At 43.7% G+C, this 72,089-nt stretch overlaps 1 protein-coding gene across 1 annotated transcript; it reads right to left on the minus strand.

Annotated features, from left to right (window-relative positions):
• Positions 1–9,934: 9,934 nt before the first annotated feature.
• Positions 9,935–55,630, minus strand: jakmip2 (janus kinase and microtubule interacting protein 2). Its single transcript, XM_079486234.1, has 22 exons — positions 55,503–55,630; positions 40,603–40,812; positions 39,609–40,106; positions 37,416–37,625; positions 30,700–30,798; positions 30,368–30,514; positions 27,802–27,942; positions 27,359–27,412; positions 26,958–27,080; positions 26,584–26,712; positions 26,066–26,149; positions 25,884–25,946; positions 25,326–25,424; positions 25,151–25,249; positions 25,012–25,065; positions 24,856–24,921; positions 24,673–24,741; positions 24,505–24,582; positions 18,635–18,835; positions 12,335–12,400; positions 10,290–10,366; positions 9,935–10,030 (listed from the first exon to the last, which is right to left on the minus strand). Exons 2-21 carry the CDS (start codon positions 40,729–40,731, stop codon positions 10,316–10,318), a joined length of 2,460 nt encoding a protein of 819 aa, XP_079342360.1. The 5' UTR covers positions 40,732–40,812; positions 55,503–55,630; the 3' UTR covers positions 9,935–10,030; positions 10,290–10,315.
• Between the last annotated feature and the right edge of the window lie 16,459 nt (positions 55,631–72,089).

Below are 72,089 nucleotides of genomic sequence, written 5' to 3' on the forward strand. Positions count from 1 at the left end.
TTTATATGCATATATATATATATAAATGCATGAGCCATGTCCAGTTAGTCGAGGTGGTGGTGTCGCTACAATATTTAGAAACTTTCTTACTGTAACTCCGAGAACAGAGCATAAATTTAAATCATTTGAAGTGCTTGCGTTGAACATAATTGTTCCAAACAAAAGTAAAAAACCATTGCTTTCTTTTACATTGGCTACGGTGTATAGACCCCCTGGTCCCTATACTGATTTTCTGAAAGAGTTTGCGGACTTCTTATCGGATCCATTGGTTAACATTGATAAAATACTAATTGTCGGAGATTTTAATATCCACGTAGATAGCGCTAACGATGCATTAGCACTGGCGTTTACAGAACTACTACAATCTTTTGGGGTAATACAACACATTAAAGGACCCACTCATCGATTTAATCATACACACAAGACCTGATTATATCTCATGGAGCCGATCTAACCAATATAGATATTATGCCTCAAAGCGATGATGTCACCGATCACTATCTTATAACAGGTACATTGCGCACAGCAGGAATCAGCCGTTAGGGTAGAACAATCACCTCCGCTACTAAAGATAGCTTCGCAAAGAGCTTGCCAGATCTGACTCCTTTAATAACCAATCCAATAAATAAAGAATCGCTCGATGACATGACCTGGAAATTGGGTACTATTTTCTATTTTCTAATACATTAGAAGCTGTCGCACCTACGAAATCAAAAAAGATTAATAAGAAAAATATTGCACCATGGTACAATAGCACCACTCGCGCCCTTAAAAGAGAAACTCGCAAACTAGAGCGCAAATGGATAAAACCCCAATTAGAAGTCTTTAAAATGGCGTGGAAAGAGAGTGCAAATTGTTATAAAAAGGCACTAAAAGCAGCAAAGTCTGAGCACCTTCGTAACCTCATAGAAACCAACAAAAGCAACCCAAGGTTTTTATTTAGCACAGTCACTAAATTAACAAATAAACAGACACCACCTGACCTGGCTATTCCGCCACACCTCGGTAGCAATGAATTCATGAAATTTTTTTACAGAGAAAATTGCGACATAATAGTAAAAACTCAACCTCCAAGTCTGTCCTATGAATTAGCACCAACCATCGCTCCAAAACAAAGGCTCCAGCGTTTTTCACCTATAAAACAGGAAGATTTAATTCAACTTATCGCAACTTCTAAACCTACAACTTGCTTATTAGACCCCATACCAACTAAATTATTAAAAGAGCTACTACCTGTTGCAATTGAGCCCATTTATAACATTATCAACTCGTCAATTAATCTAGGCCATGTCCCAGGACCCTTAAAGATGGCCGTCATTAAGCCTCTAATCAAGAAACCAAACTTAGATCCAAATGAACTAGGAAACTATAGACCGATTTCAAATCTCCCATACTTGTCTAAAATACTTAAAATTACAAACGACCTGCTTAAAGCATCAGATAAAGGTAACATCTCACTCCTGGTCCTGCTTGACCTTAGTGCTGCGTTCGATAAAAAATATGGAATTAGCTTCCTGTCATGATTCTGCTGCATCATGTCATGTTTCTCTTAGTATAGTGGCAGGATCATGACAGAACCTCATGTTTAATGTGGAGAGAGGCAATTATTGTCATGGTCTTCCATACACTCTCTCTGGTCTCGTCTCTGTTCCCATCCCTTCGTTACCTCGTTATTGATTAATGCTCTACACCTGTTCCCCTCTTGATTTGGTCCCTTATTTAATGCCCTTGTGTCTTCTGTCTTGTGCTGGTTCATTGTGGTTGTGTGGTGAGTTCTTGTCTCTTGTTCAGTGTAGTTTTAGTCCAGTTATTTGTACCAAATATTTATCTTTAGTCTTGTCAGGTTTAGTTTAGTTATTCCATGTTCCTGTGTCCATGTCATGTTTTGTTATGTTACCCCCACGTGGGTCTTTGTTTTATTATTTATTATTAAAATATCTGTTAACCCCTTACCCACTGTCTGCACCGGGGTCCTCTCTCTGTGTCTCACCAAATGAGAATCATGACACTTCCATTGCTATGCAGATGATACTCAGCTATATATCTCATCAAGACCAGATGATTCCTCCCAGTTATCCAAATTGGCATTGGAGTGCATTGAAGATATAAAACATTGGATGACCTGTAATTTCCTTTAAAATTCTAATAAAACAGAAATATTACTTATTGGACCAAAGACACGCAAACCAAATATTTTGGAATATATACTGCAAGTTGAAGGATGTACTGTTACTCCAACAAATACTGTAAAAGATTTAGGCGTTATATTAGACAGACACCTGTCATTTCAAATCACATCTCAAATGACACAAAAACATCCTTTTTCCACCTAAGAAATGTTGCCAAATTATGAAATATTCTGTGTTGCTGATACTGATGCATGATTGGGTTGCTTAACTTAATGCAGGGCACGATTTCACCTTTGTGTTAGTTTCTGCGAATGAAAGAAAGGGTAAGTACGAACCTTTTATACTACATGCTGAGTGATGGCAGGCTAACCAGGGATTTAATTAGTGACGTAAGGAGTCTTCCTGGTAGAACTTGCGCAGGAGCTTACTGTAAGTGTAATTATAACAACAATAATAACAATAATTAGTTAAGCTGCTGTATTTTTGTATTTTGTCAATCATGTGTTTTATTATTTTTGCAGGTTTTGTACTGTTTAGTGTGAAGGCCATTGGTGGTGTTCCAGTAACACCAAAATAATTCAAACCGTTTATTGGCTAAACAAACAAAAGTATTAGTGAAATTATGTCCCTTTCCTTTTTGCAGTCATTTATTCTAAATATACTTGAAGGTTTAGCATAGAAAACATTTCTAAAGTTTCCTTTGTTGTTGCCAAAACTATAACGTTAGTGTTGCTATGAGCTAACAATCACACTAACTGTTAACTGTACAATATCACCGTTAATGTTTCATCTTTTGATCAGAATCAGAATCAGAACAAGCTTTATTGCCAGGTGTGCTTACACACACGAGGAATTTGTCTTGGTTACAGAAGCTTCCAGTACACAAGTAAGGTTACAAGACAAGTAACAATCAACAAAGGCAACGAAAGTACAGAATAAAAATAAAAGTTAAGCACACAAAGGTGAAAGTGCAGTGTGACATATTAAAATATACAAGTTATGAGTTTATATATGTGAAATGTCTGAGGGAAAGTATTGCACACATTTATTGCACTGTAGGGTGTATGATATGTATATACAGATTATATGAGATATCTACAGGTGTTTAAAATATACACATTTTAAGGTGCTATATACGAAAAATCTGGCACAAAAATATTGCACACATTTATTGCAAAAGGTGAACATTTAACTGTTCATGAGGTAGATGGCCTGAGGAAAGAAGCTCTTCCTGTGTCTGGATGTTTTAGTGCTCGGTGCTCTGTAGCGTCGACCAGATGGTAAGAGTTCAAACAGAGAGTGTGCTGGGTGTAAGGGGTCCAGGGTAATTTTGTGAGCCCTTTTACCCACTCTGGATGAGTACAGTTCTTTAAGTGTGGGAAGAGTAGTGCAGATGATTCGCTCTGCAGTCCGGACTATCCGCTGTAGTCTTCCGAGGTCAGTTTTGGAGGCTGAGCCGAACCAGACGGTGATGGAGGTGCAGATGATGGATTCGATGACAGCTGAGTAGAACTGTACGAGCAGCTCCTGTGGCAGGTTGAACTTCCTCAGCTGCCGGAGGAAGTAAAGTCTCTGCTGGGCTTTTTTTACAATAGAGTCGATGTGAGCGTCCCACTTCAGATCCTGAGAGATGGTGGTGCCCAGGAGCCTGAATGACTCTACTGCAATCACAGTGCTGTTCATGATGGTGAGTGGGGGAAGTGCAGGGGGGTTTCTCCTAAAGTCCACTATCATCTCCACTGTTTTGAGCGTGTTCAGCTCCAGGTTGTTGTACCTGCACCATAGAGCCAGCTGCTCCACCTCCTGTCTGTACGCAGACTCGTCACCGTTCCGGATGAGACCGATAACAGTAGTGTCGTCTGCAAACTTCAGGAGCTTGACGGAGGGGTCTTTAGAGGTGCAGTCGTTGGTGTACAGGGAGAAGAGCAGTGGGGAGAGAACACATCCCTGTGGGGCACCAGTGCTGATGGCGCGGCTGTCTGACATGATTTTGCCCATTCTGACTAACTGTTGTCTGTCTGTCAGAAAGCTGGTGATCCATTGACAGACAGAGCTAGGGACAGAGAGCTGGGTCAGTTTGGTCTGGAGCAGTGATGGGATGATTGTATTGAAGGCAGAACTGAAGTCCACGAACAAGATCCTCGCATAAGTCCCTGGTTTGTCCAGATGTTGTAGGGTGTAATGCAGTCCCATGTTAACTGCATCATCCACAGACCGGTTTGCTCTGTAGGCAAACTGCAGGGGGTCCAGCAAAGAGTCAGTGATGACCTTCAAATAAGCCAACACCAGTCTTTCAAATGACTTCATGGCAACAGATGTTAAAGCCACAGGTCTGTAGTCATTGAGTCCAGTGATCTTTGGTTTCTTTGGGATTGGGATGATGATGGAGCGTTTAAAGCACGAAGGGACTTTGCACAGCTCCAGTGATCTGTTGAAGATCAGTGAGAAGATGGAGGCCAGCTGGTCCGCGCAGGTCTTCAGACAGGCTGGTGAAACACCGCCTGGGCCTGGTGCTTTCCTTCTCTTTTGTTTTCTAAAGATCTGGCGTACGTTATCCTCACTGATCTGAAGTGCAGGGTGGGAGGAGAGGGGGATGGCTGGATGTGTTGATGGCTGTGTATAGAGATGGTCAGGGTGGGTGTAAAGTGTCTGGTCTAGGGTCTCAAATCTACAATAGAAGTGATTTAAATCTTCAACAAGCTGTTTATTGCTCTCGATGCTAGGGGATGGTGTCTTGTAGTTGGTAATGTCTTTCAGGCCTTTCCACACTGATGCAGGGTCGTTGGCAGAAAACTGGTTTTCCAGCTTTTTGGCGTAGCTCTTTTTAGCCACCCCAATCTCCTTTGTCAGAGTGTTTCTGGCCTGATTATACCAGATCCTGTCCCCGCTCCTGTAGGCATCCTCTTTGGCCTGACGCAGCTGTCTGAGTTTTGGTGTGAACCATGGTTTATCATTGTTGAATGATAAATAAGTCTTTGTAGGGATGCATAAATCCTCACAGAAACTGATGTATGATGTAACAGTTTCTGTGAGCTCGTCCAGATCGGTGGCAGCAGCTTCAAAAACACTCCAGTCAGTGCATTCAAAACAGGCTTGTAAGACCTGCTCTGTGTCGTTGGTCCATCTCTTTACAGTCCTTATTTCTGGCTTAGCAGTTTTAAGTTTTTGTCTGTAAGTTGGTAGCAGATGAACCAGGCAGTGATCAGAGAGTCCTAGAGCTGCTCGGGTGACAGAGCGATATGCACCTTTTATAGTAGTGTAGCAATGGTCTAAAATATTATTGTCTCTTGTGGGGCATGTGATATGTTGTTTAAATTTAGGCAGCTCACGTGTGAGTTTTGCCTGATTAAAGTCTCCTAGAATGATAAAGACAGAATCCGGGTGTTGTTGTTCTGTGTCTGTGATCAGATCAGCCAGCTGTTGCAGCGCAGTCCACACGTGTGCTTGTGGTGGAATGTAAACACTTACGAGGATGACTGATGAAAACTCCCGCGGCGAGTAGAACGGTTTACAGTTAATGAAAAGCGCTTCCACATCAGGACAGCACATCTTCTTTAACACAGTTACATCCGTACACTACCTTCTGTTGATGTAAAAGCATGTCCCACCACCGCGCGTTTTCCCTGTTGTGTCCGTATCGCGATCCGCTCTGAACAGCTGAAAGTCCGGCAGATGTAATGCGCTGTCCGGAATGGTTTCGTTCAGCCAGGTTTCCGTAAAACACAGAGCAGCAGAGTTTGTAAAAACCTCGTTTTTGCTTGAAAGCAGGCGAAGTTCGTCCATTTTGTTAGGTAGAGAGCGGAAATTCGCAAGATGAATGCTTGGCAACGGCGTTCTTAGACCGCGCTGTCTGAGCTTGACGAGCGCGCCGGCTCGCTTCCCGCGCTTGCGTTTCTTCCGGCGTCCACTCCACGCGACTGCACTGACTAAAATATCCAGCAAAACGTCAGAAAAATCGAAAACTGGTTGCAGATTAGTTGGTGTCCACTGCCGAATGTTCAGCAGTTCGTTCCTTGTAAAACTGATAGTGTTTGACAGACATAAAACAGGACAAACTAACAAAAACAGCAAGAATACTGGAGAGCTCCACACCGAGGCAGCCATTCACGGCGCCATCTTGATAGGACATGTCTAGTATCATTAATTGATTAAAGTCTAGTATCATTAATTAAAGCAAAATATGATTAATCTGTATGTACAACGTGTCTTTTACGTAAAGGTTTCTTAACATGTACATTAGTAAACACCATTATTTGTCTAACAGTGCAACTCTCAACACAGTTGACCAATAACAGTAGATTAGGCCATATGGCCAATCAGAGTTCACTCTGCGTATGACGAGGTGGGCGTTAAAGAGACAGGAGCTAAATTTTTATATTAAATCACTGTGGCGGGCGAGAGAGGGTATGGTGCAAGGCTGCGCGTGCACCAGTCTCGCATCTCTCACGGAGAAGCTCCAGATGCATAAGAGATGAGCGTCAACACGGAAGGGCGAGAGAGGACCAGGCCTGGACTTTGTTGTGTTGTAGTGTGTTTGTGTGGCATTTTACTTTCGGTTTGTTGTTTATTTGTTATATTAAAGGTCTGTTTTCCTTCCTTTTATTGAACCTTGCTACAATCACATTAATCATTAATTCAATTTTTTGTCAAGGTGTGTAGTGACACAGTGAATAGATTTATAAAGTGTCATATGACAAATTTTGACATAAATGTAAAATTTCACTGCTGGGACTTAAAAGAGCATTTAGTTAAACAACCTTTTATACCATGTATTTTATATACTTTTATTCATCTATTGTTTTTATTATCATTGTTTAAATGATAATGTATGTAATGAAAAAGGGGAAAAGCGCTGTATTAATACTGCAGGCTGGTGTGGATGTTTGTGTATGCTGTCTAAGATCAAATCGTACATTAGTTTATTAAATGAGACCCCTGGTAGGCTCTGCCTTTGTCTTCAGAAACAATGACCCTCTGCATTCGAGCTACACAAAATAACTTTATCATATAATCTTTGTTCCATTTATGATCAGTTGTAAATATCTGGTCAAAATAATGTGTTCATGTTTATCCTACTATAATGTTCCCTCAAGAAACTAAATTAAGTTTGAAGAAATGTTGGCCATACATGGTTTAGTTTTGAGAATTGAAGACCACATCTACTTGGCATTGTTGAGGAAGCTTGATGTGATTGAGATTATTATGGTACCATAGATACAAATGTAAAGTATTGTCTGCCAAACGTTCATTTTGTGAACTCCACTGTAGAGAAACAAGACGGCCTTTAACATTAGTAATGATATTCACGCCAAATTTCGAATGAAACCGTAACGAGCAGGTCTTTGTGGCAGGAGTCACAAAATATTTTTCAGACAATGAATACAGAGAACATTTTCATAAAAAAAAGAGTTTTCATAGCTGCTAATGAATGAGAGAAGCATGCCCCTCGACCTCCCCCAGATTTTAAGTAAAAGTTTTATCTTGAACAAATTTGAAACATTGTTACTGTGACTCTGTTTGGATCTGAATGTCCAACGCTATAAAAAAATGAAAAGAATGTGTTCTCGAGGACGTGTTTTAATGAAATGAATCCAAACCAGGTATACAGAATTCCCCCAAAACATATTTACAAGCCCGAGATGAAGCCGGTTACAGTCAGATCAGTTTCAGAAGAAACAAATGAGTGAATGTCCTGCTGCTATCTACAGCTGTAGAAAGTGAGTGAGAAGAGTAAAAAACAAGCGCACACAGCAGAGATACGTGAATAAATACAGAGAGGGTGAAATATCTGCAGCCGTCACCACAATACAACTCAATGCTGCTAAACCTTCAGGAGAGCAGTGACTCTATTGCTCTTCTAACTGCAGGAGGAGATAGACACACATGTACATATCAACAAACATCATATATATATATATATATACCGTATATACATTACACTGCACTCCTACAGAGCTAGACATCATCATGACACATTCAGCCTGATTCATGAAACCTTCTGTCACAATCATTCATAAAGTCATTCTTACTGTGATATGATGATATACAGCGATTGTATTCGTGTGAAGTCTCACTGCAGGATTTGACTGCATGATGCAGTCATTTACACAAGATAACATGAGTTTTACTTGTGTGAACTGTTAAATAATGAGACGGTTTTACTTGCAAAAAATGGCATCCATAGTCAGAATGGTTTTGTGAACAATTTTTACAAAACTTTTCAGAATAAGGCCCAATGAGAATAAAAACATTAAAAACAGGTTGTTCATTCATTCATTATTTAGTCTTTACAGTAAGGGTGAGATTTTTTAATACATAAGCAATCAAACATGAAGCATTTATTCACCTTTGTTAATGTAAATGTCAATAAAATAGTTAATTTGCTGCACGTTCACTCATGTTAACAGTTGTAACTTTTGATGATAAAATGTTTTAGTATATGAATTGAAATGAACATGAACTAAGATGAATAAATGCTGTTATTTGTAAATGAACATTGTTAAAGGCAGGGTAGTTCACATCCTGAATGTGATCATTAAAGGGGTCATATGACGCGGCTAAAACAAATATTATGGTTTGTTTTAGATGTAATGTAATGTGTTAACATGATTTAAGGTTAAAACGCTGTATTTTCCACACACCATGCATGTTTGCATCTCCTTTTTGCTCCGCCTCTCTGAAATGCGCTGATTCTTTACAAAGCTCATGGCTCTGAGAAGCGAGGTGTGCTGTGATTGGACTGTTAACGCCCACCTTACTTATGTTTACATTTGGGCGGTCCTAGTCAAATCATACCACGAGCTGATGTAGATTTGTGTGGGTGTGGTTACACGAGGTGTTTCAGGCAGGTCTGGGTGAACATTCACTTTAAGACAGAATGCATCTTTTGTTCCCACACTTTAATTTCTGCAGTTTTACATGTCTAATACATGCATGAGCAAATTATAACACACCAAAGACACAGAAAAACATGTATTAGCGTCATATGACCCCTTTAAGTAACGTGGTCTAAATATCTTAATATAAACAAATATCTTCTGCGGAAACCACAGAACCATTACATGTTGGTCTGAATGTAATGATACATTTTCATATTTTCTGTCAAACTCTGGATTTGCTCTGCTCGCTCACACAATCTTCTGTCATCATCTGCAGCTTGTTCATGTGGTTTGGATGAGGTGAGGCTTTAGAGAACGCTCTGAAGGGAGGGGGGATCTTATGGTAAAGGGATAGTTACTTCACCCAAAAATTAATTCCAAACCTGTATGATTTTCATTCTTCTGCAGAACACAAAAGTAGATATTTTGAAGAAACCCATTGGTTTTGTGGATGCCGTCATGGTTCGGTTGGTTCTTTAAAATATCTGCTTTTGTGTTCTGCTGAAGAAAGAAAGTCATAAAGGTTTGACATCCCGAAAGGGTGAATAAATGATGACAGAATTTTCGTATTAAAATGACTTAAACTGTTGTTGATGAATGTAGCATCAGCCTGTGTGGATTGTTGAAGACAGAAGTGTTTGTCTGTTTCTGCGTTCAGGCAGTGAGGGTCCTGACTGTCACCTCACATATAAACCCTGAGTGTCTACGTTCAGATTTTTCTTTTCTCATAGTGTGTGAGGGACAGAAGGTCAGACAGACGGACAGAGCGAGACAGGAAGTTTTTGTGGATTGGTGGTCGTCGCAGTAAATGCAGTGAAGACGCAGCGGCACCCTGCATGGCAGAGATAATCCTCCTGTTTGATCTCTCTTGTATTGGTGTGTCTCTGTAATCCAGAAGTCAAATCCAGTGCAGTGACTCCAGTAGAATCCATAACTCGGAACGTCCCACTTCCACACACAAGTAAAACAAAACCGCCTTGAGTCACCACAACCGGAAAACTGCAGGTGCATGCGACAGCAGTCCTGTCGAGACGAAGACACATGTATTGACGTGATCAGATTCATTTCAAATGTCTCCCTAGAGCACTCTTTTAATGTTTGAAAGCAGACGTAAGTACAGACACCATGAAAAAAAAACTGCAAATGATGAAATGTGAAGAACACAGAAGAGGGAAACTACAAGTGCAATTCTAAAAGCACCGAAGTACTGACAGCCACACGTTCGATTTATTTTTCATTTCGTTTTCAATCAATTATCAGCACAAGAAGATCATGAACTCACCTGTGCAGCGAGAGATGTCAGAGACATCAAGGCCAAAGAATAAAGGCAAGAGAGAAGAATAAAAACAGAAATAAAAACTGAAAGAAGAGAAAAGAGAAATAAGGTAAGTTAGGGAATGATTTGAGAAATCCATCCAATTTTATTAAAGCCACAATATGAACATTTGGACCGCGAGATGGTGCACTTTCGACAACAACAAAAGTCGAAGCTAAATGACGTTATGTAGGAGAGTGGAATTATGGGACATGCGGTTTAAACCATCCAGAGGCGTATGGAGATCGGCCATCATGATCACGGAAGATGTAATGAATGAATTTTATTTGATGTAATCGTAATGAATTAGCTCGCAAGAAACGTTTAGTGTAATTCTGAGTTAGCCCGCAAATGATATTGGACTTTGTCAGTTGATTTGGTAGCGTAATGCTACACAGTTTAACGTGTTTGAAACAGTCACACAGTCGTCGTTTAAAAGTACACCACGTTTACACTTGTTTGGGTTTCCTTTACTCGCCGAAGACTTATAGTTATCCATAATAACAGAACAACATATGCTGCGTCCCAGATGCTGTATAAGCACTTCTGCATTTGCGTGTTGCAGTAGTTTCTACAAGAGGAAACTGAGGGTCGTGCGGAGCAGCGGATATTAAGTCACTGATATGAGACAAACACAAGGGAGACAAGAGACGGGACATTATTTTAAATAGGACATTTTCTGGATTTGCACATTCCTGGGAACATTTGGGATAATGAAATGTATCACACTATGCAAGTAATTTTTGGATATTTCATAACAAAATGATTCCATATTGTGGCTTTAAATTTAATAAGAGTATGAGAGATATGATCATGTGCTCATCATCATCATCATAGTTATTCTCTATTGTTAATATAAAACATCATGATTCAGATAGGGCTGCCCCCCTTCAGTCGATTATTTTTTATTCGACTAGAAGACACTTATTAGAACAAAGTTTTTATTGGTCGATTGTCTGCTTATCATTTTAAAAGTATATATGCACCCTGTCACTCAATTTACATATTTGTTTGCTCTAACACTATCGTTAACTTGGATAAAGGAAGGCTATTATGAGCATGTTTAAATGTTGCGTCCATTTTTTAACACCAAAATTGCTAATATACGTCACCACATTATCAACACTCATACTTTGACTGATTCTTCCTTATGTATTTCTGCATTTTCTTTCTCCAACTTTGCCATTATGACATTTATGGCCCATGTTGATTTTTTCTGTAGCTGAAAATTATTGATTATTGTAATGCATTAATTACAGTTGGTACAGAATACTGACTAGGACCAGTGCAAGGGAGCACATCACACCTGTCTTGGAAAAATTGCACTGGTTTCCTGTTATTGTTCATATTGTTTTTAAAATGTTCATGCTTACTTATAAGGCCTTGAATCATTTGGCCCCTCCATATTTGTCAGATATTTTATCCCCCTACACGCGTTCTACCCTCCTCTGAAGCTGGTCTTTTATCTGTCCAAACAACCCGGCTTAAAACTATGGGCGATCATGCTTTCTCTTCACTGGCTCCTAAATTGAGGAATTCCCTAACCCTCTAAGATTAGAAATGCTGAATCCCTTAGTGTTTTTAAATCATCCCTTAAAACTTTTTTTTAGGCTAGCGTTTAGGTGATCATGTGATTACTCGGTATTTTATTATATTGGCCTTGTTTTGTTTGATCTGTTCTTTATTGCTTGCTGTATCTTTTTTAAGCTTATGAAGCTTAAACCATCATCTGATGTCCCCATTCCCATTGTATATTGAAATCTTTAAATTAATATCATAAACATGCGAATAGTCGACTAATGGCCTAAATGAACAACTACTAGTCGACTAAAGAATTGTCTAGTCGAGGGCAGCCCTGGAGACGTCTGTTTTTATTTACTGATGCAGGATGCTCTTTCACCTATAGATCATTTACTGTTCTTGAACTAGAAATATTAATCTGGTTGATAATGTGTCTCTTCCCTGTTCAACATCTTTTATACATTTCAGTCATTTATTAGGCTTGCTTGTACCTTCTCCTCGAGATCTTTGATCTGTCTCCTCTGAATATCGGTCTTATCCTCCAGGTCTCTGATCCTCTGCATTAAAACAAACACACACACAAGTAAATAAGATATTAGTATACAAATGATGCTTAACTAAAACATGACATAAACACACACACACATAAACAACAGCTGAACTAATAACACCAAATCACATTCACACAGCTCAGCTAATTCAGGCGACACAAGCATCAGCGCCTGGTGATGAGACAAGATAAGAATTGTTCAATTTCATGTAAAGAATAAGCAACTACCAAAAGCCGTCATGTCAGCCGTCTCTCATCAGTTACTGCAGTTTGTTTATAACTGTTTCTATCCACCTTTTTCTTGACGTCTCCATGGAGGGCGCCATTACCGCGAGTGACTTCCTGTTTGATGCTCTGCATTTCCGTTTTGTATTTGTTACTATGTTAGAGGACATTTCTGTTAATGGTTAACATATAAAGTTTCTCGAATAATATTTTGCGGTATAAGGCTGTCACAACAGCCACAGAAAGCTCAGAAACCCTTATGAACGAGTGTTGCCGCATGACACAACAGGAGCGTAAAGTAAATAACATTTAAAGACAGCTCAGGTCTTAACTCTTGCATTCTGCACCTCATATATATTTTTACTTCGTTATTTACTTGATTGTTATTGCATAGTATATCCCTATTGAAGCAAAAATCCAGGGCTAAGTGACATTATAATCATTTAGTTTAATATTGGAGTTTCACTGTATTCAAACAAATGTATTCACATTGGATGACACAGGAAATAAACACTATTTTACAATCGTTTTTAAATGTAATGTATGTATTTAAGTTTATGTTTGGCCAAGTCAGCATTGTAGATCTATAAATAAAAGCTTGTTCAACAAAACAGCAGCTGTATCACTAACAAAAACACACCAGAAGCAGTCACACTGAAGCATCCACATGTCTCCAATACTGCGTTATTATACAGAAAAGATCCAACCTGATCCATGTGATCAGGTTTATTTATATCTGGCGTGGGTATCGAAACCTTCCCGCTGCGCCTATGCGGAAGGAGTGACCGGAAAAGTTGTCTGCTGGGATGCCAGATTGGAGCAGGACGACTTTGAGTTGCTTCTGACACCAGAAGCGTGTCGTCGACAAAGAGGGGATCCGATAAGGCGGCTGACTGGAGTTGTCTGTAGCGAAGGTAGGCTAGGAGGGTTCGATACGGCTGAATCGGTGAGTGGATGTTGTAAACATAGACGAAATGGCCTCTCCTGGTCTGGTCCGTCTTACTTTGCTTAAGCACTTGGAGGTCATTCACAGTGGGGTGAACCGAAGGGTCGAATTTGGATGTGGTGGTGTTCTCTGATCAACGTAGAAAGCCGAAGAACGCCAATGCAGGCATAATGTGTGGAGTGATATCCCTTGCAGAGGATGGAGATGCATTTGGTGAGAATCTCCAGGGTAATGGGCCTCCTGACGGGCGGGTTGGGATCTTCGTATGCCTTGGATAACCATTGATATTTGGGAGCTTGCTATGGCCGGTGACGGGGAGTTGATGGTCTTAGTGATGGAATTGAGAGAGGCTTCGAGAAGCGTTTGCAGTGGGTGATTCACTGGAAGCTCAACTCCGGATAAGGTGGTACAGGAATAGGCATGGGGTCCGCTTCGGGCGCCAGCAGCCTGAACTTCGGCCAAAACTGCGCTCTGATGATGCTGGAGACTGGTGGAGGTTCCATCGCATGCGCATTTGGAGGCGCTGGCATCGCAGCGGCTGTGGCCAATGAAAACGTGGGGCGTGCCTGTTGTAGAGAGAGAATGGCGGCCGTTTACGCGTTGTGTGGAGACAAGCTTGCGCTAGCATTGGCAGCGGCGCCGAAAATATGAGGCCCAGGGACCGAGGCTTGTGACTCTAGCGGAGGCAGCCTCACGCTAGAAATAGATTCCGGCGCCGCGGGCCAAGATCCAGGGGCGGGAAAAGCGAATCTAATGGTGCCTGCTTGTGCGTCTAACGGAGATAGGCTTGCGCTAGTGGCAGCACCGAAGAATTGTGGTCCAGATACCAGCGGTTGTGTCCCCAACGGAGGCAGCTTCACGCTGGAGATGTATGGGTGAGCCAGGGCTCCTGGGAGTTGCCAGCCAGCCTGGCCTGGGCGGTCAGCTGCAGTCGCGGTGGTGTCTCACGCATTGAGCTGAGATGCTGCGGGCTGCCAGAGGTGCTCGATCGGGATATCCGTGGCTTCTAGCGTGACCTAAGTGCTTCCTAGACTTGCCGAAGGCTTGCTGCGTCGGCTCGAGTGAGGGAGGCCATGCCGAGCCGCGGAGGCAGATTGCCCGAGCCTGGAATGGACGGGACCCAGAGCCGAGCCTGGCTCGTTATTGGCAGCCGATCGTGCCAACCTCATCGAGGGGACGTCGGCCTTGGGACGACACGTAGAGGGTGTAGAGCTCTAGTTTCGAAATCCGCCTGCTGAATGGGACGTCCGCATTGGTCAGGGCCAGACGAAGGCTCTGGATCATCCACTTTCTGCATGCGGGTATCTTGAGGCGCATGATGACGCCAGTGAATGAGATTGAGATCGTGCAGGTGGGAGTGATGACGAACCCTTCCTCTTAGATGCACGCCGCTCAGAGCGGTGGGGACGGTGGCCCCGCGGCGAAGCTTGGGAATAGTCTGTATAATCCGACCCTGAGCTGGAAAGCTGGGGTGCGCATGATTGCGCCGAAGGATTTGGAACATTTGCTATTTTGGCGACCACGGGAGACTCTGACATTGTGGCGAAACTTGACGATGCTTATCTGGTAAGATGCATCAGGTAAGATTGTTTGTCTATTTATGACAATAATTTATTGCTGATGGTGAACCAGCCCAGATAATTAAGATAGGTTGCGTGCTCGGCTGATCCTCCCGGATTGATAATAAAACATAATTTTTGGCAAAGACTTTGTTAATGCTGCGTAAAGTGTTTTTATAAATATAAAGCTCTTGGCCGTCTACATTCATAAGATGATATATCCAATGTGCCTGCTGGCTGGAGTTTAATGTCATTATCCCAGTAGATGTCGCTGTGCAACTTCTTATGGTGAGAAAGAAAGTTGTTTTTTATGGTCTAGGTTAAACCTAACCCTAACGTGATAAAGACAATCGAACGCATTAGAACCCATAGTAATTTTACATTTGGTCCACACTGGATGTGGCGCATCGCACCAGTCATGTCAGGTTTAGACACGGTTTAAGTCTGACAATTATCATTTTATTTTAACTCTTCATGTTCAATGTCAACATCCTATCCAGCTGAAAAGATCTTCACTCATTGGTTAAGTGCTCTCTCTTTACTAACTAGTCACTTTGAATGAAAGCAGATGTTAAATGAATAAATAAAGAGAGAGAGCGAGAGAGGACCTGATGTGCCTGATGTAGAAGTTCCATCCTCTCCTGTAGAATCTGACAGTCGTATTCTCTGCTCTTCCGCAGCATCTGTCTGCGCAGTCTCTCCACGGCTGTGCGCAACTCGTCCTTCTGCAGCTCATCCAGAGGATCTCCGTACTTTATCACCTTCTCCTGCTGAAGAGCGTTATACAGCGTCGCCTCCAGCTCCTGGATTTGCTGTTACACACACAAGTGTAAAAGATAAGCTCTGACATACATCTAAGAAAGAATATCCAATCAAATCATCCACAGAAGAAACCTCTTGTTTACAGTCCTGTTCTATATGTGTACAATTCAACAATTGCTCATTTCATTCATTGTGGACTTTTTGTCTCCCACATTTGAAAATAATAGTACTGTACTAAAACACAAATGTAAAAACATTTTAATAGTAATTGTGCCTAAAACATCCAAAATAAATAAAAACTATGTTGACTTCAAAACTTGCGATGAAAATGAAAAGTCTTGAAGAACGGTTGCAGAAGCTTCAAGACACCAGTACACTGAACCGAGAGTTGGTTCTTTCAGACACATACAATTGAGAGCTGGTGAGAAAATGACACTGTGCATGCGTGTCAGTTTTAGAGGGAATAAAAAGCTTGTAAGTCAGATATTTTATCAAATACCAGAGGTGTGATACACATTGGAAACATGTATAGGACTTAATTCCTGCCTTATCATTGTATGTACACCGATCTGCATTTTCCTGTCAAGAACCGGTTGCTTTCCGATAACCATTAATGTTACACTGACCTGATTCTTTCGGACACGTCCCACTGAGAACCAATGGGCTGATGATAGTCATTCACTGTGAGGCTAGAGAACAGTGCGGACAACTGATGCTGTGCTAATGCTACAAGCGCCCGTGAACCGAGGACTTATTATTGGACTATGCGTGGATCATAGTTTCCATCAGGGAACGGAGGTTACATACTGGTTACATACTTAACCGAGACGTTCCCTTTCTGTCAGTCTCTCGACATTGTGTGGACAGAATGGGGTTCCTCGGAAAACGCCACAGCGCTGTGCTGCGTCACAATCTCCCGCGAAGCGATGCTGACTGGCCTGGGCATGTCAGATGTAAATTGTAACCCTCAAGTGGAAGGGAAGGAGTCCAGAGCTTTTTTAAAAAGATGGGAGCCCCTTCCACCGGCCGTCACGGACGGAGGCCTAGTTCTCTAATAGCGACAAGCCGCCCGGTACCGTAAGGGCCACGTGCTCTCCCCCCTGAGGGAACGCGCTACAGAGACCACTTCCTACCGCAGGGAGGAGCTTAGTGGAGATCCACACACAGTCTCGCCCCATAGGGGAGAGCACGTGGGAGACATGCGGACACGAGAGGGTGTCGCGAGCAGGTGAAAGTACACCTGGGAGAGGTCATGGGCCATCGTGTGAGAATACATCAGATGGAACCGCCCTGTGGGGGGGTTACTACGTGTCGAGCACTAGGCCTAGTTAGAGCCACTGCTGAAGGCTCAAAAATCGGCCAAAGGAGGTAGGGCTGCTCCGCCCAGCCCGCCACCAAAGAGTGCTTAGTGATGGATGGAATGCCTACTCTTCGCCCAAGTGGGGGAAGAGGATAGGCAAGATAGCGCTGTATCCCACCCGGAATCGCAGGTGTACGCCCACCAGCTGCCGACCTTAACTGGCGGTGTCCTGTAAAACTCGGGCTGATACCGGTTCCACGCGGAGGCTGTAGAACCTCGCGAAGGTACTGGGCATAGCCCAACCCGCAGCTCTACATATGTCTGCCAGAGAGGCACCTTGAGCCAGTGCCCACGAGGAGACCACACCCCTGGTGGAGTGCGCCCTCACTGCGAGCGGGCACGGGAGATCTTGTGATCGGTAAGCCATGGCGACGGCATCCACGATCCAGTGCGCCAACCTCTGTTTGGAGACAGCCCTCCCCTTGTGCTGACCTCCAAAACAGACAAAGAGCTGCTCAGATCTCCTTAAGCTCTGCGTGCGGTCCAAGTAGACACAACACGGAAGGGGTTGGGTCTTCCTCCCCAGAAGGGAGCGCCTGCAGGTTCATCACCTGGTCCCGAAAAGGAGTGGTGGGAACTTTGGGCACGTAGCCAGGCCGGGGTCTCAGGATAACGTGAGATTGACCGGGCCCGAACTCTAGGCAATCCGTGGCCACGGAGAATGCTTGTAGGTCCCCTACCCTCTTGATGGAAACGAGCCCCACTAGGAGAGCCGTCTTCATCGAGAGATGAGAAATAGCAGCATCTCTGAGGGGCTCGAAGGGGGGCCTCTGGAGGCCCGCCAGGACCACATTGAGGTCCCAAGAGGGTACGGAGAGCAGGCGAGGTGGATTCAACCTTCTCGCGCCCCTCAGGAACCTAATGACCAGGTCGTGCTGTCCCAGAGACTCCCCACTAACTGGATCGTGATGAGCATCAATGGCGGCTACATACAGTAGTGGCATGATGTATCCACAAACGCTGCCTTAGCGTGCCGGAGTCCCAGACACTTGAGGCAGACGTCGTGTCCGTCCACCTCCTCGATGAGTGCGTTGCACCCAAGAGCACAGCGGGACATGCCGCACTGAAAGAAATTGGCTCTTTTAGAAGAGAGAAGCTTTGGTTATTGCCGAGAAGCCCAGGGGAAGTCACTGGAGAAGGGACAGTCCGCTGCACCACGTCGTAAGACCAGCAACAGTAGTAGTTCTGCGAAGTTGTCAGCATCAGGATGCAAAGGCTCCGAAGAACAAAAGGTGAATGAATGCAGCACGCCGGCTCCCTTTTATACCCGGGGCGGGGACCGGCATGCAAATTTCATTCGCCAAATTTCCATTGGCCTGTTCAAGTCAGTCAGAGATGATATGTTCTCAAGTCAAACCCCATTCTTTCGACACAACGTGAAAAGGGAACTATATGACATAGATGAAGTTCCATCCTCTCCTGTAGAATCTGACAGTCGTATTCTCTGCTCTTCCGCAGCATCTGTCTGCGCAGTCTCTCCACGGCTGTGCGCAACTCGTCCTTCTGCAGCTCATCCAGAGGATCTCCGTACTTTATCACCTTCTCCTGCTGAAGAGCGTTATACAGCGTCGCCTCCAGCTCCTGGATTTGCTGTTACACACACAAGTGTAAAAGATAAGCTCTGACATACATCTAAGAAAGAATATCCAGTCCAGAGCTTTTTTAAAAAGATGGGAGCCCCTTCCAACGGCCGTCACGGATGGAGGCCTAGTTCTCTAATAGCGACAAGCCACCCGGTACCATAAGGGCCACGTGCTCTCCCCCCTGAGGGAACGCGCTACAGAGACCACTTCCTACCGCAGGGAGGAGCTTAGTGGAGATCCACACACAGTCTCGCCCCAGAGGGGAGAGCACGTGGGAGACATGCGGACACGAGAGGGTGTCGTATAGGTGAAAGTACACCTGGGAGAGGTCATGGGCCATCGTGTGAGAATACATCAGATGGAACCGCCCTGTGGGGGGGTTACTACGTGTCGAGCACTAAGCCTAGTTAGAGCCACTGCTGAAGGCTCAAAAATCGGCCAAAGGAGGCAGGGCTGCTCCGCCCAGCCCGCCACCAAAGAGTGCTTAGTGATGGATGGAATGCCTACTCTTCGCCCAAGTGGGGGAAGAGGATAGGCTAGATAGCGCAGTATCCCACCCGGAAGGGGGGTGGGCGCTATCGCAGGCGTACGCCCACCAGCTGCCGACCTTACCTGGCGGTGTCCTGTAAAACTCGGGCTGATACCGGTTCCACGCGGAGGCTGTAGAACCTCGCGAAGGTACTGGGCATAGCCCAACCCGCAGCTCTACATATGTCTGCCAGAGAGGCACCTTGAGCCAGTGCCCACGAGGAGACCACACCCCTGGTGGAGTGCGCCCTCACTGCGAGCGGGCACGGGAGATCTTGTGATCGGTAAGCCATGGCGACGGCATCCACGATCCAGTGCGCCAACCTCTGTTTGGAGACAGCCCTCCCCTTGTGCTGACCTCCAAAACAGACAAAGAGCTGCTCAGAGCTCCTTAAGCTCTGCGTGCGGTCCAAGTAGACACAACACGGAAGGGGTTGGGTCTTCCTCCCCAGAAGGGAGCGCCTGCAGGTTCATCACCTGGTCCCAAAAAGGATACGGGTATGGAGCGCAGGCGAGGTGGATTCAACCTTCTCGCGCCCCTCAGGAACCTAATGACCAGGTCGTGCTGTCCCAGAGACTTCCCACTAACTGGATCGTGATGAGCATCAATGGCGGCTACATACAGTAGTGGCATGATGTATCCACAAACGCTGCCTTAGCGTGCCGGAGTCCCAGACACTTGAGGCAGACGTCGTGTCCGTCCACCTCCTCGATGAGTGCGTTGCACCCAAGAGCACAGCGGGACATGCCGCACTGAAAGAAATTTGCTCTTTTAGAAGAGAGAAGCTTTGGTTATTGCCGAGAAGCCCAGGGGAAGTCACTGGAGAAGGGACAGTCCGCTGCACCACGTCGTAAGACCAGCAACAGTAGTAGTTCTGCGAAGTTGTCAGCATCAGGATGCAAAGGCTCCGAAGAACAAAAGGTGAATGAATGCAGCACGCCGGCTCCCTTTTATACCCGGGGCGGGGACCGGCATGCAAATTTCATTCGCCAAATTTCCATTGGCCTGTTCAAGTCAGTCAGAGATGATAGGTTCTCAAGTCAAACCCCATTCTTTCGACACAACGTGAAAAGGGAACTATATGACATAGAAGAATAACAAGAGGTCTGTACATGGAAATGACACATCGTGAGCCTCAAACATTTGTTTCCTCCTTCTCGTGTAAATGGTGTGCATTCAAAAGACCACAGAAAAAGACGCCAAACCCAACATAACCCCGACTGTGACGTTACGCCCCCAACGTTAAATATATACCCTCCCATGTTCTAGGCCAACCAGATGTGCAAAGCCGAGTTTGCTGTGTGAGCCAGTGGCATGAGCTGAGCAGCGAAACAGCCAATCAGAGCAGAGCTCAACATTAATATTCATGACCCTTCCAAATAAGGTAATAAGAGACCTTTTCATTCTATGGACAAATCCTAGGGTTGTAAATGGACATGTAAAACCGTTTCTGGATAATATTTGCACTTAATAAAGCCATATACCTTCTATGTAGATAACAGAAAACAATTTAACATATTGTATCAATGAATTCTTTGATACGACTGGTACCAAATATCTTCACAAAAATCTTCCTTTGAAAAAACATCTTTAAAAATCAAATACTGGATGCAATATGTGTGTGCATGATTTAATATATTACATTTAAGTAAAAGCAACAAAAACAGTATAATGTTTCAATCAGACAAAACATGTCTCTAGCTGTTAGATGCGCCTCTTTTGAATTGTTTACGAGCCGAGTGCCTCATGTTTTTGCTGCAGGCTGCGCTTCACATTTTTGCCGGAGGGGTCTGAGTGCCTGAAGTTGAAAAAACTCAACTCTGAGCAGAAAAAGCTTTTTCCCATTGTCCAATAGAATGAAAGGAGATGCGGGCCTTCCAATGTGGTGACGGAACGGTTGCTTGAAACGTCTGTAGACTGCAATGATGGAGGAGATATTTGTGTTGGCGGACACAGACGCCTTTTTAAAGTTTCTGAAAATATGACAGTTAACAGCAACTAGAGCACTCGAGTTATAATCCTTGATGGACAAGACAGCGGTTTCGGTGGCTACCTAGCAACACAAAAAAACACTGCGCACTGCTCTTATCAAAGAGTCAAGCAAAAGAAAAGAGTGTTTGCCTGCCAAAAGAGACAAAATGCAATTAATAACAGGAATACAAAATAACAGAAGAAATTAGGATATGGTCAAAAACTGACACTCATCATTTTTATACTTTTGGAATTTGGCCCTCAAAGAAGAGTAGTTGAAGACCCCTGGCTTAGTCGGGATGGAACAGGGATGGCTTTTTTAAAGAACTACACTAGTGAGCAATGATCTACTAAGTAGTTATAAATAGCAAGTTTTTGCAGTTTTCTTTCAGAAATTACAAACTGTGCTGGGAAACGAGAGAGATTATGATGTACGGTATTATCTCACATAGTTTATGGCTTGTTTACAGGAGAGTGTATCTTGTGACCGTTGAAACAGCGTACAGTCAGGTCCATAAATATTGGGACATCGACAAAATTCTAATCTTTTTGAGTCTTTACACCACCACAATGGATTGGAAATGAAACGAACAAGATGTGCTTTAACTGCAGACGTTTATTTTTAATTTGACGGTATTTACATTCAAATCAGGTGAACGATGTAGGAATAACAACAGTTTGTATGTGTCTCCCACTTTTTAAGGGATGAAAAGTAATGGGACAATTGGCTGCTCAGCTGTTCCATGGCCAGGTGTCATGATTCTGCCTTCTCTTGTCTTGATTTTCTGGTCTAGGGGCAGAATCATGACAGACCCGTGTGTTTTATGTGGAGAGAAGCATGTTATTGTCAATCTGGAACTAATATTTATTCTCTCCAGTCTCGTCATTGGCCCCGCCCCCTCTCGTTCCTAGTATGGCTTTCCTCCTGTGTCTCATTACCCACACCTGCCCATTGTTATCTCCTTTGTAAGTTTCCTTTTTTAATGCCCTCTTGTCTATTGTCTTGTGCACGTTCGTTGTACTTGTTTCCCTGCCTGTGCGCTATGTTACCCAGTGTTCGTGGTCTAGTGCACTGTTTAGATGTTTGTTCCTTATTCTCTGTGTGACGTTGTGTAGAGTTAGTAGTTTGTTTTTGCCCCCCATGTGGGAAGTATTTGTTTTCAATTGGTATTTTAGTCTTGGTTAGTGTTTTCCCCCATTGTGGGTGTTTGTTTTGTGTTTGTACATTTATTAAAGTCTGTTAACCCCTTCACTGCTGCCTTCACTTGGGTTCTTCCACCACGTTCTCCCTGTTTCACGACAGCCAGGTGTGTGTTCTTCCCTCATTATCCCATTTACGAGGAGCAGAAAAAAGGTTCAGAGTTCTTTTCATGTGTGCTATTTGCATTTGGAAACTGTTGCTGTTAACTCTCAATATGACATCCAAAGAGCTGTCACTATCAGTGAAGCAAGCCATCATTAGGCTGAAAAAACTAAACAAAACCATCAGAGAGACAGAAAAAACTTTAAGTCAAAAATAAACTGTTTGGAACATCCTTAAAAAGAAAGAACACACCAGTGAGCTCAGCAACACCAAAAGACCTAGAAGACCACGGAATACAACTGTGGTGGATGACCGAAGAATTCTTTCCCTGGTGAAGAAAACACCCTTCACAACAGTTGGCCAGATCAAGAACACTCTCCAGGAGGTAGGTGTATGTGTGTCAAATTCAACAATCAAGAGAAGACTTCAGCAGGGAATATACAGAGGGTTTACCACAAGATTTAAACCATTGGTGAGCCTAAAAACAGGAAGGCCAGATTAGAGTTTGCCGAAAAACATCTAAAAGAGCCTTCATAGTTCTGGAACAACATCCTATGGACAGATAAGACCAAGATCAACTTGTACCAGAGTGATGGGAAGAGAAGAGTATGGAGAAGGAAAGGAACTGCTCATGATTAGCATACCACCTCATCAGTGAAGCATTGAGGTGGTAGTGTCATGGCGTGGGCATGTATGGCTGCCAATGGAACTGGTTCTCTTGTATTTATTGATGATGTGACTGCTGACAAAAGCAGCAGGATGAATTCTGAAGTGTTTCAGGCAATAATATCTACTCATATTCAGCCAAATGCTTCAGAACTCATAGGACGGCGCTTCACAGTGCAGATGGACAATGACCCGAAGCATACTGCGAAAGCAACCAAAGAGGTTTTAAGGGAAATAAGTGGAATGTTATACAATGGCCAAGTCAATCACCTGACCTGAATTCGATTGAGCATGCATTTCACTTGCTGAAGACAAGACTGAAGGGAAAATGCCCCAAGAACAAGCAAGAACTAAAGACAGTTGCAGTAGAGGCATGGCAGAGCATCACCAGGGATGAAACCCAGTGTCTGGTGATGTCTATGCGTTCCAGATTTCAGGCTGTAATTGACTTAAGAATTAAAAAGTTTGATTTATTGATTGTTACTCTGTCCAATTACTTTTGGTCCCTTAAAAAGTGGGAGGCACTTATACAGGCTGTTGTAATTCCTACATCGTTCACCTGATTTGGATTTAAATACCCTCAAATTAAAGCTAAAAGTCTGTAGTTAAAGCACATCTTGTTCGTTTAATTTCAAATCCATTGTGGTGGTGTATAGAGTCAAAAAGATTAGAATTGTGTTGATGTCCCAATATTTATGGACCTGACTGTATATACAAGAAGAAACATTGAATATAAATGTATATGCAGAAATCTAAAAGATTTGCCCAAAGTTAATAAATCCTCAGTACGAGTCATCTAAGGGGAGAATTCCCACTTTTCTCAAACAATTGATGAAAACACTATTTATTCTTTTACTATTGTTTCATCTAAACCCTCAGAACAACGATCCAAATCAAACTCAAAATCCACAGTATTCATTAATACCGACAAGGCAACTGCAAAAATGAAGATTTACATTTTTAAGTATTGCCTCCTTCATTGTGCTCTTTGTCCCCCTTTTCCACCCCATGTATAAAATCCTGGACACGCCCCTGTGGTCATGTCAGATACTGTCAGTGTGAAGCGTTTATTATTCATGTATATTTTTACACAAGCTCCCCACCATGACACGCCACACCCCCTCAATAACTCTGACCCCAGTTTAAAATACACTGCCTTTCAAAATGAAGTAGAATGTCAGAACAATGTTGACAAAGTGTTTTTTACCATGTAAGCCTGATCCAGGGCCTGTTTCCTATAGTCCAGCTCCTCCTCCAGATATCCCTTCTGCTTACGGAACATCTCCTGTTACAATCCACAAACATCCGTGTCATTTCATTCATCTCCTCCAGAAGATTCATTACTTCACATGTGTGTGTGTGGATGTGAACTCACCATCTCCAGCTCCAGATCCATCATCTTCTGATGTAGAGCGGCTTCAGTGCCTTCAATCTGCTGAATCCACTGCACACACACACACACACACACACACACACACACACAGTGACAAACATCTGACGTGTGCTCCTGACAAACCATTCAATACTTTTGTTCAGAATGAAATATATTGTGACAGACCTTCTCAGCAAGAGACAGGACAGTACTGGCTTGAATAATGGCCACCTGCTCCTCATTCCTTAAGTTCTGATTGGAGAAGAAAACACATTGGTGTTCACAGTATTCTGATATGTATGTGATGATAACGTCACACGTTGTGATGGGTCAGTGTCGTACCCCGTTGTCACCCAGAATATCCAGCAGTTTGATGAGGTCTGGTATACACACGTCCTGTGATGAGAGCAGAAATGAGCGACTCTTCAAAGAGAAACCCTGAACAGAACTGAACGTGCACTTCATCATCATTTGTGTTTACCTTCACTCCCTCCTTTATACAGTAAATCTGCAGAGCGCTCACTCCCTCAGAGAACGGATGAATCTGAAGTGTAAACAGAGGAGATCTCCTCTCTCGCTCCTGTCAACATCAACACATCACGTCACACACTTCACACCAAGAGAGAGAGAGAGAGAGAGAGAGAGATTGATCTGACCTCCAGCTCCAGTATGCGAAACTCCATCAGTTCATTTTGATCTTTAGAGTCCTGGAATTCCTGCTGAACTTTTCCATTCTCATTCTGCAACTTTTCAACCTGATCACACATAAAGTTGCACAAAGCAAAACTCAACATGGACATGTTGAAGAGAATCTGCAGAAATTCAAAGCGAGTGTGTGACTGTCGTGTGGTTGTTGGAGAACGGATCGCTGCTTTGCTCGCTGATCTTACGATGCATCACTATTACTTTGTTAGAGATCGCTTTATATGTGCTATTATGTGTAACCTACGTGTCTAACCAAATAAGCACATTGCTTGTCAAACAGAAATGTATATCACAGGGTACACCGCTGTCTTTTGGAACTGTCTTCCAATCATAGCTGTGGGCGTTAACTTCCAAGTCTTGAATGTGGCCCGCCCATAAAAACTTGAGCGTCATAACTAGACCTCAGACAACAGTACAAAATAATAAAAAAGGCCAGTTTCCAATGATTTAATCTATACCATGACGTGTATAAACAAACACACGGTGAGAATCACGCTGTTCACACGCACCTTGTCCAGAAGCTCCTGGTTACGTCTGAGGAACAACTGCTTCTCTTCCACCCATTTTGAGTCCTGTGTGAGAGAGAAAGCGCATGAACCATAATCATAAGTAAGCCGCTGAAATAATCATATCATCACATGTTGATTTGAATATAAAGCCTTGAGTTGGTCAATATGAGAACATATTTTACCTGTCCTTTCAAGGCAAGCTCTTTTTCCAAGTCTTCAATCTTAGCTTTATACCTCTGAACATCTGCTTGGAGCTGCTCGTGGGCCTACAGTTCAATGAGACACATCAACACATCAATGACAAGTACAGTACATGCTTCGGCTCGTATGACCAGAATGTCATTGAACAAACTGTGCCTCTTTTCAATCCTCTTTTCAAATCAACATCATTGAGGACATGTTGGGTCAGGACAACAGCTACTGTAGATCGTTCTCTCAGAATTGTGATATTACAATACACAACGGTATTGTGTTCTTGTAGCTTTAAGACTGCTACACTTCTACGCTGCCAATACCAAGACTGAATGTTTTATTCAGAAAACACACACAAACCCATGACGTGTAAAGCTGCTCAAGAAAAGATATGCTATTTCACATCATACTGTGCTGCAGGACGGATGGACAATGTCAAGTTCGATTTATTCATTTCGGCCAGACAGCAAGTCCAGCATATATGGCCTTTGAGAAGAATTTCAGGAACCTTTGCTTCCGCTTCAGCATCCAGTACACCTCCTTTATGCTCCTGCAGGATGGCGTAAGCTCTCTGAAGAGCCTGATACTCCCGAGTCAACTGCTTGAAGCGCAACTCAGACTCCTCAGCCACCAGCCCCTGCAGAACGACACGTGAACATGGTCATTTTACATTTATTCATTTGGCAGACGCTTTTATACAAGTAGTTTTTATGGCACATTACTGCAGAGCAACCAGGAGTAAGGTGCCTTGCTCAAGGGCCCTTCAGTCATGACCTGCTGGCACTGAGATTAGAACCGGCAACCTTCTGATCACAAGCCCAACGCTCTAACCATTAGGCCACAGCTGACCCATCAAACAGAATCTAGTCCATGTAAGCTCACCTCCTCTAAATCTTCATCTGGTGTTGCTGGAGTTCGATCCATGCGCAGCGAGGCCACGGAGGAGGTCTCTGAATCCATCGACTCTTCATCGTACCCATAAAAAGTATCTACAACAATGTGTCTCTGCATATAGGAACACATGAGCAAGTCTCGGTAAAAATTAACTTTATCATGGAAGTAAAGAAGGAACAGAAACCCACGTTATTCACAGACCCTCATGTTCCTTCTTTGGGGTGTTTTGCTCATATCACTTTCATGAAAATTCTTCAGACAGCTCTTTAACAAATACACCTAATACTGGCCGAAAGCTTTCAAGCATCATACATCCATATGACTTATAAAGATACTTGTAATGGCACCTTTTGAACTTTTATGAGAAAAACACAAAGCAGTGATCACACCTTTATAGGTCTGCTGCGTTTATGCCTCTTCTTCCTCAGGAGCTTTTCTCTGTCCTGAAAAACACACACAGACGAGAGCTTGTTCAACACTCACTCACTCACTCACTCACTCACTCGCTGACAGGAAACACTCACTCTCTGACAGGAAACACTCATACACTCACAGGAAACACTCACTCACTGACAGGAAACACTCAATCACTCACTCACTCACTCGCTGACAGGAAACACTCACTCGCTGACAGGAAACACTCACTCGCTGACAGGAAACACTCACTCGCTGACAGGAAACACTCACTCGCTGACAGGAAACACTCATACACTCACAGGAAACACTCACTCACTGACAGGAAACACTCAATCACTCACTCACTCACTCACTCACTCACTCACTCACTCACTCGCTGACAGGAAACACTCACTCGCTGACAGGAAACACTCACTCGTGTCAGCTCATCGATCATGCTCTGCTGCTCAAGGACCTGGAGCTTCAGGAACTCAATCTCTTGATCATCCGTGGCCTGATCCAGATCATTCAGAGACTTCAGCTTCTTCAGTGGAGGATGAAAACTGATTTTGTCTTTCTGAATACATCAAAACAACAATGCTGTAGAATGCAGTTTTTCAATAATAGAAAGTAATATGTTTGTACAAAACTCATTTCAGATCAACAGATTTGTAAGATCGCAAAAAACATGTGAGCCTAAACGTCTGAATGACAGGGCTGTACAGTACATTTATGCTGCACATGCTACAAAGAAATCAGTCTGTGCGAAGAATACATTTCACAGTGTAGCACATGCACATCGTTTTGCACAGAGCTAGGTGGAGCTTGTAATGTCAAGTGCGTTTGTCGTTGTGCTAGTTGGTAAGTGAGGTTAACTGATGGCGAAACGTCTCGGTTACGTATGTAACCTCTGTTCCCTGTTGTGTCGAACCGACAGATGGGGTTCGCCCTTGAGAACATCTGACTATTTTGAAAAGGCCAATGAAATTGGCTAATGAAATTTGCACATTCAGTCACCTTTCGTGCTGAGGAGCCTGAGCGCATCTCGTGACTGCTGCAGCGGACGGCTATTGTTGTGGCATGAAGGACACAACGTCACTTTCCCTCCATCAGGGAACAGAGATTACATACGTAACCGAGACGTTCCCTTTCTGTCGGTCTCTCGACGTTGTGTCGGACCGACAGGTGGGGTTCCTATTGAAAACGGCACAGCACTAGCCGCGTCACAATCTTTAGCGAAGCGACGTTTACCGGCCTAGGCGTTGACCTCGGCCATCTCAGACGGCTGCATTGGCGAGAGCCGTCCGGTACCGTAGGACCCCTGGGTAAGCGCCATTCCCTCAATGGGGAGGTGCGCTACGGAAAACACTTCCCACCCTCGGGGGGGAATACAGTGGAAACATCAACATGGTCTTACCGGTAGGGAAGAGCTCATGGGAGGTATGTGCGGGATGCCGCAAGGTGGATGTCCACCTGGGGAAGGTCATGGGTTCCAGGAGGGGAACTAACTCATGACATGTGGGGAGCGCCTGCAAGTTCACCTCCTGGTCTCGGAAGGGAGTGGTGGGAACTTTGGGCACGTAGCCGGTCTCAGGATCACGTGAGAATCACCGGGCCCGAAATTTAGGTAATCTGTGGACACGGAAAATGCTTGCAGATCCCCCACCCTCTTGATGGATGCGAGCGCCAGCATGCAAATCTGCCACTGAGCCCATCATCGCCCCGGAGCCTGAGCCTCAAGACGCGTCTGATCAGGTGCGTGAGCCCGCAACACTGTACATCACTCTGGGAGTCTTGGTGGTGTTCGAAGTGCTTTGAGGGAAGCTCCACCCCTGCTCCTACCGTAGAGGGTGAGCTTTTACAGCACTTGTCCATTGAGGACTGGGTAAATGAAGAGAAATATTGTCTGCTGTCTTCTAGTCCAAGTCCAGACTCCACCTTGGCCCTCAGACCCAGCGTCTACACCTTGGCTCCATCCTCCCTCATCCCCACCGTGGCCCGTCATCCAACCAGCCCCACCAGGTTCCCTCGTCCCTTCAGCTCCACCTTGTTCAGTCGACCATCCGCCACCTCGGGACTCCAATTCTCCAGCAATGACTCCTCACTCCGCCCCATGGCTCCTCCTTCCCTCCGGTTCCACCTCCATCTTCCGGGTCCCTGCCTCTGCCTCGTCGCCTGAGCCGTCCGTTTCGCCTTCTGTGTTTCGACCTTCTGTGTTTTGACCACCTGGCTCCCCCTGCTCCAGACACCTACCTCAGAACTTCTTCCCATCATCTGCTTCACGCCCACCTCCTGAACCCTGACCCTCCCTTCTCAGTCGAACCTTTGACCACAGTTTTAATCTGTTTGGTTTTATAATCTGTGTTACTTTGCCTGATTTGATAATTAGTTAATTAGTCCTGCACCAGTTTCTGCTCATCCTAATTATGTTACCCTTTGTATTTAAGCTCTTTCTCTTCCTGAGTTCTTTGTCAGTTATTGTATTGCTGTGTTCCTGTCTCTTTCCATGTACCTAGTTGGATTGTTAAATACGTTTCTTGTTACTCCTGGCTCCTCATCTTGGTTATAGTGCACATACCGTTACAATAGTACCTACACATTTTACTGCAGTTAATTGTAGTAAATACTAAGGTATATAATATACTACCGTATCTTACTTCTGTAGTAAAAAGACTTAAACGGAGAACACAGAAAATTTGAAAAGGAAACAGGAATACCGGAAAAACTAAAAAAATCATGGCCTTAATTTACCTGTATCTGTAACATGAATGTCCTTTGTCAGTTCGCTGCCTATTTGTGTGACAACCTGCACTTCAAACATGACTACAGATGTTTTATACTTGTGCTACAACTGTTTGGCCTGTGCTACAAAACTTTAAACCTCTGTAGAACCAACGCTATGTGCAAAAAAAGTTAACATACAGCCCTGGATGACATTGTATCTATTGACATAAATGCATAAAGCTGAATACTGGAGTTGAATTACAGTGACAGTAAGATACCATTTCATTGTTCTCTTTGGTTAAACACTTGACTTTGTCTTCCAGCCGCTGGATGGATTGGCTCAGGTCATCATTTTTTCTGCTCAATATTTTATTCTTTTCCAGTAGAGGTTTGCACTGTTTCTCTGTCTCTCGTACACGCTTCAGCTAAATGCAAGTGAGAACAAGTAATTAGAATCCACAATTCAGATTGTAAAGCCATGAAACGCTAGGATAGAGTTTGAAAAGTAATGTATTCATATTTGCTTTAAAAGGAAGATTAAGAACATTCCCAAGCAGTATAAATATGTTCTTAAATAAAACGCTGCTTATGTACAGACAAATAAACTCACCAGCTCATTTCTTTCATCTACTAAGATTGAATTGCGGTCTTCCAGCTTGCGGATGGTGGATTTCAGGTCAGCCATGCGTCTCTGGTTTCTCCTCATGTCCTGACAAACATACACAGATACATTTGCTCAGTACACAGAAAACTGTCTATGAATCAGAAAAACTCACTCCGAGCGTGAGCTGACTGTCGTCATCTTTGTGAGGCACTCTAGTGTGAGCAGTTCCAGTTGATTTGTTTATCACCAATAAGTCATTAAATGAAAACCATTGCATAAAAACACCAGATTGTAACGTATGAACAAAGACAGAGGTTAATGCATTAAAGTGTGTGGACAGCATGTTTTACAGGAAATTTGTAAATGAAATGTACCCACGAGTATGGGGTCAGTCCATCTATAAATGCTTCAAAAAAAGCCACCTGTGGATGGCAGAAAATCTGTTTTTAATCACAAAATGAATGCTGGATTACTTCTATATACTTTTTGTGTTCATTTGGAGTGTACCCTTAACTTGCACTGTCTGGAAAACTCCCCAAATGTGATCTAGCAGCTCCTCATGTAATAGTAATGTTTCATTCATATAGCCCTTTTCCATAATGGGAATACAAAAAAACAAAAGTTGTTATATAATGTCATGAAAGTGCCATGAAATCATGAAATTACTTTGCCAACATGACTTTTATTTTTGCTTGTTTCTTAACCAGCGTATCAAATATAATGGACTGGTTGCAAGATTGTTATTAATTGATGTTTTAGTAATGGCTTATACGACATTGGGCGAAATGCAATAGACTGCTATAAGATTATTAATTATAGGCTAACCTTAAATCTAAAATTTACCTTATTACTAAATTTACTTAATTTTATTTAGCCTTGTTGTGCAAGCACTGCTTGTGCAGAGGAAACAACTTTTGCCAGAGGGGAAATGGGAGCTTTAGCCCAATGCTACGCCATATATTACAAGTAGTTCCAGCCAATCATCATCCAACACAGACTACATAAACCCACTACTCACCCCCTTTTTGCTTTGGCAGATACTGACGTTATCACTTGCGTTCAGTTGCAAACTCAGAATGTCACAGAATACCTCTGTTGTCTGTGAATACACTGAATTTGTTCCTCCATCTCCCGCTACCCTACGGCTTAGCATACAATGTCAAGACTCACCATGGGCTCAATGTTCGAAGGAAAGGATTACTAGCATATTTCAAGCTACAGTTATCCCTTTCAAACAAGGACTATCTAAAGAACACTGGCTGGTTTTGGCCCAAAACACTTTGGGTAACCCACCCGATCTACCTGAAGAAGCTGCTCACTCAGCTTCCGCACTGCAGACTCAACCCAAACAAGCTGGTAGGAAACGTTTATTTAAGGCATCTTCAACCCGTCCAGCAAAAAGGAATATGCAGACCTCGTCACCTCCTTCCAATCATGGAGCCACTGATATTAATGATCAGCTCTTCCAAGCCCTTAAAGACCTATCAGTCAGAGCTAATGTTAAAGGCCTGGATTCCAGAGTAATGACCTCTCAGAATGCGCTCGCCGGCCGCGCTTCTTGGATTACTCCCCCTGCTGCACCTAAAAGCTCTTCCAGCTCCTTCCCGATATTTCCTCATCTCTCTGGATTTTATGATCCCACGAATGATTCTTACACATCCTCAGCAACTCTGCCTCCTACTCAGACGACTCAGACTCCGCTCATCGATGTTTCCACTCGACCTAATTACAATCTCAATCCACCGCCGATCAAGCTCAATTGTTTGAAAGGCGTTTCATCTCACCTGCTGCAGTAACTGTGTCCTCCCTTCTTAGATCTAACATTATCCAAGGTAAGGATATTAACATGGCTTCATTGTTGATCCCTTCGCCTGCAGCTGATCCGTGAATGGTTGACTGTGGTGACTTCTCAGTTTTTCTAAAAACATCATACCCCAGACTGCAACGCAATCTCACATTCGCCGAATTCGACTGTGCTCCACGAAATATTAGAGAACCGGGCTTACAGCTTTAACCAAGACGTTCTCTTTCTGTCTGCCTTTTGACATTGTGTCGGGACTGACAGAATGGGATTCCTATCGAAAATGCCAGGGTGCTGCGTCAAAAGTGAGCGTATGCGTGAATCATAACCATCCAGTGGTGTAGTAAGGCATCAATTTGTGTGATCACGACGAGAGGCTTGTCTTATCAGCCGGACCGGCGGTGGCCTTGTTACTCGAGAGGCGAGATGGCCTGCCCAACACTGTAAGGAGCACTGGGAAGTGCTATTTCCCCACTGAGGAAGTATGTGAACACCCAAATGATGGATGGGACGCTTATTCTTAGTCAATCGGAGGAAGTAGGGAGGCTGGAGTAGTGCACTTACTCACTTGAAGAGGGGAGAACGTGTATCGCAGGTGTACGCCCAACCGACCGTAGGTCTCAAGACCCAGTCCGACAGCTCTGCAGATGTCTGCCAAAGAGGCGCACTGAGGCAGTGCCCACGAGTGGGCCAAAGTGATGGAGTCCGCGATCGAGTGCACCAGTCTCTACTTGGAGATAGCCTCCCAGCTGTCCTCCAACACAGACACAGAGCCACTCAGAGTGTCTGAGCTCTGGGTCCATCCAACAAAGGCGCAAGGCGCGTGCTGGACATGATATGTGTGGGTTAGGTCTTCCTCCCATGGGGGGAGCACCTGCAAGTTCCCCAAGTTCCCTGAACGAGTGGTGGGGCTTCAGGCACGTGGCCAGGCTTGGGACTAACCCAGGTGGGGATTGCCCACGAGCTCCAGGCACTTTGACCCAGAGGGTGCATGCAGATTCCCCACTCTCCTAGGGGTCGAGCGCCATCAAGGGACATGTCTTCATCGTGAAAGACGAAGGTTGGGTCCTCCGAGGGGCTCAAACGGGGCCTTAACGACGCATAAGCGAAATCGGTCAAGTAGCTGGTGCACAAGGTCCCTGTGCGTACGCAACAGATCTCCCAAGTGGGCCGGTAGCCAGTCGTCGAGATAGTTGTGGGGGCAGCGGGGGTAGCCTCCATGACCTACATGAAGACACGGGGAGACAGTGCCAGACCGAAGGGCAGGACCTTGTACTGGTATGTTCGACCCTCGCGAGCAGAAGAAACGATCTGAGCTGCGGGAGAACCCAGACATGAACTATGTCTCCTTCCGGTTGATAACCACAAACTGACCCTGGTAGCGTGTGGATTCCAGGTTGCGCTTCTGCGATCACCGCAGATGAGATGGGGTGCAGTCCGCTGTAGCCCTTAAGACATATCGGCCAGAGGGACGGGCTCGATTGCCCCCGTCTCAAGAAGGGTGGCAATCTCGGCCCGAAGCGTTCTCGCCTCTGACTGAGGTAAGAGAATGCCCAAAACTTGCAGTCCGGGACCTCAACGCCCTGGGGAGCCGGGTGGTTTCAATGGTTTCACCAACAGCCCAGGTTTTCTCTGGGAGTTTAGGTTCCTCGCCACCGTACTGTTTTCCTGACCGGGAGGGCTGCTTTAGAATGAGAATAAGTTTGACTAAACTTATTTAATATTACTTATAGGAATCTTAAATGTGTGCTTTTCTGGGATAACCACTGTGCATGTGTGTGCGGATGCGCGTCCGTGTGTGTGTGTCTGTGTATGCTAGTATGTGTGCATATTGTGTGTGTGGAGTTGTGAGTGTTTTGTATGTGGGTGTGTTTGAACCGGTGTGCCTGTCTGTCTTCTATGTTTTCAATATTTGAATTTACTTGTACAAGTTTAAATGTTTTGTTTATAGTCAATTTGTTTCATGTACAGCTACTTTGTAACAATGAACATTGTAAAAATTGCTATATGAATAAAGTTGGCTTGAGATTCAAACACATAAGAACGTTAAAATATAGCTGCAAGCAGCAATTACGGGTTCAAGCCCTAAAAGTGCAAAAAAGGAAATGCATGTGGACATTCCTGGTGAATAGTTTCTGCACAGCAGATATCTAAAAGCATAAAGATGTGATTGCTTATAGCTTTTGACCACTAGGTGGCGTTGTCACAACACTTGTGTGCACTTGTGTGCCAGTGATGATGCACACCAAGTGTCTTGTCAATACACAAAAGTATCGCGAAGATACAGCCACATAACCATTTGGTGTGCTTACCTTGATTTTATTAAGGGGAGTCTCTAGAAGCTATATACAAAATTTAATGCAAATAAGACTTTTGTAAGAGGAATTCAAAAAAGTATATTTTTATATAAATCAATATGGCAGACAGGAAGTATGGTGGAAAATGACAACTTTGATATCAATGAACTCGGCTTGAGCCAACAAATATACTTATGTGAATCGAATAACAATCATTTTATTTTCTCATATGTTACAAACAGATTAATACATTTTGTTATATCTCTTCACCACCAGGCCTATAACTTTACAGGTCCTCTTAGAACATATACAATGAACCATACCACGTTAACTAGCAATCCACCATTGCTTTTCTAAAATACTGCATTTTAACACAAAAAAATGGCCAACGCCCACATTGGCAGACTGAGGAAATATTTTGTCGGATTATCACATTTCAATAGAACATAGGAAAATTGCTTATAACTTTTATCCACTAGGTGGGGCTGTCACCAAATTTCTGTGCGGCGAACAAGATGTGCCAATGAAAATATGTAAAGAAAATTTACATTTTTATAAATTATAAAGCCACTAGGTAGCTCAGACTGTGCCCATAAATCAAAGTGTACACTTTGTTAATAAGCATGTACACTTTTTTGGCATTTTTCACCCACCTACCATGTAAACGAATACTACAAATGAGGCATTTATATACCGCTTTATTGTGCATTGCTGTATACCCAAAGCGCTTTACATCATACTGTATGAGTGGGGTATCTCCTCACCCACCAACAGTGTGCAGCATCCACCTGGATGTTGCCACAGTACAACCGCACCAGCGAGCTCACCACACACCAGCTATAGATGGAGAGGAGAGACAGAGCCAATTCAGAAGGAGGGGATTATTAGGAGGCCATGATTGACTAGGGCCAGTGAAATCTGTCAACCACAGCCGAAGTTATAGGCCTGTAAATATATTTCCTCACCACCAAATGACGCTGGTCTGAAACTGTATGGGCTCTCTCGTGGCATGGTGCTGATGACCCATAAGGAATTTCTTAACAATACACTAGTGTGTTCATAAAATAGAGCATTTTACATTTACATTTATTCATTTGGCAGACGCTTTTATCCAAAGCGACTTACAAGTAGTTTTTTACAGTTGCACATTACTGCAGAGCAATCAGGGGTAAGGTGCCTTGCTCAAGGGCACTTCAGTCATGACCTGCTGGCACTGGGATTAGAACCTGCAACCTTCTGATTACAAGCTACATTATTCAATATGGCCAATGCCTAAAATGGCCGACATGGGAAAACTGGATATCGTTCGACTGGGCATGACACGCTGCATCTAACGAGACCAACTTTTAGATTTTCGAACAAAACTAAAAATTAATTTTAACTGTAACTTTTTTCGTAACTTCAGACCCTAGGTGGTGCTGTGCCGACACACAGCAATTTACCTCAGGTCAGATTTATGATGACACCTACCACAGTTTCGTGTTGATATGAGAAAATTTGGCAAAGATACAGCCTCAAATTCATTATGGTGAGCACTCCATCAAATTCAATGACTTGCGGTACAAGAACGCATTGACCAATCGAAAAGCCTTTGTTGTCAGCACTGTCTCTAGATGCTTCATACCAAATTTCGAACGAATCGGTGAAAAGCTCAAGGACGAGTTCGAAAAAGTATGTTTTTTGAACAATTCAGTGGCAGGAATAAGCTCAGGATTCAGTGGGAAAATAATTTTGTTTCTACAGTGTATGGTTCAGAAGTTAAGGGCAAAAATTCATGACACTTTGGACTGTTGGTGGCGCTAGAGGGATTGAGTTAAGAGACTCCACATTTGCTCTGGATAATGTTGGTCCAGTATCTGTGTGCAAAATGTCATAACTTTCCTGCGTACGGTCCTGGGCCATAGTGGAACAGGAGGAAGAATAATAAGAAGAAAACTAACGGATAGAATAGGGTTCTCCGCCCCTTCGGGACTTGACCCCTAATAAAAAAGTGTTGTGGGTTGAGTTTTGAATTCATAGATAGTGATAATGCAGCACTTCTTACAGAAGCGAGACAGAAGGCCAGAGACAGAAAACAAAAGTGACTGAGTTGATATGTGGAGAAGCACTTTACAGAGACAGCGGGGAGCAGAGTCACATAGAGAGATAAATGTGATCAGTATGATTTTGCACTTAAAGTGAAAAAACACCAGTAACCAGTGGAGATCAGACAGAATAGGCTTTAAGATTCAAGTTTTGAATCTATTGTAATCTGGCAATTGACAGGTAATCCAATAAAACTGGCATTACAGCAATCCAGAATTGAAATGTTAAATCTGTAAATATTACATTTGGATGTAATTCAGATAGAAATGATAACACTGTATTTAGGGTAGTATGTAGTTGAAGAATAATGACGGACCGAAAACTGATCCCTGAGGGATCCCTTGCTTCAGAGGGAAAATTGGAGATCAAAAATCCTGTAAAGAAATGTAAAATTGTCTAGAGAAAGAGACAGAGTCACCAGAAAGAAGTGGGAAATATACTACCTTGTCACTGTAGATAAAATTAAGACTAATCACAAAACAAAAATGCTGACAAGGACATATTCATTGTGTCACTGAAGACATTGTCATGTTCATTACCGGACTCCCACATTGCTCAGCTCCATCTCCAGCTCGTCCAGGGATTTCTCTTTTTGGGCTTCCCAGGTTGCATTCTGCCTCTTTGACCAGAAACAGCTGCTCATCCAGAGCATCTTTCTGTAGCTGTAATCTCTGAGCGTAGCCTGTCGCTGTTTCAAGCTCCTTCTCCAGTGAGAAGATCGTTCGGTCCTTCGCCTTGATCTCATCCACCTGCACAGTTATAAAAACTACCATTCAAGCATTTCTAGATAAACATACTGTCAGACTGTCAAACACAAAGCCTTTATTTCTGGACATACACATACTGAAGGAAAAATTATATTGGTCAATATTTACAGATTGTACTCAAACAGAATAATCCTCCTGTCGCCTGTTATGTGTGCTTATTGATGTTTACGGTTAGGTGACTGTATGTTTTGTGTGAGAAATACAGCGAGTAAGATCAGAAAAGTGTGCTGGTGCAAAGTTTTTTCCTTTAAAGGGCACAATGGATGTCTATTTTGCACAAGCTGGTATGAAAGAAAGAAAGCGGGTTTACACTTAAAAAACAAATAGATTTAAACGTGTTGTTGTGTATTTCCTGGCGGTATGTTTAATAAAGACTTTCTAAGAGTTATTCTAAAATGTATTATTGAATTTGCTTTAATAATTTAATTTTACTCACTATAACTGGCGTTTAATTTGCGTGTTTCATTATAGATGTCTATACTCTTGTTTGGATTTTTTTTTGTGTTGCCTGCTGGTTAAATATTGAAAAACAAGTTTCTCATGTAAATGTGTAATTACCTGCTGCGGCACTCAACACAGCGGGTAATAGCCATTCTGGTTCCACTACCTACTGTACTGAACAGTATAACAGTGAAATTCAATTTTTAAAGAAAAAAACGTACAGAATCAGAGTCACAGTGGACTTTTAGTGCTGGTCAAGTGAAGGTATATGAATGGTTCACATTGTTATATCATCAAGCCCCGCCCTCTAGGGTGCCCAGTGGCATGAGGAAACAGTCATTCAAAAAAATTGCATCCTAAATTGCCTACTTCCATACTAGACCTATATGCCTAGCAAACACAGTACATTCCAAAGATGTCCCCAGTTAGTCTTCATTTGGTCAGCGTGACATTACTTTATGACCACCTTCCGAAGACGTCTTGATAAAGTTCCAGTTTTTGTCCCACAAAGGTTGTGGCCATGTCCTCAAATAACGTTGTGAATTATTCTCATGATGGGGAACGATGTAGCGATGTGGTAGACTGGTCTCCAAATGAACAATTGGTACACCATAAGAACAACAATTTAAATAGTGTTTATATTTATTTCATGCAAACAGCCGCGCGCTCACATACTGACTTTTTAATATGCTGTATATTTATGTTCTTTCTTTGCTTACACCTTACAGATATGAAAGTAAACATATATTTGAGGGATTTCTGATTAATGTGGTGCGTTTAAATGAACGGTCCCTGATATTTGTAATTGAAGCCAAAGCTTCTGATTTCTGCATCTAAAAACGGACATCCTGCTAAACGTATGTGGTAAGACATATATATAATGTTAAGCCTAAAGATCATGTTTATTCATCTGTCAATAAATATCTGCTTTCAGGAATCCTCTAATCTGGTCCTGGAGAGACAATGTCCTGAAGAGTTTAGCTCAAACCCTGATCAAACTCACTTACCTGGGGTTTATTATGGCCCTCTCTCAGACTAAACTTGTGTTCTTGTGAAACGTCTCAGTAGCAGCCCAAGTACTGTTTCAATTCAAAGTTCACATCTAGTTAAAATAATGCCCTTGCTCCGGTGACTTGTGTGGTCTAAGGACGGCAAGATTTAGAGTTCTCATATTATTACTATTACTTTATGACAAAGTGTAGTTTAGGCGAGAATTTGTGTTTGATGGTTAAATCTGTGGTAGGTTAATAAAGATAGTGTCTGTTTGAAAAGTTTCTTAACTGTTATATTCTATATATTGCTTATACTCCAACAGCTACATTACACAAATAAAGTTGAAAAAGCAGTCATGTGAAAATGTCAAGCATTGGTAGATTTTCTGACCCATTTTACGAGTGGTAACAACAACTGTACATTTACAAACAGCTGACGTGTTCCACAGGTTTGTGGTGGAATGTTAGATGTGCTGCTTGATGTTCCTCCACTTGCTATTATGGTGTAATTTGTATGAAAATAATATCTTACCAACCGCCGAACGTCACGCTCACAGTCCCACTTAATCTTGGTGATTTGCTCTTGGTGCGCATGATGCTCGGAACGCAAGTCACCGGCCTTCATCTTGTCAGCTATGATCAAAGTGTTAAGTGTCTCATCCGTCTGTCGTTTGTTGCTCTTTAGTTCTGCTATTTCCTGCAGCAGTTTTACTCGCTCATGGTCAAAGAAGCGCCGGGCCTCCTCTCGGGCCTCCAGCGTCAGTGCCGTACGTACTTTCTCTCCGCTGCCGTCGCGCAGCGCGCTGAGTGCAGTCCGAAGACGCTGGATCTCGCCCTCTTTGATTTTAGTGGTGCGCGCTAGCTCCTGTTCATGTTGTCGTGTAAGCGACTCTCGTAGTGCGGCGAGCTCCTTCAGCTTCTCTTCGTGCCAGCGCGCCCGCTGCTCCGTCAGAGCCACCGTGTGGCGATGCTGCTCCTGCTCTCGGATGCGCTTGCCCTCCTGCACCTTCTCTCGCTCCAGCTTGGTCACCTACAAAAACCTGTTTGTCAATAGCTGTGCCTGTGTATGCCTGATCGCTGTGTTATTCCTGGAACATCTCACATTATTCCCCATGTTTTTGTTGTTGTAAAAGTGTGATAACCATGGCTTTTTACTGCACTGGTTACAATTGGCAAAACACGTTTTTTACAACAGTAACTATGTTTTCTAAACCATAAGCAGTATGTAAACAGGTGAACCTAGCTTTGGATTTTAAAAATGTAAACCTTGTAAAAGTTTGGATGGTATGAGAGCTAAATAACACATCATCAGTTCTCATAAACACATAATATGACACAGGGAAGGAAGGTTTGTAGTAAATGCTACACGTTCAGGGCAGATTTACTCTGCCTTTCAGGACCTTCTGAATCCCTTGTATCATATAAGTGAACTTTGTGATTTCATGAAGACTATCTTTAAATCTTAAAGTATGAACAGTAGGTCTGTGAGGTCTTTTACTCAAAGAGCAGGGATGTCACACTGGTACCTTGCATTTTTCTTGGTGTAGTTCAATTTGAATATCTGTGAGTTTGGACCTGAGCTCCTCATTGGCTGCCTGTAGGGCAGAGATGAGGGCTTCAGGCTTCTCGCCTTTGACTCGACCTTTCTTTGCCATTGCGCTGCTCCTCAAAGACTCTTACTCATCCATCAAGTTTCCAGTCCCGTCTTTTCTTCATTATCCTTACAGTCAGAATACCTGTCAAACACAAATACACATCACCATGATGACACAGGGTAAGCATTATTTTCACTACTCTTCAGATGTCTCTATGTGAAGGTTTTATCTTTGTCCCACACCATGATCATGATGAAAATATTTGATCATTATCTAACTGAAAAAAACTGAATGAACACAAACCATTTCAATTTTCATTGTTTGAAAATTATTTAATGATAATCAATTTTCATGTGAACCTTTTTAGTTGGTGTACCTGGTCATTTCCAAATCTTTAATAGATTAATGGTTCATTTAATTAGGAGGAAAATATACTTTCTTCAAGAGTTTTGTCAATCTTTCCCCCTAAAATTGAAGTAAAATAAATAAAATAAAAGTTATTCATTTAAAACGATGCTATGCCAACTGCTGATCGACTGCGCAGACACCAAAGTATGGCAAGAGCCATTGGAAAGCATATGGAGCAGCATGCTCTCACAGTAGTTTGTAACACACACAGACTGGTCTGGGCAGCACTGCTTCAAGTCAAAAACACAGTTCATGGCGGAGGCAGACAAAAAGGTTAAATAATAAACTTTTATTAACATAAAACAAAAACCCACAATGGGGAAAAACAGAACAAATCAAGACAAGCACTAAAACCAAAAACCTCCATCAAGGGGGACAAAACAAAACAAAAAAGGTCTTTTGATTTAATAAATCCACAGCAAACAGGAACAAGGTATCCGGAACACAAGGGCAAGGTAAGACGAGGAACAAGGAACAATAAAACAACAAGGGACAGAGAGAACTGGGGCTAAATTAAGGGAAACACTAACAATGGGATGATTACACAGGGAGAGTGACGGGCAGGTGACTGGGATGAAACACTAAGGGGACGGCTCATGGAGAAACAAGGGGGCGGGGCCAGGAGACTAGACACCTGAGAGAGAGCATGGCATGACAGTACCAAACAATGCCATGCCCTTTCTCCACATAAAACACATTGGTCTGACATGATCATGACAGAGCGTATTACCGTAGAAAGGGTCTGAAAGTCTTATTATTGTTTCGGGGCGCAGGCGTTTCCAAAATGGCAAAAACTCCAAAAGATGACGAGTTTCCAGCACATAACATATAGAGTTTCTTCCTATAGAATCTTGAAACTGATTAATATATGCATTAATAGATAATCGTCAGTTGGAGGTCGCATGCAAAAATCTGTTTAAATGTGAATGACGCCTCTGTCTGTAATCCTTCATTTAAATATATTAGACTGTAGTCTTCCTGTGACTGCCCAGGACTTTGAATCTACTCACAATAGTCAGTTCAACACACATTAAAGTGCGTACGTGTGTTTTACATGATTGATGCTGTGTATGCTGTCATGATTCTCGAGTGGTGAGACAAGGAAGGAGGTCCCAGGTGCAAACAGCGGGTAAGGGGTTTTAACATATATTAAAAAAATTATAAAACAAAGACCCAGGTGGGGGTAACAACAAAACATGACATGGGTACAATAACTAGACAGGACTAAAACTACCTACACTTAAACAAGACTAAAATAAACTATTAACATGAACATCAAAACTACACTAGACTAAGGGAATAATCAAGATGGGGACAGGTGCGGGGCATGAACTAATTAACAAGCAATAACGAGGTAACGAGAGGATGGGAACAGAGACGAGACCGGAGAGAGCGTATGGAAGTCCAAAAGGGCCAAAAATACCTCTCTCCACACAAAACATGAGATTGTGTCGTGATCATGCTACTAAACCAAGAGAAACATGATATGATGCGGCAGAATCATGACAGTATGCCTTCAACAGGCGGGCTGTTGGCTTAGGGGGCCCTGGGGGCCATGGTCCCCATTTTGATTCGGGAAAAATAGCCTGCACTATTCACAACCTGAAACTGCATCTGTCTGATTTACCTTAAAATAATACCACTCACATAGCCAATCAGCCATAGGCTATGAGTATACTCTCATAGGGGCACCAGAGAGATTGACCAAGCGGGACATTTGTAGAAAGAATGTGGAAGAAGACATATTACCCAATACTGATTATATGAATATACTGATATATTAGCCAAAAACAAGTCAGAAGATAATAACTGTAAACAACAGCATTTAGTCATTCTCTGTCACTGTGATGATATACAGAGTATGACAATGAACGGAAACCGCACTGCAGAATGACCTCGTCATTTTATCGGTCTTCTTACATTAAATAGCAGGCCTAGAATGCGTTAAGCGCTAAATAAGCGTAAAATTATTTTGTTGATTGAAATAAACTTGCAAATCCCCTTGTTAAGTTTTCTTTGCATGATGGTAATTGACACATGTGTCTACTTATGTGTCCATTGCAATATTTACACAGTGTCACTATTCTTACAGTCATCCCATGAAGATAGAATACCGTCATGAGTTCAGTTGCTCGATCATACAGACAGTATACAAGCTGCAACTGTAAGCTGCTGTGTAAACAGGACATTTCGAGACTCACACCTGTAAGTAAATACGGTTGCGTCACCACAATGGAAGGGAAAAGGGAAAAAATTTGCATGATGTCAATCGCTTTTCCGCTCAGAGTTGATTTTCTTTCAACTTCAGGCGCTCAGAGCACTCCGGCTAAACCGTGAGGTGCAGCAGGCGGCAAAACCATGAGGTGCCTGGAGTGTATAAACAGCACACTAATCGCTCCCTGCCAACAGAATACAATTTAAAAAAGCAGCACCTCACTGCACTGTGTTCTATGTGATCCGGGCTTCAAGTGTAATTGTTTTATACAGATGGTGTGTATAAACACTTATATGCTTATACTGTATATACTTCTATGTCATGTTTGCTTGGTTTTTATTTTTTGTGCTCTGCTGTGATAAAGACACATTTATTTTCATGGCTACGTTGCATAGTGCATTTTTACAGCTGTTTTACCCTAATCATGTGAAATAACTGAATCAAAAATTATCAAAGTAGAATTGTGATGACTCATGTAGGCTGGTCGTACATTAGAGGAGACAATCTGGCATTCTTCTAGCATTTTGCTCTTTTTATCATCCATGTGTACTTCTTATTTCATATTGTAGTAATAATCAGTGTTATTTTATTCATGATCAGACTAGTTTAAAATCTGATGTAGGTCTGACAGTTAGCCAGAAGTGGTGGTCCAAAATCAAGAAATCTGATTTTACTATCTGGGCTTTTGCTCACAGTTGCCCACTTTTTAAGTGTCTCCTGCACCCCTGGGCTAGAACATACATCTCAAAGCTTTTCCATCAAACTGAAGCGGGTTCAGTTTCCAGACCCGCACTGCATTTTATATTCAATGATTCTTCAATGAGCATGACTAGAGGTTATTCTAATTCAGGTGTATTCAGTTAAAGTTCCAAGAGGTCCGGTCTTTATATTTTCTTCCAAACGGAGGTCTTGCATTTTAGAGCAGTACCAGCTGCACGGAAGAGATCATTGGTGATTTTAACTAGGGCTGTTTCAGTGCTATGTTTAGAACGAAAACCAGATCGGAATGGCTCAAACAGATTGTTATTTTGAAGATGATCCTGGAGCTGTGTTGTTACGATACGTTCAAGAATTTTGGCAGTAAAAGGAAGATTAGAAATGGGACGGTAATTATTGAAGTCTTTGGGGTCTAAACCAGGTTTCTTAATTGTAGGCGTCACTGAAGCAGTTTTGAGTGATAATGGAACAATGCCAGTGGACGACGATAACTGAATTATGTCAGTGAGGACAGGAGAAAGTGTAGAGAGACACGATTTAACCAAAAATGTGGGGAGTTTATCAAGGGAACAAGTAGAAGGGCGAGCTGACATGATGATGTTACTGACTTGTTTGGTTGATGGTAAAGTGAAGACAGAGAGTGTGGTAGGTGATGTTGCATGTAAGTTATTAGTCCAACTACAATCAAGGTGTGTTGAAATAGATGTAGTCAGATGCTTATGGATTGTGTCAATCTTGTTGTGTAAACATTCCAGAAAATCTTGACATTGGGATTCAATAGTGAAGTGGAAGATCGTTTCTGATGGCTTAGTGAGTCCTTGGACAGTGGAGAAAAGTGCTCTGGTATTGAACTCCTGATTATTAATTAAATGTGTGTAATATTCAGATTTAGCAGAGTTCAGAGCATTTTTATAGTTGGTAACATGGTCAGAGTACGTTTGTTGATGGATACTAAGTCGAGTTTTAATAGAGAGACGTTCCAAGCGTCGGCATTCTTGTTTCAATAAAGGGAGGGCAGGAGTGAACCAGGGGGAAGATTTTGTAAAGGTGACAGTGCGGGTTCGAAGAGGTGCCAGGGTATCCAATACAGAGAGGAGGACGGTGTTGTATTGATTAATTAGGTCAACAGGGAAGGGGGGTTGTAGATTGAGAGTAGACAGTGCCACCGAAAGTTCAGTGTTCAGATCAGGTATGTTTAGCTTTTTAACATTACGAAAGGATATGGTACGTCGTTGAACTGGGCTGGATGAAGGAACGGAAATATTAAAAGTTAAGAACTTATGTTCAGATATGGGAAGATCAAATGCATTGAGATCGAAGGGTATGAGTCCAGAGTAACATATAAAATCCAGTGTGTGTCCTTTGTTGTGGGTCGGGAAGTCAACGAACTGTGCAATGTTAAAGCTGTCCAAGGTGGAAATAAAATCTTTACAGAGTCTGTTGGATTGTCAATAGGGAAATTGAAATCACCAGTTAAAATTACATTTGGAGTCATGGTACAAAGATAATTTAAAATAGATGAAAATTCAGTTATAAAAACTGGAGAAGGCTTGGGAGGGCGATAAACAGTCACTATGAGGGTAGGTGTGGGTCCATTCAACTGGACCGCCAGTATTTCACAAGAAGTTGTCTCCCAAACTGTCACTGAAACAACCTTTAGAGACTCGCGATACATCATCGCGAGGCCACCACCTTTCCCGGAAGCGTGTGAACACTCTATGACATTGTGTCTGCTACGGCATGTGTCTCTGTGTGCACTGGAACGTTCTGTCAATTACGTCACGTGAGGTATCGGTCTTTGGATTCGCTAACCCAACGCGGCGCAAATTTTCGCCAAAGTTCAGATTTTTCAATTTGCGCGAGTTGAATCGCACCGCAAGTAGGTCTATCGCTTCTTTGCATTAACTTAAAATGTAAATCACTCTCTCTTAACGCTTCATTCGCGCTTAGCTGTGTGGAAATCAATGATGACGACCCACGGATGGCAATCTGCATGCTTATGTCCTTGGTTTGCCCTTTGGAGGTTATTGGACACTGTGAATTTTGGGCTTTGAAAATTTTTTCATAAGCACATAAGATTGATTTATTTTTTCATAATATGAGTTGAAGTTGTTAAAAATAAAGATGCTGATATGTTCATTAGTCTCATTGTGTTGTTCTTAGAAAATTGCAAACAAACAAACAAAAAAAACTGTACAACAGGCGTCGGTATCGGCGAGTACCAGAGAAAAAGTATCAGTACTCGTACTCGATCCTTAAAAAGTGGTATCGGTGCATCCCTAAATGGAGCCTTTATAGTCAACGCAGTAGTTCCACCGGGATCCACGATGAATATACCTCGGCCGGCGGCGGAGAATCTCCCGATGGAAATATAATGCAGCAGGCAGCTCAAAGTGGGCGCGGTACCGAAGAATTTCCTACGCGGTGTATAACAGTCTTGGATATGCAGATGATGTGGTGAAAAGCAGAAAAGTCCACAGCAACAGCTTGAAAATCCACATCTTTGAATGAAGCAGATGTATAGGCAGCAGCAGGTAGGCTAAGCAAGCACGGCTCAATCAACAGGTATAACACAGTGTCGGTTTTACAACTGAAATATTTCACACTGTTGACAAAATCCACAACTTGAAATCTTATAGAAGCAATGTGTTGGTTGGATTTATTAACATTTGTAATTCCATAGTTCAACCACAAACTAGCCACTATAATGCAACTATGGTAAATTGTTAGGTTCTGTGGTTTTATTAAAAATAGCTTAATTGTCCTCAGTGAACTCTGCAAACATCATTCACTACCGGAATGTGATCCATATGTCACATATATGTCTATGTGCTGATGATCATGTACGATTACTACATTTCACTACAACAACAACAAGCAGTTTGTATAAAAATGTATATCTTACCTTATAGTATTATTAGGTATTGACATGAAACAAACCGTATACTTCATGCAACAACAAGAAAAATAAATGAATGTGTATCTACATTTTCATTTACAAAATAAAAACAAACAAATTACACAAAATAAAAGGCTGTGATAGGGATGGGTGTCATGATTCCGCCATCATGTCATGTTTATTCTTGGTCTTGCAGCGGAGTCATGGCATAGCCTTAGGTTTTGTGTGAGAAAGGTATGGCTTTGTTTTGATTCTAACTTGCCATGTGCTTTCTCGTGTCTCGTCAGTGTTTCCCGCCCTTTTGTCTCGTTAACCTTCCCTGAGTGTTTCAGTACCCGCACCTGCCCATTGTTATCTCCTGTGTTTGTTCCCCTTTAAAACATCCTCGTGTTCATTGTCCTGTGCTCGTTCATTGTTTTTTGTACCTTGTATGCGGTCCTCGTCTGAAACCCTTATATTGATTATCCATGCATCCTGTCTGTAGTTCTTGTCTTGGTGAGTTAGTCTAGTCTTGTCCTTAGTGTTTGTTTTCTCAGTTTAGTTAGTCCGTGTCCAGAGTATTTCTTATCTTGTCTTGTTTTACCCCCTTGTGGGTTTTTGTTTTGTGTTTATTGTAGAATAAATCTCTGTTAACCCCGTCATCCTGTGTCTGCCTGCACTTGGGTTCTCTCCCTCTGTAATTGATGACAGAATGAACGAGCCAAAACAGAACCCAGCAGGCAGATTGGAGGCAAGGCGAGCGACCCAGGCTCGTTGCCTCCTCAGTTTACGTCAGAGGCACTCCGACGTATTGGAGTTTGCGGACCGTTTTTTTGAGGTGGCAGGGGAGATGGTCCACAGTGAGCAGGAACAGATGGTCCTGTTCAATGGCGGCCTCAACCAACCTCTAGCAGGGTGGGAGATGCAGATGCTGAGACCGCTGGGCTTCACTGACCTGATCGGGTATGCCATGAATCGGCCGGAGCCCAGTGTCTCAGCTCAACCCAGTCTTCTCCCCCCGCTGGCCGCCATCCCCGAGGGCCGTACCCTGCAAATCGGGGTTGTGGGCCTCTCCTCACCCTCCGCAACCTCCACCTCGTCCACCGCACCACCTCCTACAGTCTTCCCACCCGCAGTCAGCTTTGGTGGCAAGCGTGGGAAACGGGAATCCTGGGGGTCCTCGTCCGAGGCCTCCAATCCCGAGCTGCCCGTGCCTTTCTCGTCATTCCTTCAGCCGACCTCCAGGCGGGTGGCTCGGCTGAAGAAGAAGAGGCAACGGAGGGCGGCTCGAAGTCCGGTGGTCCCAAGTCCGGTGGTCCCAAGTCCGGTGGTCCCAAGTCAAGTCCCTCAGCCGGCCTTCCAGCCGGCGTCAAGTCAAGTCCCTCAGCCGGCCTTCCAGCCGGCGTCAAGTCAAGTCCCTCAGCCGGCCTTCCAGTCGGCGTCAAGTCACATCCCTCAGCCGGCCTTCCAGCCGGCGTCAAGTCACGTCCCTCAGCCGGCCCCTCCCAGAGCCTCTGGGACTCCGCGCTCTCGAGCGCCTCCCCCCAGGGTAAATCCTAAGTCCCCTGGAACTCCGCGCTTCCGAGCGGCAGGGACAAGAACTGTTCCCCCTTGTCCCAATCCCTTTGGACTTCCCCCCATGAACTTTGTTTTTCCCCCTCCCCCCACCCTTGTTTGTTATTTTTATTATGTCACCCCAACTCTGTTGTTATGTATTCTTGTCTGCCTCTAATCTTGTTTACCATGTTTTGCTTTGTCTTGTCGTTGTCCCAGTCTGCCTTGTCTTGTCAGTCTACCCCTTGATGAACACCGTGAGGTGTTTATTTAAGGGTGGGCTTATGTCATGATTCCGCCATGTCATGTTTTTCTTGGTCTTGCAGCGGAGTCATGGCATAGCCTTAGGTTTTGTGTGAGAAAGGCATGGCTTTGTTATGATTCTAACTTGCCATGTACTTTCTCGTGTCTCGTCAGTGTTTCCCGCCCTTTTGTCTCGTTAATCTTCCCTGAGTGTTTCAGTACCCGCACCTGCCCATTGTTATCTCCTGTGTTTGTTCCCCTTTAAAACATCCTCGTGTTCATTGTCCTGTGCTCGTTCATTGTTTTTTGTACCTTGTATGCGGTCCTCGTCTGAAACCCTTATATTGATTATCCATGCATCCTGTCTGTAGTTCTTGTCTTGGTGAGTTAGTCTAGTCTTGTCCTTAGTGTTTGTTTTCTCAGTTTAGTTAGTCCGTGTCCAGAGTATTTCTTATCTTGTCTTGTTTTACCCCCTTGTGGGTTTTTGTTTTGTGTTTATTGTAGAATAAATCTCTGTTAACCCCGTCATCCCGTGTCTGCCTGCACTTGGGTTCTCTCCCTCTGTGATTCATGACAGATGGGTATCGTTAGGTTTTAATGGTATTACTACTTTTATCGATACCACTCATCGATCCGGTACTTTAACGGTAATCTTATCCGTACTTTTTGTTGTGTTTTTTTATGAAAGACAAAACTAAAGCTGGAGTTGTTTTCACTATTTTAAACATTCTTTACTGACCTAACATATCTTATTTCATCACTACAAATTCATTTTTAGGTAAGCTCTGCTTTATAATTTCTTAAGCATAATTTATTATTTTTCGTCCATTTTAAATGCAGTACTGTGAAAGCATTTTTAATGTTTAAGATTTATTGAGGCTACTGCTGATTTATATGTAGGTAATTATTTTATGTGATGTGTGTTTATTAAATTATTACATACTAATTTAAAGAAACCTTATGCAATGTTTATGTCGGTGTTATTTATGAAGACTGCTAGGCAAGCATACGTACCTGAAGACGTGGATGATGAACTATTAGCTAGGCAGTCGAAAACTTTGCATTTTTTTGTCTACACATAATGCACATTAGAAAGATGTTTTGCCAGATTACTTGTGTTTCCGCTCTTACAAGCAAAAATCTTGTTGCACTTGATGCAACGAACACTGTCTGCATCCACTCGAGTGAAATGTAACCAGACTTTAGACCGTTTGATTCTCTCCGCCATCATCACTCTATTAAGCGCGAGCTTTCATGTTATGTGCCTGGACGCTCTCGTGTTGTGTGCGCGCGAGCTCTGTGTTGTGTGGGACAGACGGACATGCAGGTAAATGTCTTTAATATTATCGCAAATTAGAAATGGTTTGTCAGTGAAAATATGCTAGGTAACGTATATGTAGCAATAATAAATAGGAAAATGTTTTTCTTAATTTCTCCAGTATCGACAGCAGAACCATTAACGTCAGAGCTTGTCGATACTTCTGTCTTTCACAATTTAGCCCCAGAACCGATAAAGTACCGGGTTTCGGTACCCATCCCTAGTGATAATCCATGGTTCTCAAATGAATTATCTGAACTTCTTCATGAAAGAAACTTGGCTTGGGCCACAGCGAGGAAATTGGATATAGAAAGAGATTGGGTAGCATTTAGAAAATTGAGAAACAAATGTACAGCTCTTATACGCAGATCAAAATCTGAATATTATCTAAATGAAACCTCACAAAATCTAAATAATTCATTTATATTTTGGAAAACCATCAAATCACTTTCACCTTCCACATTATCTATTGACTTTCCTGATCAAATTTTTGTAAAAGATAGCCTTATTACTAATGGGACGGTTATGGTAAATAGCTTCAATAAGTATTTAATTTCTTCAGGTTCTATTTTTAATGAAACTTCAGTGAGTGATATACCAAATCCATCTCCTCTTATGAGAGAAGATAGCCCTACTTTTTGCTTTTCTCCAATCTTAAGAAGTGAAGTTTTAAAGGCCTTAAAACCTGTATATTAAGAAGTCTACAGGGCCTGATGAAGTTGAGCCATATTCTTTTTAAGTAGCTGCTGAGATCATTGCTGGCCCACTAGTTTATATTTTCCATTTATCATTAGAACAGAATGTTGTCCATGATGTCTGGAAACCTGCTCTGGTTGTACCCCTGTTGAAAGGTGGTGATCCAACTAACTTAAATAATTATAGACCAATTTTTAAGCTATCGGTTAGAGCCAAAATGTTAGAATCTATTGTCAGTGAACAGCTAAAGGAATTTTTGGTTAGTAACAGCATTTTTTCTAGGTTTCAGTCCGGTTTCAGAAAGAATCATAGTACGGTAACCGCCACTATGAAAGTTCTTAATGACATTACCTGCACCTTAGATAATGGAAGATCATGTGTTGCAGTGTTTATTGATTTGACCAAAGCTTTTGATACTGTCAATCATGGTATTCTTCTATCGCGTTTACACAGTATCTGTCTTTCTGAAACCGCATTAGGTTGGATTAGGAATTACTTAAAGAATAGGAGACAAAGGGGGTAAATTAAGGGGGCTCTTTCTGATAGGCTCAGTATTGAATCTGGTGTGCCACAGGGGTCCATTTGCAAGTATTCATTTATATGCAGATGACACCATCATTTATTGTTCTGCATCATCCATTGATAGTTGCGTTTAAAAGTTGCAGGAAGCATTTGTAAAAGTTCAGCGCAACCTCCTCTCTTTAATATTGGTTCTGAATGATACGAAAAAAAAGACATGGTCTTTTCTAGGAAACATAAGTGTGAATCTTCTCCATTACCTCTTTACACTCTGCATGGTAAATTTGTAGAACTGGTCTCATCCTGCAGATACCTAGGCTTTGTGTTGGAGGAGGACTTATCATTCAAGTGACATGATAAACAATTGCTATCTAAGTTAAGGCTTCAGCTGGGGTTGTATTTTCGGAATAGTGGCTGTTTTCACAGTCAGCTAAGAGAAAGTTGGTGGAAGCTACCTTCTTACCAGTCTTAGTTATGGAGATGTTTTTATAGAAATACTACTAAAGGCTCTTTAACAATCATTAGATTATGTTTATCACTCTGCTCTAAGATTTATAACTCGTACAAATTATTATACTCATAATTGTGCATTTTATGAAATGGTTGGTTGGCCTTCACTTCACTTAAGAAGGTACAAGCAATGACTTATATTTGTGTACAAGGCCATAGTTGGCCAGCTTCCTCTGTATATGATTAGTCTATTAACTGTTAATAATCAAGGGTATAATCTGCGTTCAAGTAGACATATTCTTAATTAATCTTTATGTTCCCTTAATGAAGACAGAGTTTGGAAAAACAGCTTTTGCTTATAGTGCAGCAACTGCTTGGAATGAGATTCAAAGGTCATTGAAACTTAGTGTATTTATTTCAATCAATGATTTTAAGTTATATCTCAACCAAACATTCCAAACTGTCTGCATCTGTTCTTAACTTTTTTATTGTTGTATGTTTGATCGTGTATGTGTGTCGTTGTGAGTGTGTGTGTGTGTGTGTGTGTGTGTGTGTATATGTGTGTGTTGTGATTATTGTTTTATGTATTTAATTTTACTTTATTATGTTTACTGTGTGCTGTTACCTTGGCCAGGGCTCACTTGTAAATGAGATATTTATCTCAATGTGATTTTCTTCACTGGTTAAATAAAGGTATAAATATATATATATATATATATATTGGTGTGATTTGGGATAGATATGTGGGGAAGAAAACGTTTGGGAAGCCCTGATCCCACAGAAATAAATGACACGCTGACATCATGACCCAGTTTTCATCTCTCATGAACTCAGTCAAAACACAGAGCACTGCTGAAAGGCCAACATCATCACACAGACCACATTGAGAGGATTTCACTTCAGCCTCTTGACAGACAGTCGAATAATTCACTTAAAAACTCTGGACATACAGACGCCAGTGGAAACCAATCAATTTCAATATATAAAGTACATTTACCTTTCAATAGACACAAAGGTTGAGGAAAATACATCAGACAGATTCTAAATGCTCAGTGTAACATCACTGCTCAATATATTTATAAGCCCTTTTCACACAACAATGCTGGTAAATTACTGGTACAGTCATTCTGGTAAATTGATGGTAAACACGGTAATGTGCTGCTCACACAGATATGTGATGTCATCAAGCAGAAGTTAGTTGTGCTACAAATTTTTTTTATTATGTTTGAAAATATGGTGGACTGTGATTTTATGTCCAAGCGAACGCGGTGTTGTTGATGTTGGGATCCTACACCTGCTCTTAAATTATACTGTGCTCCGTGCGTTGTTGACAGGGAGTTAGAAAACTTCAAAACTGACCTACCGAACTAAGAGGACAAATGCAAAGATGCAAGGAAAAGAAACTGCGGGCAAAAACATACATACATACAGACACAGAGAAGGTGCGTGAGGGACGTGAGCAGTTCGGTGAAAACACGAGAAAGGGTTTGGAAATGTGTTTGAACAACTTCAGTGCAGAAATGTGAAGAGATACACAGCTTGTAAGGCACGTCATCAGTGTATTGGAGTAAATCTTATTAGTTACTGTACTTCTGTATCTTTTTGGCTACTTTGTAGTTGTACTCTCTACTTGACTACATATCTGAATAAGTATATGTACTCTTTACTCCAGTACATTTGTAATGACTAATGCAATAAGCATGGCACTAGAACTTCTTCTGCAGCAGTTTATTTCTGCTATAGAAGCAGCAATATTACCATTTACAGTTCAATTCAATTCTATTTTATTCATTTTATTTTTATTTATCCAAAGTGACTTTCAAGTAGTTTTTTTTATAGTGGCACATTACTGCAGAGCAATCAGGGGTAAGGCGTCTCAAGGGCCCTTCAGTCATGACCTGCTGGCACTGAGATTAGAACCAGCAACCTTCTGATCACAAGCCCAACTCTCTAACCATTAGACCATTATGTTACTGTATTACTGTAATGCGCTAAACAATCAACGCAGCTGCCAGAGTTCTAACCAGGTCCAGAAAATACCATCACATAACCCCAATGTTATCAACCCTTCACTGTCTACCCGTTAAGTATCGTATTGACTTTAAAGTTCTTTTAATCACTTATAAAGCCTTAAAGGGTTTAGCCCCTACCTACCTAACAGAGCTTCTATCACACTACAAGCCATCACGCTCTCTAAGATCTCAAAACTCTTTTGATAATACCTAGAATAACTAAATCCACCAAAGGGGGTCGAGCTTTCTCATACGTAGCACCTAAACTCCGGAATAGACTTCCTGATATTATTCCAGGATCAGACACACTCGCCCAATTTAAATCTAGATTAAAGACACATCTTTTCAGCAAAGCATTCACTTAATGCAAAATAAACCACAGGGACATTAGATATTATTTACTAGGTCTTTTTTATAACAAGTTAAACTATTCATGTTCTGTGTTTACCTTTTTGTGTTTTTCGTTTTTTTCCCCTGTAAAGCTGCTTTGGAACAATGCAAATTGTGAAAGAAAGCGCTATATAAATAAAGTTGAATTGAATTGAATATGTGATATAGATTCACACGACTATGGTGTGTTTTTTTTTACTCAGCCCGTGTTCATTGGTCTAGAGAACCTGTAGCATTACTCATATTATGTTTTTAAGTTACAGGCAACACATGACAGACATCATGTACAGTTACTATCATTCAACTAGGTTAATTCTCCAAAAAAGGGCTATTCATTGTACAATAGTAAAAAGTTACTTTTTATAAAACTATTTTTTGTGTTTGTTAAGACATGTTTACTTTGAATAAAAACGTTTTTTAATCTGGTTTGATTATTGGACCACAAGATATAAGAAATCATTTGTCACTCACACATTATTTTCAGCATTAGTTGTAAACTTACTGACTGCAAATATCTTACAAATCTGCAATTGTTTTCTTGCCACTGCATTGCTTTTACACATTTTCTATGCTTTCTCCCATATGTATGATATTGCAATATATTTCAAGAAGATATAAATAAATAACTCTATTATTCCCCAGCAGCCCAGAAGCAGCTCTGCTATTATATATAGAATACACACACATGCGGTTTCATCAAGCTACTACAGTCAAATGTGATCTAGCAGCAGATTTATTTTAGACACATCAGATTGGCTCAAAAAGGATTCATGGGAATATCGTGTACACATGTAAAGGATTTGAGACCAGGACGGAATGCCATTTTAAATGTTAAATATCTATAACTAGCAAATCTACACAGAAAAATACTTTTGTGTTTTCCGCACTAGATGTTACAGTGTCACAGAATCCTAATGCACATCATGAAGATGCTTTAGCTGAGTCACGTGACCCAAAAATCACCCTTCTGAGATCCAAGTGCATTCATGTCTGTAATGTGAGCATCATTGCATGCGCGCGCGTGTGTGTGTGTGATGTGTAATGTGATGCATATGTGTGTGAAGTGCAGTGTAGATGTGTAACGTGATGCATATATGTGTGTGAAGTGCGATGTAGATGTGTAATGTGATGCAGTGGCGTCCATCAGCGCGGCCTGTAAAGCGTCTGATCATACGCGCGCTGACGCGACGCGCAGGCCGAGCGCACACTTCTCATTCACATCTAGATAACACAACCCATCAGTACACAGCATCACATTATTACCGACGTTGCCCTCATTCTAGCTCTATTTCGTGCTCACGTTTCTGTTTTCTTCTACAGTCCTGTAGGCTACTGTAGCCTATCTGTCCTGTCGCGTTCCGGCAGACATCACCCACAACGCATACATACAGTAACGAATAAAAAGCGACTGCAGAATGATGTCGTGCTTACCCAGAAAACAACGCTCAACGATGCGCCACGGCCTGCGAGCCTAAAATCCTCAATCACGGCTCTACATTTTCCTCTCAGCATCAGCAACCGTACAATGAGACGACAGGCTTCGATGATGCTGCGTAACCCCGCCCTCCGCCTGCTGCTGTCAGAATGATGCTGCGTAACCCCGCCCTGTTCCTGCTGTCAGAATCACCTCCTCATCACACTTACACTCCGCCCTCTCGGTCAGACAGACAGGCAGACGGCACGTTTGCTCATCATTGCTTATCTATAACGCTTCATTCGATTGCTGTGAAACACAAGCTCTGGTCAAATCTCAAACCCTGTAGACTGAACAACTTGTGAGCAACCTGTGTGTGTGCGCGCGCGCGTGTTTGACAGATTGAAATGAACATGTATTTTAAAATGCATAAGTCTGTGTACATTGTGAGATAAATATGTTCATAGTTATACACTGAGTTCATCTTTGATCAGTATGGGCACGATAAGTCGGATGATCGATTGATGTGGTCTGCGTTAACACTAGGGGGAGAGCGCGCGCGAGTTTTCTCCATTTGCAGTGAAGAAACAATGTGCGAGTCTTGTGTATTAATCTTCTCCCCTTTTCAGGGGTGCAACACGTGCGTGCGTGCGTGCATTATCTGAGAGATTGTTCAGTTGTGTTTGTGTTGTGAATGTGTCTTCAGCTCTGTGTTGATCTAAAGTGTTCACTCTCGACAGAGCTGATATCTTTGAGTCCAGACTGAATCATAAGTTAGCTATGAAATATGTTAAGTGTAGTTAGCTCAGTGTGTAGAAATATCCATAAATGTTGGGTTAGGTTATTTCATTTAAATTAGTTTTGCAGTAGACAGAGAGACATCCATCTTGACATACAATTTCAAAACACATTTCAAAAACATGAACAACAAAAATACAATCGTATGTTACCTAAAAACAAGCTACAAACCTATTTTACACAGTTTAGGCAGCGAGAACACATCTATTTGTCTCACACCTCGGGATTGAGAGAGAAGGAGCTGGAACTCACTGTGCAAGGGGTGAGAGTTGTCTTTTAAAATAGATTTACCTATACGCGGTAACTGTTTGCTATACAGGGATGCTAGATCCACCTGTGACTTACCACCCATAACGTCATAGAAGTCAATAAGTGACCCTACATCAACATCATTCTGAAGGTTAATAACTAGTTTGTTTGTTGACAGTGGCATTATTCTGCGAGTGTGTTTCTCCTCAAACCGCTGTTACTCAGACTGGACTGTCGAGCACTTTCTCCTGAACTCCTGTCCTCCAGCACGAATCCACTTGTTGGCAACTAAAAGATTCAAATGAAGACATTTAAGAATTGGGTTTATTTTTATCTGGATAATTCTATTGTTTTATCTAAAAAATCTCTTCAGCACATTCTCCCCATTTTGAAATCATATTTGATGCCAAAATCAAAAGAAACACAAAAAGAATAACATTTTGTGCTAAAAGAAGTACATTTTTAAGACAAATAAGATTTGAATTGATACAGGTCGTTTTCGTGAGCTTCACCAAGAGTAAGTACCAGGACTCCCTACCCCATTTGTTGCCGACAAACACAGGACACGCTGCGTGTAAGGTCCTGCCGTCTTCATTTCCATTTCTCAGAAGATTAAACCAAAACACTGCAGAACCCTTAAAGCAAGAGTGAATCCAGTCAGTGTGAGGGAGGAAATGACAGGTCACATACACTTTACACTTACTCTTTTTGGCTGAATTGCTGCTCCGATGTTTGGAAACACTGTCACTCCTCCGATGTCCACATCACTCATCTACAACAGACGAGAGGACCATCAAGAGTCTGAAAATGACCTCAAATATATCAGACAGAGATGATGTTCTTACATATATTAAAAGAGTTGCAATCCGGCCACCTCTGAGCTGAAAATCAGAGTCATTGGGCAGCTGCGGAGTGTAGAAATATTGGAGTTTGTTAAATGAAACACAATAACATGACCTTAGGAAAAGCGACAAAGAAATAACAATAAAAGCACTTGCTTTCCAACCTTTGAGTCATAATGCGGCTCATACTGGCCTCCAATCCCGTAGTTTGCCACCTAAAACATTTAGACGGAACAATGGTGTTAAAGAAATCAATACCATACTTAATGTTTCGGTTACGTATGTAACCTCCATTCCCTGATGAAGGGAACAAGACGTTGTGTCGACAGAATGGGGTTTGACTTGAGAACCTATCATCTCTGACTGACTTGAACAGGCCAATGAAAATTGGCGAATTAAATTTGCATGCCTGTCCCTGCCCCGGATTTCTGGGTATAAAAGGGAGCCGGTGAGCTGCATTCATTCACCTTTTGTGCTGAGGTGCCTGAGAGGAGCCTCGTGTCTCAACTGCTGCAGCAGGCGGTCAGCGTTTGTGGCATGAAGGAAACTGTCGGTCTCGCGACATTGTGTCGACAGAATGGGGTTCCTCGGAAAACGCCACAGCGCTGTGCTGCATCTCCCACGAAGCGACGCTGACTGTCCTGGACATGACAGACGTAAGCGCTAGCGTAAATTGTAACCTTCCAGTGGAAGGGAAGGAGTCCAGAGCTTTTTTAAAAAGATGGGAGCCCCTTCCACCGGCCGTCACGGACGGATGCCTAGTTCTCTAATAGCGACAAGCCGTAAGGGCCACTGGGAAGCACTATTCCCCCCTGAGGGAACGCACTACGGAGACCACTTCCTACCACATGGAGGAGCTTAGTGGAGATATACACACGGTCTCGCCGGATAGGGGAGAGCACGTGGGAGACATGCGGACACGAGAGGATGTCGAGAGCAGGTGAAAGTACACCTGGGAGAGGTCATGGGCCATTGTGTGAGAGCCACTCATGAGAATACATCAGACGGAACTGCCCTGTGGGGGGGTTACTACGTGCGGAGCACTAGGCCTAGTTAGATCCACTTCTAGAAGCTCAAGAATCAGCCAAAGGAGGCAGGGCTGCACCGCCCAGCCCGCCACCAAGGAGTGCTTATTGATGGATGGAATGCCTAATCTTCGCCCAAGTGGGGTAAGAGGAGAGGCTAGATCCCACCCGGGAGGGGGGGGGCGCTTTCGCAGGCGTACGCCCACCGGCCTTACCTGGCGGTGTCCTGTAAGACTCAGGCTGATACCGGTTCCACGCGGAGGCTTTAGAACCTCGCGAAGGTACTGGGCGTAGCCCAACCCGCAGCTCTACATATGTCTGCCAGAGAGGCGCCCTGAGCCAGTGCCCACAAGGAGACCACACCCCTGGTGGAGTGTGCCCTCACTGCGAGCGGGCACGGGAGATCTTGGGATTGGTAAACCGTGGGACGTGCGCCAACCTCTGTTTGGAGACAGCCCTCCCCTTGTGCTGACTTCCAAAACAGACAAAGAGCTGCTCAGAGCTTCTGAAGCTCTGCATGCGGTCCAAGTGGAGGCGCAGCGGGCGTACTGGACACAACACGGAAGGGGTTGGGTCTTCCTCCCCAGAGGGGAGCGCCTGCAGGTTCACCACCTGGTCCCGAAAAGGAGTGGTGGGAACTTTGGGCACGTAGCCGGGCCGGGGTCTCAGGATAACGTCAGATTGACTGGGCCCGAACTCTAGGCAATCCGTGCGATAGAACGCTTGTAGGTCCCCTACACTCTTGATGGAAGCGAGTGCCAGTAGGGGCTCGAAGGGGGGCCTCTGGAGGCCCGCCAGGACCATATTGAGGTCCCAAGAGGGTACAGAGTGCAGGCGAGGTGGATTCAACCTTCTCGCGCCCCTAAGGAACCTAATGACTTTCAGCGTGGAAGGGGAGAGATTGTTCTCGAGTCTCGTCTGCAGGAAGGACAGCACGCTCCCGATCGAGCATCTCCGAGAGGTCTTCTCCCCGAGAAGAACACCAGGACGAGAAGAGGTGCCACTTAAATGCGTATAGCCGCCTCGTGGCTGGGGCCCTAGCTTGAATGATGGTCTCCACCACCGCTGGGGGTAGACCACTCAGGATCTCCTAGTCCCGTCCAGGAGCCAGACATAGGGGTTCCAGAAGTCTGGTCTCGGATGCCACAACGCCCCCTTCCCCTGCGAAAGAAGGTCCTTCGTCAGGGGAATCTGCCAGGGGGGAGTTGTCGTCAGAAGCATTAGCTCTGAGAACCAAGTCCGGTTGGGCCAGTAAGGTAGTAGCACTTGATGCTCCTCTTCCCTGACCTTGCACAAGATGTGTGCAATGAGGCTCACTGGCGGGAAGGCGTACTTCCGCTAGTCCCGTGGCCAGCTGTGCGCCAAGGCATCCGTGCCGAGGGGGCCTCAGTCAGGGAGTACCAAAGGGGCAATATGTGGTGTCCAGGGAGGCGAACAGGTCCACCTGTGCCTGCCCGAACTGCACCCAACTGAGCTGAACTGCACGGGGGTGGAGCCGCCACTCTCCGTGGGGCATCGACTGACGAGACGGCGCGTCGGCTGTCTGGGTCAGGTCGCCCAGGATGTGAGTGGCTAACAGAGACATCGTCACCTGCTGGCTCCACAGGAGGAGGCGTCGGGCGAGTTGTGACCACCCTGACGATTGATATGCCAACACAGGCGTGGGCCCGTCCACAGACCCGACACCGTGTGCCCGTTGCACACAGCACCCCAACCCTGCAGGGAGGCGTCCGTCGTCACCACGGCGCACCTCGATACCTGCCCAAGAGGGACCCCTGTCCGTAAGAAGGTCATCGAAGACCCTAGGGGTTAGGGTGCGCCGGCAGAAGGGCGTGATGGTGACGCACCTGCTGCCGGTGTGCCACGCACTCCAGGGAACTCGGCTCTGTAGCCAGTGCTGTAGCGGTCTCATGTGCATCAACCCGAGGGTGACCACCCCCTCCGAGGACGCCATGTGTCTGCCAACGGTGGCCAACGCACGTTCTTCCTGGGGCATATCGACATAGCCCTTAGCTACCCCGTTGTCGAGGGAAGTAAGGGCGACCGAGCTAGTCTGACATGCACGCGCCGAGAAGGGGGCGTTCCAGGTCCGACAAAGCTCTTCATGCACTTCCGGGAAAAATGGCACCGGGGCCGACTGTGGCTTAGAGTCACGGCTGGTCCCGAGAATACTCGCGGCGGCCCAGGAGAGCATGGTTGACATCTCAACGTCTGCTTCTTCCTGAGCTTGACCTCCCGGGGGAGGGAGCTCCAAGGAATCGTCGGGGTGTTCAAGTCAGTCAGAGATGATAGGTGCTCAAGTCAAACCCCATTCTGTCGACACAACGTCGAGAGACCGACAGAAAGGGAACATGCTTTAGTTTAAATCCAGAAACTGCAGTATTTCATTCACAAAATGCTGCAAAAAACACTTCAATCATTTTACCCTTGAAATCTCCTGCAAATCTTTTGAACATCACTCGACTTTAAGAGTTTACTAGTAAGGTCACCAGGAGAGGTTAGCAGGAGAATCGTAGCTCTACACCACTGCATGTGATGATGGTTTCAGTACACACCGGTGAAGGACCATGTGCTTTTAACATTCTACATTCACACGTTTGTCTGACTTTTATCCAAAGTGACTTAGAGTGTACCAGGCTATACATGTGATCAGTATGTGTGTTGACTGGGAATCAATCCCAATGTTCTAACCACTGAGCCACAGGAACATTTGAATGCATTACCAGATCACATGCACTATTGTTGTGTAATGAGTCGTATATTAATGTACAGTAAAAGACACACTGCTTCCATGCATGTGAAACAAAACAACACAATAATTCATTAGAGTAGATCAATTCAGTTTTGCATTCGGATCTATACCTGAAGCTCCTCTGCTGTCTCCAGATCTAAACCAGTGACATCAGCGATTCTCTGATTGATCCGTGTGATGAGAGGATCTTCATCTTCAGAGAGCCAAGCGCTAAAAGACACGAACTCCTTCACATTACAAACAATAGCCCACAACTACTGCATTATTACACTAGTGTGAGTAAAAAAAGGTCAAAGCTGTAATATACAGTATTTGATTATTTACAGTAAATTTACAGAAATGTTCTTTTGGTATTTTATCGAGGTGCTTCTTGAGGTCTCACCCTGAAATGATTTTCATTCAGTACTTATGTTCACAACTATTATTATGAGCTCTTATTGGCCACATGCACACTATGTGTGAAGCATAAACAAAACACAGCAAGTCTATCAGCGGTAGTTTGGTTACAATTGACAACAAAACAAGTCTTTCACCGAAAACGTCTCGGTTACGTATGTAACCTCTGTTCCCTGATGGAGGGAACAAGACGTTGTGTCGAAGCCGACAGATGGGGTTCGCCCTTGAGAACCAATCATCTCTGACTATTTTGAAAAGGCCAATGAAATTGGCGAATGAAATTTGCATGCCGGGCTCCGCCCCCGGATATCCGGGTATAAAAGGGGAGCCGGCGTGCTCATTCATTCACCTTCTGTGCTGAGGAGCCTGAGAGCATCTCGTGACTCCTGCAGCGGACGGCTATTGTCGTGGCATGAAGGACCCAATGTCTTATTCCCTCCATCAGGGAACAGAGGTTACATACGTAACCGAGACGTTCCCTTTCTGTCGGTCTCTCGACGTTGTGTCGAAGCCGACAGATGGGGTTCCTATTGAAAACGCTACGGCACTAACCGCGTCACAATCTCCAGCGAAGCGACGTTGACCGGCCTAGGCGAGGCAGACGTAAGCGCTCTCGCGAAATTGTAACCTTTCAGTGGGCAGGCAGGGGCTCCCAGAGCTTTTGGCAAAGATGAGTAGCCCCTGCCCTCGGCCACCACAGACGGAGGCCTTGTTCTCTAAACGAGAAGCCGTCCGGTACCGTAGGGCTACTGGGTAAGCGCTGCTCCCTCAATGTGGACGTGCGCTACGGAGACCACTTCCCACCATAGGGGGATTACAGTGGAGACACCAACATGGTCTCACCAAATAGGGGAGAACTCATGGGAGGTATGTGCGGAATGCCGCAAGGTGGATGTCCACCTGGGGGAGGTCATGGGTTGCCACGCGGGGAACCATCTCATGACGATATCTCAGACGGAACCACCCTAGTGGGGGGTTACTACGTGTGGGGCACTAGATCCGGTTAGAGCTATATGTAATAACTCAGCTTGATACCCGGCCATAGGCGGCAGGGCTGCTCCGCCGAGCCCGCCGCCCTGAGTGCTTATTGATGGATGGACGGACTGCCTATTCTTCACCCTTGGGGAAAGAAGGGAGGCAGCCCATAGCGCACTGATCCACCTAAGAAGGGGAATGGCGCTATGCGCAGGCGTACGCCCTACGACTGCTGGTCTCACCTGTTGGCAAGACTCGAGCTGCCGACTCCCCACGGAGGTTGCAAGCCTCTGCGAGGTATAGCGTAGCCCAGGGCTCTTCAATAGGCGGCCCGCGGGCCACATCCGGCCCGCAAATGATTTTTTTTGGCCCGCTTGATGCACTAAAAGTGTATTCGGTTTCATTTGGGTTGGCATGACATCACCGCACGAAAACTCACGAAGCACTCTGATCTCACATAGCTCTCGCGGTACTCCATCAGCCAATCACAATGCTGGCGCGAAAATGCAAACGGCGCAGGTTCATTGACAGCTAGTGACAAGGGTTGACAGCGAAATCATGGCGATTGTAAAAAAGAGAAAGGTAGATACAGAATATTTAAAAGCGAATGGACTTAACAGTTTTGTTTTATTTTGCCTGACCACCACAATGCAAAGCCAACGTGTTTATTATGCACAAGACCGTGGCGGTCTGCAAGAATGATAACTTGAAACGGCATTTCGGGGCATTGCGCAGAAATTTCAAATGCAGTTATCCGGAACATTCTGAAAGCCTGTAACCGCAGCATTCTTACGTGTGGCTTGGAACCTGGCAAAGGCCAAAAAACCGTTCACTGACGCCGAATTAATTAAAACCTGTGCAACTGACATGGTGGATAAACTTCTAAATCACGACGCGAAAATAAAGAAAATGGTAACGGAGCAGGTTCCATTATCTGATTGCACAGCAACAAGAAGAGTGGAGCCATTGGCGGGTGAGTGCCTGTCTAATCTGTTATAAGACATAAAGAAAGCAGAAGCCATATCACTCGCAATAGACTCGTCTCGCGAACTAACCGACATTGCACAGCGGTGTTTGTCCGATTTTTTTATGGGAAGGATTTCCGCGAAGAGCTGCTTTGTTTGCTGCCGATGCATGGCCGCACAACCGGTGAAATACTTTTTAATGAACTAACGGAGTTCTTTAAAAATAATGAATTAGATTTGAGCAAAGTTGTTTCTGTCATTACTGACGGGGCTCCCTCAATGGTTGGACATCAAAAAGGCCTGATAAGCACTAGCTTCATAAATCGGTGTTGAAAAATGAAAGAGACGATGGATGCAGTCACGAGGCTGGTAAACTTTATTCGCGAGAGCTCGAGTCTGCCACATCGTCGTTTCCGAGCTCGTCGTGTGCTGAAGAGAGTTTGTGAATATAATGTTACTGTTTTATCAAAACTGAGGAAATAGAACTAATAAAAAACATATTTATATTGTGATTTTTTTTTTAAACAAATAAACAACTGTAAAAAAATAATAATAATAATGACAATAATAATAATAATAGCAGAACAAACATTGTAGTTATCCAATTATAGTCGGTGGCCCTTGACTTGCTATTGTTAGTAGAATTTGGCCCTTGGTGAAAACTAATTGAGGAACCCTGGCGTAGCCCAACCAGCAACTCTACAGATGTCTGCCAGAGAGGCGCACTGAGCCGATGCCCACGAGGAGGCCACACCCCGAGCGGAGTGTACCGTCACTCAAATGGGCACGGGCTAGGATCGGCACGCCGTAGTGACGGCGTGTGCGATCCAGCGCGACAACTCTGCTCGGAGACAGCACTCCCGTTGCTGACCTCCATAACAGACAAGAGCTGCTCAGGGCCTTGAAGCCCTCCGTATGGTTCGAGTAGAGGCGCAATGCGCTTACTGGACACTCCACGTACAGGTTGGGTCTTTCTCCCGGTGTGGGAGCGCCTGCAAGTTCACCACCTAGTTCCCAAGGGGGGCGGCGGAACTTTGGGCACGTAAGTCGGCCGGGGTCTCAGGATCACGTGACAGTCACCGGGCCTGAATTTTGGCAATCGGTGGACACGGAATGCTTGCAGGTGCCTCACCCTCTGGATGGACTCGAGCCCCAGCAGGAGAGCCAACCCCCCTCGCAGAACGAGGAAGGGGGCTCTCCGCAGGGCCCGAAAAAAGGGGACCCAAAGGTCCACCTTAAGGTCCCAAGAGGGTTCGGGGCGCGGACGAGGCCTTAGCCCCTCGCGCCCTAGAGGAACCTAATAATCAGGTCATGCCGCCCCAGAGGCTCACCAGCAACTGGTACGTGATAACCGCGACAGCGGGTACCCACGCTCCAATGTGGAAGGGGAGATTACTCCCCAGCCTCTCCTGCAACAGGACAGCACGTTCCTGAGCGAGCAATTCCGCGGGTCTTCTCCTCGAGAAGAGCACCAGGACGAGAAGGGGCGCCACTTAAGGCATCCAGCCTTGTGGGCATGGCCCTTGCCTGAGTGACAGTCTCCACCACTGTGGGGGGTAGATCATCAAGGAACTCCTCGTCCCATCCAGGAGCCAGACCCAGAGGTCTGGCTCGAATGCCACAACGTGCCCATCCCCTGCGAGTAGGCCCTTCGCCAGGGGGAGTTGTCGTCAGGAGTATTAGCTCCGAGGACCAAGTGTAGTTGGGCCCGTAGGCGCAACTAGCAGCACTTGATACTCCCTTCCCAGACCTTGCACAGGACCTGCGCAATGAAGCTCACTGGGGGGAAGCGTACTTCCGCTTGTTCCGCGGCCAGCTGCGCGCTAGGGCCTCCGTGTCGAGGGGGGGGCCTCGACCAGGGAGTGCCCAGCGGTACTGGGTGGTGTTCAGGGAGGCAACAGGTCCACCTGTGCCCGCCCAAACCACACCCAAGCCGGCCCGCAGTGGTGGAGTCGTCACTTCCCACGAGGTGTCAACTGACGAGAGAGCACTTGACTGTCTGGTTCAGGACACCCGGTGGGCGTGTGACCTGCAGGGGCTTTGCCACCTGCTGTCTCCACGGGAGGAGGCGTTTGGGCGAGTTGCGATGACTGCAGCGAGCGAATGCCACCCTGAGGTTTAGTACGCTACGCCGGTCGTGCTGTCCGGGCCAGAATGCTGGCTCTGTACGGGAGACCGGAGCCTCATCAGTGCAAGCAGGACAGCTAGCAACTTGAAGGCAGTGATCTGCCAACGCAGGCGGGGGCCCGTCCAGCGACCCGACACCGCGCGCCCGTTGCACACCGCACCCGCACCCCGTAGGGAGGAGTCTGTCGTTACCACGACCGGCCTCAAGACCTGCTCGGGGTTAGGATGCGACAGTACGCCTACTGCCAGTGCGCCACGCTCTCCAGGGAACTCATCTCTGTATTCAGTGCTGTCGCGGTCCCATGTGCGTCAACCCGAGGGGGACAGGCCACCCTCGAGGACACCATGCCCAGGAGCCTCTGAAACTGATTTCAGGGGACCGCTGGCTGCTGCCTGAAAGTTCAAGCAGCTCAGCACTGACTGTTGGAGACAGTGTTGAGTTCTCTACCAGGAAAAGGGGAGCTCCGCGCCAGGGAGAGCTGCTCTCTTTTTCCCGGCTGACCCGTTACTGACATGCCAGCCCCTCGACAGTGCCGAGGGAACTGTACATGAGAGTCTGCGGTCAGTTGTCATGAACCACTCCTGGCGTCTGACAGACACCAGGACGCGCTTCTGCGCCTCCTGAACAGCACCCTTGCAAGGTGCTGCTCAAGGTATGCAGTGACCCCTGGTTTTGGGGATGATGAAGTGCGGCTGTAGAAGCCACTGGACATCTCGGCCGAGGGGACGGTTCGATCGCCTTCGCCAGAGGGGTGGCAGCCCTGGCCTGGAGCACGGGAACATCCCTGCCTCTGCTGAGGTAAGAGGATGCCCGAAGTCCGGTGGAGGTCTGGCGAACTGGATCGAATGCCGAGACGGACCACACTCCCAGCCACCGTGATGGTTTGAAATGCTAACCAAGCACCCAGGGACCTCACAGGGGGGCTGCGATCTGCTTCATCAACCCGCGGGGGTTGGTTCAATGACTAGCAGTGCTGGTCCCCCCGGGGGGAACAGCTCCGCTAAATCACCTGCCAAAATAGTCTTTCAGTCCGACCTTCATAGCAGTGCGAACCATATACAGTATCTTAAATTTGTGTTTGACAGAGAAATTACTGTACCAGGTGGACAAACCATCTGATAACACTTTCTAATACAGATTGATAAAAGAGTATGATAACTTTCCTATCAACTCTATAAACCCATAATCTTCAGAAAAAGTACAATCTCTGGTGTAGTCTTTCACACTACCCAATGCACATGCATGTCCCACATTTATTGTAATCGTAGAGTTTCAGATTTGAAGATGGTTTCCTATGTGTATATCTCTGGACTTATAGTGTTAGGCAAAACAAAGAAGTTACACAGAGCAACAAGTTACACATTACGTACTACGTACTAATCGATCAGACCAAATGGCTTAGTGTCCCAATACGTTAGATAAATACTTCTCCAAGAAATTAAAAACAGAAATTGCTGATGGACGACAGGTACTGTAACTGAGCAGACAAGCGTCAGTCGTTCAGAAGATGATGAATGTCTGATGTGAGCTGCCACGTTTCAAATTGGAGCCGTTAGCCAGGCCTCCAGAGACAGTGTGCGCCCTGAGCAAGAGCAAGTTCATGGACCCAAAATGTCTACCAATGTTATTGAGATTGGGCCATGTATCAACCAGGAATTTCATTTCCAGTGACTGATGGTAGAAAGTTCAGGAAAGAATGGTATGAGATTTATAAATGCTCTATTGTTGACCTGGCTTTATATTTCATTGTTGCGCATTTGGAGACAATGAATCTAAGACAGATGCATTTCAAGTGACTGGATTTGCCAACTGCTAAAAAGTTACTGAAAGATAAAAATTTTAACGAACATCAGTAAAGCAGCGCATGCATTTCTGCAAGTTTAAAAATGAAAAGTCATCTACAGACACTCAAAACGTTCATTCAAAGAGTGCATGAAGCTGGAAGTTTTACCCCATTGCAGATGTAACGCAAGACAAGTCAACATGAGCAAGTTGCAGTGGTTTTAAGCTCTGACGGACATCAAGTGAACGTCATGTCTGAATTGTAAAAAGTGTTCACATGCTCCTAGAACTTGTCATTAAAACTTGTAAATTTTCTGAGAGCTCCGAGTATCAGCTGACCAGATCCTGTTTAAATGGGGTTCATTAACTGAAACAATTCAGAGCCCTGATCAAAAAGGATGATGTATTTTTGAGGGATAGCGCTGCAGTGGTTCCCTCGACTGAAAGCCTTTGCATTTTTCCCCATTGACTTTCAGAAGATCACAAACAATAAGCTCTGTGGTTAACGAAGGTTACACGTTTGGATGTTTACACGTTCTGTCTATCAAGACAATCTTGACAAATTAACACAACATTTGTTAGTTTTGAAGCCGAAATACAATCACCAGAAGTAAAAAGCTAACACGATGCTATAAACAGCTACACTTAAGGTCGCTCGATCGATCAATCAAAATTTATTTGTATAGCACTTTCAACACCATAACAATGGACCCAAGTGCTTTACATGGTAAAATTCATTATATAAGTCATAAAAAGTATAATCATAAAACACATCAAGCTAAAAATAAAAGTACAAAAATACCATATGCAGTAACTCGGGACAACATACCAATCATACAGCAAATGCCTTTGAAATCGGCTCCCTCCTTGGGTAGTTTTAAAAGACTTACCTTTTTTCTAAGACAACGGTAGCCTGTTCCATAGCACAGGAGCTGCCACGGAGAAAGCACGATCTCCACTCCTCCTCAACCGTGTTCGTGGAACAGACAACAACATATGATCATTTGCTCTCAAAGAGCGAGAAGTTTTGTATGGGCTCAACATAGCTTTGATGTAGTCAGGAGCCTGTTGATGTAAGGCCTTATACACAATGATCAGGACCTTATATTCTATCCTATATAACACTGGAAGCCAGTGTAAAGCAATTAACACAGGTGTTATGTGATCCCTCTTCTTAGTGCCAGTTAGTAGCCTAGCAGCAGCATTTTGAACAAGCTAGGAGAGATGCATTCAAGCCCAGGTATAGGGCATTACAATAGTCCAACCTCGTAGAAATAAAAGCATGAACAACAGATTCTAGATCTTTTCTGGAAAGAATAGATTTCAGCTTTGGACAACTTCCTTAACTGATAAAAGGATGATTTCACGACAGCATTTACTTGTCGGTCAAAGCAAAGTTCTGTGTCAAAAATGACACCCAGGTTCCTAACATGGCCATTTATGCTGGAAGCAAAATCCTCACTCACAAACAGATTTCCCGGAGACTTTTTGTTTCCAAAAACTATAATCTCGGTCTTATTCTCATTTAATTGCAGAAAATTACTCGCAAATCTTAACCTTCACTTCATTTAAGCATATGTTGAAGCTGTCCCATTCAGCACGCTTATCCAGAGAAAAATATAATTGCAAATCATCTGCATAGATGTGGTAATTAATATTGTGGAGTCTAAAAATAGACCCCAAAGGCAACAAATACAGAGAAAACAAGGCTGGTCCAAGAATAGATCCCTGAGGGACCCCCCACAAAACATCCACAGTGTCAGAGAGACAATCTCCAATCTTAACTGAACATTTCCTGTCCCTCAGGTAGGAACCAAACCACTTCAAGGCCACATCATTAATACCAACATCATCTCTAAGGCGTGCCAATAAAATGCCGTGATCAACAGTAATATATCAACATGACCTCCACCAAGCCTCCGACAACTCTTTCAAACTTCATTAAAAATGTGTTCCCAAATCAAGAGGGGAACAGGTGTAGGGCATGAATCAATAACGAGGATGAGAATAGAGAGGAGATCGGAGAGATTGTATGGAAGGCCATAAGGGCCATAAATGTCTCCACACAAAACATGAGACACTGTCTTGATCCTGCCACTAAACATCTATATTTTTAGAGATTTGTGCCCATTATTTGTGAGATTTATATACGAGATGACGTCTAACTCATCCCCGCCAAAGGAAGCAGTCGCTTTTAGCAACTTGTTAGCAACAGCCGTTTTAAAGACACAATAAAGGTTTTTAAAAAATCACAAGCTGGCTATAACTGGTGTGTTTTAAGTAATAAAATAAAACGTGAAAATATTTAGAGGTTTTGTTAATCACAGAACTTATTTCGGGCGATTGACCAAAAACCCATTCAATAAACCCATAGACTTTGGAGCGATGGAACCAGAAGTCCTTAAATGCTATCTCGCTTCTGGGGTTTCCATACAAAAATACATCATCTCTGAGCCTCCCTATAACCTTTTAAACAAGTCTTAATAACAGGCATGGCATTAAATACGGGCATTCATGAGTTCCATAGTTTTAATACAAACACTGACAGGACCACTGTGTATGTGAAGACCCTGGACAACCAATGAGTCCATAATAATCTGAAATCCAACATAAAGCCAACATACATTTTATTTATTTATTTATTTAAATAGCACAAATAAACACAACTAAGGTTGACCACTGTTCTGTACAAGGGCGAAATAAAAAAATAGGAACTAAAAGTAACATAAAACACAGTGATGTAGCGGTTTTATCTGCATGTTAAAATAGTGATGAGCTTATCTCACCAAGTAAAATTCTCCACCAGATCTGTCAAAATCAAATTAATGAACTGAGTTATTTAAACATCAGTTAAAGTAAAGGAATTAGTTTAGCTCGACGTAGAATACGTATAATAATCGTTATTAAATATACATATTTTACAGTCTCTGATTAGTAATATACAGTATAGCAATATTCATTCATCCAGTGAATGCATCAATGATTAATACACTTTCCGTTATCTCATGGCCATAAGTTACGTTACTTCACTTAACAGAGACTGGAGCAAAGGTAGCATAACTCTAACACGGTTTAAGTGACTTTGCATCGTGAAGATTGAACACAGAAAACCCGTCACCAATGAATATATGGTTGTTAATTGAACTATTCTAAATGGTACACATAACGATCGCAAATACAAACAATACACAACATGAAACACAAACATAGAGAGAGAAAACATAGAGAGAGAGAGAAATGTGAGAAAAATATTGGGAGAGCAGCATGGCCATAACGTCTGAACACCAATAAATCGTCTTTAACAAAGAGGCAAAAACTTAACGCAGCTATCCTATGAATAGGACGGAATACTTGCGAGCTATGTGCTGTATTTGTATCCCTAGCGTTTGGAGAGATGGAAAGGTTACAATTGGTTTCAAAGTGCAGTCTCGCTGGAAAAGTTCTGGCCTCTTGGCCCTGTGGTAGGCCGCAGTCCATTGTTCCTTCTCCCCCCCCCCGCCCGATGGGGGTGAAGATGGTCTCCGAAGAGACGCCCAGAACTGGTTTCTGGTCAAGGCAGGTCCAAAGTGAAAGAAGCGAAAACAAGGAAGAGAAGAGAGAAACAAGTGATCTCTTATTTAAGTTTTGAGGATGTCACGCCCTATAGCTGTGACTCACCCAATCAGACGATGGCACCTTTGGAACAGTCGTGTCAGATAAGTTTCAAAGGAGACACCGCAGATGCAAATGATGTCTTCTAAGCTGCAAATGCACGGCCGCCTTTTGGTTTCAATCTAGATCTTGGTTAAGTCGCAAACATCTAGTCAACCTATTCACATTAACAAGATCAGATAAATAGGGGAACAAACCTTTTAATGATTTAAAAACAAATAAAAAAATGTAATTCAATATTATATTCCACTGGCAGCCAGTTTAAAGTTTGTCTTCTCATTTGCGAACCCTTTTTAGAAATCTGTCTGCAGCATTTTGAACCATTTGAAGTCTTTACGGGGAGGATTTGGGAAGACCAAAATACAAGGAGTTACAATAATTGTGATAGATCCCAAGTGCAGGCAGCGGACAAAACAGGACAAAACAAACACCCACGATAGGGGAAAGTAGTAACAAAACTAAGATACAAAACAGAAACCAAACACTTCCCATGAGAGGGCAAAAATTGAAAATAACTAAACTGATCTCTCGACACAACGTCTTAAACACAGGGAGGGAAACAACAGGCAACGCAAGGAAACAGTACAAGAACCTAAACCTGAACCTGAACAAGGACAAGGACTAGAACAAGGACAAGGACAAGGACAAGGACTAGAACAAGGACAAGGACTAGAACAAGGACTAGAACAAGGACTAGGACTAGGACAATGACAATGACAATGACAATGACAATGACAATGACAATGACAATGACAATGACAATGACAATGACAATGACAATGACAAGGACAAGGACAAGGACAAGGACAAGGACAAGGACAAGGACAAGGACAAGGACAAGGACAAGGACAAGATATCTCAGGATACATAAATACAAGCCAAGACACAGGTACAACGAACAAGCACAAGACAAGAGCATGAGGGCATTAAATAGGGAAACTAACAGAGGATAATCAACAAGGTACAGGTGTGGGTAATGAAACACTCAGGGGAAGCTAACGAGGGAACGAGAGGGGCGGGCCAGAGACGAGACAGGAGAGA

The sequence above is a fragment of the Barbatula barbatula genome (genome assembly GCF_947034865.1).
Source record: "Barbatula barbatula genome assembly, chromosome: 22".
Classification (NCBI taxonomy): domain Eukaryota; kingdom Metazoa; phylum Chordata; class Actinopteri; order Cypriniformes; family Nemacheilidae; genus Barbatula; species Barbatula barbatula.

Coding starts and splice junctions, on each gene's coding strand:
- jakmip2 (XM_079486234.1), bottom strand. CDS start 40,731: ATGGCAAAGAAAGGTCGAGTCAAAGGCGAGAAGCCTGAAGCCCTCATC. Junction 25,425..25,883: donor ACCAGGAGCTTCTGGACAAG/GTGCGTGTGAAC, acceptor ATGTGTGATCAG/GTTGAAAAGTTGCAGAATGA. Junction 24,583..24,672: donor TGGATCTGGAGCTGGAGATG/GTGAGTTCACAT, acceptor GGATTGTAACAG/GAGATGTTCCGTAAGCAGAA.